The following is a 72,089-nucleotide window of genomic DNA, read 5'->3' on the forward strand; positions in this document are numbered from 1 at the left end:
ACCAGGTCAGCAGAGCTGCTTTAGAGCCAGAGAACCAGGTCAGCAGAGCTGCTCTAGAGACTAAGAACCAGGTCAGCAGAGCTGCTCTAGAGCCAGAGAACCAGGTCAGCAGAGCTGCTGTAGAGCCAGAGAAACCAGGTCAGTAGAGCTGCTTTAGAGGGAGAGAACCAGGTCAGCAGAGCTGCTCTAGAGCCAGAGAACCATATCAGCAGAACTGCTTTAGAGCAAAAGAACCGGGTCAGCAGAGCTGCTTTAGAGCCAGAGAACCAGGTCAGCAGAGCTGTTGTAGAGCCAGAGAACCAGATCAGCAGACCTGCTCTGTAGCCTAAGAACTAGGTCAGCAGAGCTGCTCTAGAGCCAGAGAACCAGGTCAGTAGACCTGCTGTAGAGCCAGAGAAACCAGGTCAGCAGAGCTGCTTTAGAGGGAGAGAACCAGGTCAGCAGAGCTGCTTTAGAGCCAGAGAACCAGGTCAGCAGAGCTGCTCTAGCTGACACTGACTGACACTGACTGACTGACACTGACTGATTGACACTGACTGACACTGATTGACTGACACTCACACTGACTGACATTGACACTGACTGACACTGATTGACTGACACTGACTGACTGACAATGACTGACACTGACTGACTGACACTGACTGACTGACACTGATTGACTGACACTGACTGTCTGACACTGATTGACTGACACTGATTGACTGACACTGACTGACTGACACTGACTGACACCGACTGACACTGACTGACACTGACTGACTACTCTCCCCTACCCTACTACTCTCCCTATACTACTCTCTACTACTCTACTACTCACTCTCCATTACTCACTATCTACTACTCACTTTCTACTACTCTACTACTCATTCTCTACTACTCTCTACTACTCTCTCTACTACTCACTCTCTACTAATCTCTGCTACTCACTCTACTACTCTCTACCACTCACTCTCTACTACTCTACTGCTCACTCTCAACTGCTCACTCTACTACTCACTCTCTACTACTCTCTCTCTACTACTCACTCTCTACTACTCTTTACTACTCACTCGTTAGTCTTCACTCTCTACTACTCGCTCTCAACTACTCTCTACTGCTCACTCTCCACTACTCACTCTCTACTACTCGCTCTCAACAACTCTGTTCTACTCACTCTACTACTCTACTACTCTCTCTACTTCTCAATCTCGACTACTCTCTCTACTACTCACTCTCTACTACTCTCTACTACTCACTCTCTACTACACACTCTCTACTACTTGCTCTCTACTACTCACTCTCTACTACTCACTTTACTACTCACTCTACTACTCTCTACTACTCACTTTACTACTCACTCTCTACTACTCCACTACTCTCTACTACTCTCTCTCCACTACTCACTCTCTACTACTCACTTTCTACTACTCTACTACTCATTCTCTACTACTCTCTACTACTCTCTCTACTACTCACTCTCTACTAATCTCTGCTACTCACTCTACTACTCTCTACCACTCACTCTCTACTACTCTACTGCTCACTCTCTACTACTCTCTATCTACTACTCACTCTCTACTACTCACTCTACTACTCACTCTCTACTACTCTCTCTCTACTACTCACTCTCTACTACTCTTTACTACTCACTCTCTACTCTTCACTCTCTACTACTCGCTCTCTACTACTCTCTACTACTCACTCTCTACTACTCTACTACTCTGTACTACTGTCTCTACTACTCACTCTTTACTACTCTCTCTACTACTCACTCTCTACTACTACTACTCACTCTCTACTACTTGCTCTCTACTACTTGCTCTCTACTACTCGCTCTCTACTACTCACTCTACTACTTACTTTACTACTCACTCTACTACCCACTCTCTACTACTCTCCACTACTCACTTTACTACTCACTCTCTACTACTCCACTACTCTCTACTACTCTCTCTCTCCTACTCACTCTCTACTACTCCCTCTCTACTACTCACTCTCTACTACTCTCTCTCTACTACTCTCTACTACTCACTCTACTAACTCTCTACTAACTCTCTACTACTCTCTACTACTCTCTCTGCTACTCACTCTCTGCTACTCACTCTCTACTACTACTCTCTACTACTGACTCTCTACTACTGACTCTCTACTACTCTCTACTACTCACTCTCTACTACTCTCTACACTACTCACTCTCTACTAATCTCTACTACTCACTCTCTACTACTCACTCTCCACTACTCACTCTCTACTACTCACTTTCTACAACTCTACTACTCACTCTCTACTACTCTACTACTCACTCTCTACTACTCACTCTCTACTACTCTCCTAATCTCTACTAATCTCTCTACTACTCACTCTCTACTACTCTCTACTACTCACTCTACTACTCTCTACCACTCACTCTCTACTACTCTCTCTCTACTACTCGCTCTCAACTACTCTTTACTCCTCACTCTACTACTCACTCTCTACTACTCTACTACTCTGTACTACTCTCTCTACTACTCACTCTTTACTACTCTCTCTACTACTCACTCTCTACTACTACTACTCACTCTCTACTACTTGCTCTCTACTACTTGCTCTCTACTACTCGCTCTCTACTACTCACTCTACTACTCACTTTACTACTCACTCTACTACCCACTCTCTACTACTCACTTTACTACTCACTCTCTACTACTCCACTACTCTCTACTACTCTCTCTCTCCTACTCACTCTCTACTACTCCCTCTCTACTACTCACTCTCTACTACTCTCTCTCTACTACTCTCTACTACTCTCTCTACTAACTCTCTACTACTCTCTCTGCTACTCACTCTCTGCTACTCACTCTCTACTACTACTCTCTACTACTGACTCTCTACTACTGACTCTCTACTACTCTCTACTACTCACTCTCTACTACTCTCTACTACTCAATCTCTACTACTCTCTACTACTCTCTACTACTCACTCTACTACTCACTCTCTACTACTCTCTACTTTTCACTCTCTGCTACTCTCTCTACTACTCTGTACTACTCTGTACTGCTCAGTCTCTACTCTCTATTACTCACTCTCTACTCTATACATCTCTCTACCCCTCTCTCTACTACTCTCTACCTCTCTACTGCTCTACCTCTACCTCTCTACCGCTACACCTCTAACTCTACACCTCTACCTCTCTCTACCTCTCTCTACACGCACACATATGAACGTATAGATATACATATATATGCACATGCATTTATATATATGTATGTGTATATATATACATACATATGTAAACATATCTATAATCTGCATATATATATAAATACACATATAAATGCATGCATACATATACATATACATATATGCATACATATGCATGTTATGTACATGAAAGTTTGAAAAACACTAATACAACCAAAGCTAAAAAGCCACCTAATTACAAACAGAATTGCTTTAACTTAAACGAGGGCGAGACCTATTGCATTTTCAATGCTTGCTTACTTTGTTTCCATCAAGAAGACATTCAGATGTGTCACACATTTGCCATAAATTCAGAATGGTAGCACTCTAGTTGCTCATTAGATCACTGTAGTAAAGCTACTGCTCACCAGGGAAGTCTGCATGTCAGAAATTTTTCATGAAATCGAAGAGGATTTGAAAGTCACTCAAAAAAGTGCCCTAATTTTTCTTTCTGCAGCACTAATCATACTTTCTATGGCAAAATGAACCCCCTCATTTTGTTCCTTTTTAAATTAAATGTTTTAAGAGTTACCACTTTATTCCAATCAAGATGGCTTCAGGTGTGCCATACGTTTGTCATAAGTAGGACTGTTAGCGCTCTAGTTGTTCTTTAGAACACTCTGGGAAGCTGCAGTAGAACACAAAGGAATCAACTGAAAGTCTCTGCCCTTGTTGGATGTACATGTTTTACTGAGAATGTCAGACTTCATTCTCACATGACTGAGAAAGATAATGTGAATTTACAGAAAATATGCTCTCAGTTTAGCTTATAGATCACCTTCCAAATCTCTGTGGGAAAAGCATGAGAAAATAGTTTTCTCTCAAAGATGATTCATGATATCCCAGGAGAAGGCTTTTTCACATGGTAAAATCACCTTAGAACACACCACAATTCCTAAAATGAGAATGGTACCATCAACAAATGATTTATAATGTAACTAAAGTCTTAAAACCTTCTATTAACTACAATGCTTTTTAATGAGGTGCTATCATGTATATAGGTCCCAAGATGGCTGCCAACACTTCTTGGATGAAGTGCTGACAGCCAATCAGCTCTCACGATGAGATGTGTGGTTAGGCTCCGCCCAGATATATATGTGATTTTATTTTTGATTTTCTCAGGAACTACTGAACGGATTTACACCATTTAACCAAAAGGCACAACTCCGAACCAAGGGCTACCATTTTGCCAAATTTGGTGTAATTCCGTTCAGCAGTTCGGGCTGTAGCAGCTACAGCCCGAACTGCTGAACGGAATTACACAAAATTTGGCAAAGAGGTAGTCCTTAGTTCAGACTCGTGCCTTTTGCTTGAATGGTGTAAATCCATTCAGTAGTTCCTGAGAAAATGACATTTAAAAGTACATATGGCCTCGGAGGATCCGCGTACCCTAAGAGCACCCAGCGCGCACCCTGCCGTGCACGAGCTGCTTTCTAATTGGCTGTCAACACTCCACTTCAGGAAGTATTGGCAGCCATCTTGTGCCTCGGTAGAACTGAGGCACAAGAAATCAGCAAATGAAACGTGAAAAATGCAAAAAGGGGGCAGGGTAGAAACACCCTGACCCCCTAGGCCTGCTCAGGGGGTCCCACAATGACCCCCAGGGCCAAAAACAGCATTTAAAAAACAAAAAGGCGAGATTCGCGTACCCAGCGTGAATTTCGGCCGAAAATATTTAAAAAATGAAGCGTGGGCTCCCGCGCTTCTTTGGTAATTGGACCCCGGGGAGGCCAAATCCCAGGGGCATTTTCAAAAAATAGTGTGTGGGGGTCCCAATCCCCCCACACTACCCCGGGAACTGCCACCCCCCGGGCTTATTAATATTGGGTGGGGGGGCTCTCAGGCCCCCCAGCCCCGGGGACCGCCACCCCCCGGGGCTTATTAAAATTGGGTGGGGGGCTCTCAGGCCCCCCCAGCCCTCCCAGCCCCAGGGACCGCCACCCCCGGGGGCTTCTTCAAAATGTGGGAGGGGGGCCGCGCAGCCCCCCTCCTGGAGCCTTGTCTAGGCCCTTGGAACCGCCACCCCCAGGGCTGTCTCCTGCAGTGTTCCGGGGTGCTCACCCCGGGATACTGTAGTTTGCAATGACAGGCGGGAGCCTCGTGGCTCCCACCCTGTCATTGCAAACTGCTTTCCTATTTGGAAGAGAGAGCAGAAAACCTGCTCTCTCTTCCAAATAGGAAAGCAGATTGCTTTTCCACAGGGGGAGCAGCATGTTAGCTGCTCCCCATGTGGAAAAGCAATGCCGGCTCCCGCAGGATGTGGGGAGCTGGCTGGGACCGTGGGCGGATTGAGGACCCCCCACGGCCCCCAACGAAGAGGGCCAGCCCCGGGGATGGGGTCCCTGGGGCTAGTAGTGGCCCGGTAGGGTGGCCACATGGCCGCCCTCCTCGAAAAAAAGAAACAGACCCGGGGGATGGGGTCCCCGGGGCCATAAGTGGCCACAGGAGGGGGCAAGGTAGCCCCCCTCCAAAATAATATTTTTTTTAAAAAGGGCCATGCCCCGGGGGATGGGGTCCCCTGGGCAAATTATGGCCTCGGGAGGGGGGCCCCCTTCCCGATTTTTATATATATATTTTTTTAATTGGGGACAGGCCCTGGGGGATGGGGTCCCCAGGGCCAATAAATTAGAAAAAGAAGGGGGGCTACACAGCCACCCTTCTTTAAAAAAAAACGGGATCGGGCTGGAAGCCGCGCCCCCTCCTTGCACCACTCTGCAAACGCTCCCCCTGGCAAGTTTGCAGAGGGGGAACTAATTCACCTTGAATACTGGGGGTCCCTGGGGGCCAGCTAGCCCACCAGGAACCTCCAGTATGCGCCAGGGGGCTGCGTTGCAGAGAGTTGTAATGAGGCCACACCCCTTTTTACACCTCTCTGCAACGCAGCTCTGTGGCGCTTACTGGAGGTACCTGGTGGGCTAGTTGGCCGCCAGGGGACCTCAGGATTCAAGGGGACTTAATCGCCCAACTTAAAACGCACCATGGGGCGTTTGCACAGTGGTGAAGGTAGGGGGCGGGGCCTGAGGTGATATGTGTGCAAACACGCCCTGCGTTTTAAGTTGGGGAATTCCTCTTCAATCCTGAGGTCCCCTAGGGGCCAACTAGCCCACCAGGTACCTCCACTAGGCGCCACGGAGCTGCGTTGCACACTTATACAAACACCACTTCATCTATTCATATAGATAGTAACTCATACTTAGTGTGTTATAAAATCACTATTACAAGTATACAGGTATCCATACAGCCACTCATACAATCACTGAGTCTTATGTATACTTATTTATATACAACAACTGACACATACACTGGCTTTTATTTTTCTAGTTTGTTGGATATGTACCATTGAGACATATATTTGCTCATCACCACACCCATCAAGATATTCACTCACCCAAACAACTGTTATAACATGTAGTTTTAACTTCATATACCTACTGAATCAACTATTCACACATCTTTGGGCAGTCACACACCCCCCACCGAACCACACACTCATTCACTCTCCCATACAAATAGTCAGTTAACTAATCAATAACTAATATAGACTTTCACGTAGCTAGTAACCAACTGGTGCAGCAGTTTACACAACAACTGACAAAGTGATACAGATATTCACAGAGTTTAGTCGCTATCCAATATATTTAGTTAGACACTATAAATTAGTCAAGTAAACAGTCAATCACACTGTTACTAAATCCTCCATCCAGATATTTATATTTATATATCCACCCATTCTTCAATGCAAATTGCTATATATATATAATACATATTTAAATAACGAACCAAACCACATTCACTGGATGATGTCATCAGTGATGTCATCAGTGATGTCATTTGAGATGTCATCAGTGATGTCACTGACCATATCATGAATGATGTAATATGTGACATCATCAGCAGTGGATTGCGGGCACGCGAGATGAAGTTAGTACAACTAACTATATCGGAGGAATTTCAATGGTTTTGTACGAGTGAAATGTCCAGCTAACTATAACACCCCTAAAACCTATGTTTTTTTCAGTGAATTTCTAAGGTTTTTTAAATGCTAATTCCTAACTATATCAGACCTGAAACCTCTGTTTTTTTCAGTGAATTTCAAAGGTTTTTTTAATGCTAATTCCTAACTATATCAAGCCTGAAACCTATGTTTTTTTAGTGAAATATATATATACATATATATATATATATATATATATATATATATATATATATATATATATTGCACAGAATTCTCCCCACAGTTCCGATAGGAAAGAAGGCGAGCCACACCGATCTTGCTGCAAAATAGTAGGTTTATTTACACGAGGGGGCAGAAGACGCGTTTCGGCTGTCAAGCAGCCTTGGTCGCATGACCTCTTCAGTAAACCAGGAAGTATATAATACAGATACGTGTTAAGCACGTCGCAGCGTGCACGAAGTGACAGTGAAGACAGACTTAGACAATCGTGGGATTAAACAAAACTTTACTTTTTAGTCGCGATTTATCAAACTGTAGTAGTCACGACCCACAGTATCAGCAGTTCAAATGATTCATTGCTGGAACAACCATACAATAATCCAAAACAAAACACGTAAGGTATTGAGTCATTGCTTGTTGACAATCATTAGTAACGAATTTCTTGATAAAGTTAATCATTTATGTCAGTGCATCATGAATAAAGTTTTGCAGACGGGGAGTGATCCTACGCGGTAGACCTACGTATCACACAGAATACTGACATGTAAAGGGTATAGTGTCCTAATAAATTGGTCATAGATTGTGTCATGTATCCATATGTACAAACTGAAAGTGCAAGGTGAAGGTATAGTACCCTTATATTTGCATCTGTGCATATTAATCCAGTGGGGAATGTGAGCATAACAGGAACTTTACCAATACGTCATATCCGTGACTATTTGTAGTGAACTGGTCTATCCGTGAACCCCCAAGCTGCAACAATAAGAAAGAATAGTATTACATTAGTGCTTGACATGTATTATGACATTACAACAATCATAAAGCATCAATACTCAGGATAAAGCATATATGGCTCGGGTTTACGCATGGTCTATCGAACATGACATACCAGACATGAGAAAAAGAAAACATAACACGATTGTTCATTATGTACAAAGTGAAGAGAAAATCAATATCATAGAAGAGAAAAACAACTGGTTTCAAAAAGGGCCAAGCCTGGCTAAAAGAACCCATAAAAGTAAGCTACAAATGTGAGTACATTTCTTCATCGTTATTAAGCCCTATCGGAAAAAGGCTGCCTGTCTGTAATATGAAACGAGATTCTAGTCTATATATATATATTTATCCAGCAGCATTAAACCAGCACTCCAGGGGTTTTCATTCGATTTTTTATTTTTTCAGTGATCGCATCCACGCGTTTCGGCTGCTACACGCAGCCTTATTCACGATACAGAGCCCCATTTTCGCATGCTTTAAATACATACAATTTTCGATAGAATAAATTGACAAAGATAGAGGACAATCACCATTGCAAACTAAGGCAGTACATTAGGTAAATGCAGGCGCCATCTTGGAACAGGTTATGTTTCACATGATTCCAATGCCAGTGCATAATGTCATCATTAAAATCCATTTGAATAAGACAATTCCAAATTATTTGATGAATCTAAAAATGAAAAATATATTTAAAAAGGAAAGTCCCCTTTTATAGATACAGTGCATCAGTGCTTTCTGCTTCTTAGCTGCCTATTTACACCTAGAACTTATAAGTGTACCTCACAATGTCTGCCTTTCTTACATAAAGTGCCTGTGCTAACTTTATTTCTTTGGTTTTCTATATATCATTGTTAATATATTTTTTCTTTTTTTGTTTCCAATTTACTAAAGGGCCAGTGCTAGTGCTAGTGCTTATTCGAATTGTAATATAAAGTGCTTAGTGATAAAGTGCTAGTGTCCATTGTCCTCCTCCCAAAATTTCAAATACATTTACTAAAAAATGGTTCTCTTGAATGTGCAAACTCTACAGCAGTTTTTAATACAGGCATGTAAACAAATCTTCATCAATATTCAATCCATTAGGATCTTCACTATCAAATTCAAGGATAAAATAAGTCTCCAGCATTCGCAGTTCTTTTTCTCTATTACCACCCCTCCTTTTTTCTGGGCATCTTTGCTATGTAGCTATATCGCATCAGGGTCGGTTCGCTTTGGTGGTCTTTCTCAAAGTGCCTGGCTACATGGTAACTCCTATCTTTATTGATTATCGCTCTTCTGTGCTGCAGGATTCTTCTATGAGCTGATAATGTGGTACTCCCTACATATGTTTTTACACACAGGCATTTTAAAATGTATACAACAAAACTTGACTTACAGGTTAGACAGCCTCTTATCTTTACAGTTTTATTAAAAACTGTTTTCAAAGTAGTGAGGTTCTCCCCATGTTAGCAGGCTTTCCATTTTAAACATTTCCTAAGGCCCTCTCTCTGTTGTAACCAAGTTTGGGTCCCCGTGTTCTCTTGATATTCAATTTTAACAATGTAGTCTTTCAAACATTTTGATATTCTATATGTTATTTCAGGATATTTCTTTGCATGAGGGCCTATTGCGGGATCTCCTCTAATATGATGCAAGTGCTTCTTTAAAATAGATCACACTTTTCTATGTTTGGTATTGTAAGTTGTTATAAACCTATGCCTTTTTGTTTCTTCTCTAAGTTTTTTCTTGTTTGCTGTTTTCAAAGGTTCAAAGAACACTTTCTCTCTACTTAATTTCTTAGCTGTTTTCTGAAGCTTTCTGTAAGGTTATAGGGGGGATACCCTCTTTGGATAAATCGACTTGTCATTTCCTTCTCCAATGTCTCATAATCTTTTAGAGTACTGCAAGTTCTTCTTGCCCTATAGAACTCACTGAAAAAAATACTTTGAATGAGTGGTATTGGGTGGGAGCTACCCACATGCAATATTGTGTTTCCTGCTGTGGGTTTTTGGAAAATCATAGTTTCCAATTTGTCTTCTCACACTAGTACTCTTACATCCAGGAAATCTATAGAAGTATTACTATGGTGCCCCACAATTTCAGTTTCAGGTCATTCCTATTAAGGTCACTGATGAACAAATCTATGCTTGTTTTCATGCTCTGCTACAGCACGAAAACATCATCAATAAACCTTAACCAAATGAAAAAATATTCCTGTCCAATGCTCCAGCGTGGTCCCTCTGAGCACCTGCTCCTCCCACCACACAAGATGTAAATTCGCATAACTGGGGGTGAAGCAGGTGCCATGGCCGTCCCCTGCTCTTGCTGGAACATTTCATTTCCAAACATGAAACAGTTTTTAGTAAGGCACCACTCCATCATTTTAATCAGCATCTTATTATGGTTCACAAATCTCATCGGTTTTGTTCTTAAAAAATGTTCTGTTGCCCTTAATCCATCCACCTGTTGTATACAGGCGTAGAGTGTGGCAATATCAAGAGTTAGTAATACCATGTTTTGTTCCCATCTCACATCGTATATGTGCTTTAAAAACTCCGCCGAGCCTCTTATATGGGATGGAAGTGTTTTAACAATCTGATTTTTTTTAAAAGGTGGATATATTTTTAAATATTTTCAAATAGGCTGTTATATGATGAAATTATAGGCCTTCCTTGTGGATTGCTAATGTTCCTATGAACTTTTGGTATCATATAAAATACTGGGATAACCGGATTCTCCTGTTTCACAAGTCTGAATTCATCCCAGCACAAAAGTTCTTGTTCTTTCCAATCATTTAGTCTTTCAAAAAATTGATCTTCCACTCTTTCATAATCTGATATCTCAATTCTTTTATAGCATTCTCTGTTATTTAGTTGTCTCCATGCCAGGGGGCTATAGTTGTTCCTATGGCCTCGTGACCACATGGTAAATATTCAACGCACCTGTGAGCAAGGCGTGGTGACGCCGAAACCGGTCAGGACTTGAGTTATATATATGCTGCTTCAGACGAATAAAGTCTTGTGTTTGCACAGAAGTCGGAGTGGGGCTTTATTTTTGAAGCACTGAACATGCAGGCTTCTCCGCTCCTGCAACCTTTGAGCCCACCCTGCAGAGTCGGTGGCCCCCAGTAAACGGAGGATGTTGTGCTGGATTTTATGGAGGGGGTATGACACGCTCTCGCGCACCAAACGAAGGATTGCCAGAAGTATTGGTAGCGCTTCAGAGAGAAAGGGAATAGGGGAGTTTTCTCCTCTTGGAAGCTCCGCAGTGCTAACCCTTATCATGGACAGAGGCAGCATAAAAGTGCACTTGCTGTGAGAAGGAATGCGTGCACATTACAATTTGGTACGTTGTTGGGACATTGTTCATAAAACGCTATTTGGGCAAAACATGAATACTAAGCAATGCCTCGTGATTACAAAGCAACGATGATGCATGCTGGGGGCTGTAGTTGTTCCTATGGCCTCGTGACCACATGGTAAATATTCAACTCACCTGTGAGCAAGGCGTGGTGACGCCGAAACCGGTCAGGACTTGAGTTATATATATGCTGCTTCAGACGAATAAAGTCTTGTGTTTGCACAGAAGTCGGAGTGGGGCTTTATTTTTGAAGCATTGAACATGCAGGCTTCTCCGCTCCTGCAACCTTTGAGCCCACCCTGCAGAGTCGGTGGCCCCCAGTAAACGGAGGATGTTGTGCTGGATTTTATGGAGGGGGCATGACACGCTCTCGCGCACCAAACGAAGGATTGCCAGAAGTATTGGTAGCGCTTCAGAGAGAAAGGGAATAGGGGAGTTTTCTCCTCTTGGAAGCTCCGCAGTGCTAACCCTTATCATGGACAGAGGCAGCATAAAAGTGCACTTGCTGTGAGAAGGAATGCGTGCGCATTACAATTTGGTACGTTGTTGGGACATTGTTCATAAAACGCTATTTGGGCAAAACATGAATACTAAGCAATGCCTCGTGATTACAAAGCAACGATGATGCATGCTGGGGGCTGTAGTTGTTCCTATGGCCTCGTGACCACATGGTAAATATTCAACTCACCTGTGAGCAAGGCGTGGTGACGCCGAAACCGGTCAGGACTTGGAGTTATACATATGCTGCTTCAGACGAATAAAGTCTTGTGTTTGCACAGAAGTCGGAGTGGGGCTTTATTTGTGAAGCATTGAACATGCAGGCTTCTCCGCTCCTGCAACCTTTGAGCCCACCCTGCAGAGTCGGTGGCCCCCAGTAAACGGAGGATGCAATGACTGGGCGGGAGCCTCGCGGCTCCCACCCTGTCATTGCAAACTGCTTTGCTTCATTGAAGCGAGAGCAGGGAAACCTGCTCTCGCTTCAATGAAGTAAAGCTAATTGCTTTTCCACATGGGGAGCAGCATGTTAGCTGCTCCCCATGTCGAAAAGCAATGCCGGCAGAAAAGATCGGGATCGGGCCGCAGGCCACGCCCCCTCCTTACGCCCCCTGGCGCGTTTGCAGAGGGGGAACTAATTCCCCTTGAATACTGGGGGTCCCTGGGGGCCAACTAGTCCACCAGGAACCTCCAGTATGCGCCAAGGGGCTGCGTTGCAGAGAGGTGTAATGAGGACACGCCCCTTTTTACACCTCTCTGCAATGCAGTTCTGTGGCACTTACTGGAGGTACCTGGTGGCCTAGTTGGCCGCTAGGGGAGCTCAGGATTCAAGGGGACTAAATCCCCCAACTTAAAATGCGCCATGGGGCGCGTTTGCACAGTGGTGAAGGTAGGGGGCGGGGCCTGAGGGGATATGTGTGCAAACACGCCCAGTGGCGCGTTTTAATTTAGGGAATTAATTCCTCTTCAATCCAGAGGTCCCCTAGGGGCCAACTAGCCCACCAGGTAACTCCAGGAAGCGCCACGGAGCTGCGTTGCAGAGTGTTGTAAAAAGGGGCATGGCCTCTGAATACCGCTCTGCAAAGCAGCTCCCTGACGCATACTGGAGGTACCTGGTGGGCTAGTTGGCCCCCAGGGGACCGCAGGATTGAAGAGGAATTAATTCCCCAACTTAAAACGCGTCACAGGGCGTGTTTGCACACGTCACCTCAGGCCCCGCCCCCTTCCTTTACCATTGTAAAAATATTCCTCTAAAATCAGCCGAACTAAGAATTCCGATTTACTCACCTGTTATCAGGAGAGAACCCAGGGCTGCATCTTTTAGCCCAGCACTGACCCTGAAAAATAATTCTAAGCGTACTTACCAGTAACTTGTATTTCCTTCCATAGGAATCCATTGTGAGGTTTTCACCAGAAAATGTTCTAAGTGTCCATTTTTGAAACGTACAAATATTCCTCTAAAATCAGCCGAACTGCGAATTCTGATTTACTCACCTGTAATCAGGAGAGAACCCAGTGCTGCATCTTTTAGTCCAGCACTGATCCTGAAAAGTAATTCTAAGCGTACTTACCAGTAACTTGTATTTCCTTCCATAGGAATCCATTGTGTGGTTTTCACCAGAAAATTTTCAAAGTGTCAATTTTGAAACGTACAAATATTCCTCTAAAATCAGCCGAACTACGAATTCCGATCTACTCACCTGTTATCAGGAGAGAACTCAGGGCTGCATCTTTTAGCCCAGCACTGACCCTGAAAAGTAATTCTAAGCGTACTTACCAGTAACTTGTATTTCCTTCCATAGGAATCCATTGTGTGGTTTTCACCAGAAAATTTTCAAAGTGTCCATTTTTGAAACGTAAAAATATTCCTCAAAAATCAGCCGAACTACGAATTCCGATTTACTCACCTGTTATCAGGAGAGAACCCAGGGCTGCATCTTTTAGCCCAGCACTGACCCTGAAAAGTAATTCTAAGCATACTTACCAGTAACTTGTATTTCCTTCCATTGTGTGGTTTTCACCAGAAAAGTTTCTAAGTGTCTATTTTCACAAACTAAAAATATTCCTAAAAAATCGTCTGCATGACTTAAACACGTTCTTTCAACTGTTTACAGGAGGTTGGCCAGTGCTGGATCCAGGATCCACCACTGAGTAACAACAAGTAATGATAACACTACTTACCTGCTAAGTGAATTTTCTGCCATAGGATAACATTGGTGATTCTATGTGAAAAAATATCTAAGTGTCAACTCTTAAAATACAATAATATTCCTTAAAAATAACTACTGTAACCAAAGCGCTTTTACTCAACTGTTTACTGGAGATGTCCAAGGACTGAATCTAGGATCCAGTCCTGTGGTTAGAAAAGTAATCCATAAAGTAACTAATTGCATTTCACTAGAAATTCACATTGAGCTCAATGTTGCTTTGTGTTTGAAATTGTGTTGCCCATTGCAACAACTGTAACTACTGTACTTAAAAGTCTGTTGCCTATTTGCCAAGTATTTAAACTAAAGTAATTCATTCTGAGAAAGTATATTTTGTATTGTAATGTATAATGTAATTATAATGTAATTAAAAAAAATATATCTAAAAATAAATAGTTTTAAAAATATAGTAAATCAGTATAAAAAAAATCAGTATAACAATTAATACATTCAAAATTGTCATTTACAAAACCTTTGAAATTCACTGAAAAAACCATAGGTTTCAGGCCTGATATAGTTAGGAATTAGCATTTAAAAAACCTTTGAAATTCACTGAAAAAACCATAGGTTTCAGGGGCGTTATAGTTAGCAATTGGCATTTAAAAAACCTTAAAAATTCACTGAAAAAACCATAGGTTTCAGGGGCGTTATAGTTAGCTGGACATTTCCCTCGTACAAAACCCTAGAAATTCCCCTGTTATAGTTAGTTCAGCTAACTATAACTCGCGCCCCCGCAATGCACTGCTGATGACGTCACATATTACATCACTCATGACATGGTCAGTGACATCACTGATGACATCACTGATGACATCTAAAATGACATCACTGATGACATCACTGATGACGTCATCCAGTGAGTGTGTGTTTCTGTAAATTTAAATATGTTTAATATATATAGAGGGAAAAACCTATGGAAGAATGAGTGGGTGTATAAGTGTGTGAATGGATGATTTAGTAGGTGCGTGACTGACTCTATAAGTGAGTCATTAAACGTATCTTACTCCAGACTAGTGACTAAACTGTGTGAATGTCTGTATCTGTCTGTCTGTTGGTTTATAAGCGGCTGCTTGGTTTTGTGCATAGCTATATGAGAGTTTCTATGGGTTATTGATTGGTTGTCTGAGTATCTGTTTGGGTGCCTGAGTGTTTGTGTGGGTGGTGTGTGTGTGACTCTGTGCATACATGTGTGAGTGGGTGATTCTATGGGTGCATGGTTTTAAGAGTGCATCTGTGATGGAGTGTATGGTTGGGTGAGTGTATGTATGGGTGTGTTAGTGATTGAATGTATATCTCAGTGGTACATGTGTGAGTAACTACATATGTGAAAGGCAGTATATATGTGTGTAAGAGTATATAAGTGGGTAGATGTGAGAGTGTGTGATTGTTAGAGTGGCTGTATGGATGAGTGTGTGCTTGTATCAGTGATTGTATAAGAGCGTAACAATGTGGTACTATTTTTATGAGTAAGTGAACTCGTGTGTATATAACTGCATAGGTGAGTAAATGGGAGTGTGATTAATTATTTGCAGGACTGACTAGGTGTGAGAGTACCTCTATGGATGATTGGTGGTGTATGAGTGTCTATGTAGGTGTATAAATGCATATGATAGTCCTGAGTGACTGTAAGTATGAGTGACTGTACAGGTGAGTGAGTGGATGTGTGTGTAGATCTAAGAGTCAATGAGAGGGTATGTAGTTATTGGTATTGGAGTATCTATGGTTTTGAGAATGGACGCCTGAAATTTTGATTGAGTATATCAAAGGGTGTGAGAAGATACACTAATTTATCACATGGATGATGTCATCAGTGATGTCATTTCAGATGTCATCAGTGATGTCATCAGTGATGTCACTGACCATGTCATGAGTGATGTAATATGTGACGTCATCAGCAGTGCATTGCGGGGGCGCGAGTTATAGTTAGCTGAACTAACTATAACGGGGGAATTTCTAGGGTTTTGTACGAGGGAAATGTCCAACTAACTATAACGCCCCTGAAACCTATGATTTTTCCAGTGAATTTCTAAGGTATTTTAAATGCCAATTCCTAACTATAACGCCCCTGAAACCTATGGTTTTTTCAGTGAATATATATATATATATATAGTTAGGACCTAGTTTCCATAGGAAAAGCGCTTTTTGACTTGGTAATAACTTTGGCATCATTTGACGAATCTTCGCGAAATTTTCAAAACTAGTTGCCATTCACTTTAGCTGCGGTGTTTTGGGGTGCTTCTTCAAGCGGGGGCCAAGAAAAAGAGGGGGTTCCAAAATGCGTTTTCCTCTTGCAATTCCCAACAGGGGTTTTAGACATGACTACAGCCTGAACCGCTGGTTGGATTTACACCAAATTTGGCATAAAGCTAAATCTTTGTCCAGCAAGACTGCTTTTGTGATTTGGTGTAAGTCCGTTCCAGTAGTTTTGGAGTTTTTAAAAACCAAAGAAATATAGATATCTAGTGACTCGAACTCTCTCCAGATCCAGAGATCTCGAGCTGAGATCTAAATGACTGGCAACACATCACACAGTCAGTATAGGCAGCCATTTTGCGTTTGTCACCCCGAGTGGGACGGGTATGCCCAGACGTGGCAATACTAAACAAGTGTTCACTGGACCTTATCTTATTACTGATAGAGGAACTAGCGGTCATCATAAAAGAAATAACAGAAGAAATAAAAACCATTCGGACAGATATTGAAATACGCATGGATGCTGAGGACTGGAACAAAGTATTGGAAGAAATGAACAACAAAATTGACAAATATTCAAAAGAAGTACAAGAGGGCAAACTGAGAAAATATAAACGAGACACGCTGGACTATAAATTGAATGAAGTATATACCTGGGCGGAAGTATACGGTCAAAAGAGAGTATTCTTCAAAAGAAATCCGAATGTTTCATCTGAAGAAAGTTTGGCAACTGACACAGACACGAACATTAATAGACCACCGCCGAATCTAGAGAAACCACGAGAAAAAACTCAAGCGACACCAACAGAAGAGTCTGATGTACAACCTTCCACGTCTAAATCTTTTTTAGCCCAGGTTACGGACAGCAAACCAGGAGAAGCCAAAGAAAGATCAAGACAAAACCTGAGGAGTCAGAAAACAACTTAGTAGTTAACATATCTTCGAAAGAACTTTCCAGTCACCAAATTAAGATTCTTAACAAAGGATTAGGATTTGTCCCAACATACCAGACTAATACTTTTGAGAATGAAATAACACTATTCAGATTCATGCGGACTCTCCGCCTAAAGTATTTTTTCTCAACATTCAACATCACAGAATATAACCATCGAGAAAAGGAATTTGAAGAATTCAAACGTAAGTCCACGTTTCAAGCGCCGGTGTCGCACAAAATCTTAGATGCCTTCGAGAACTTGGTAAAAAATGATCTTTCCAGGATAAATGTCAAACGCAACACCAAAACCAATCTCACAAAACATGAACGATTCACTCTGAAAACTCTTGCCAATGATGTAAGCATCAACATAAAAAAAGCTGATAAGGGAGGAGCCATTGTCATCATGGACCAATCGTTTTACAGTAAAAAAGTATCAGAACATGTTTCGGACACCTCGACTTATCTTCTTCTAGATGGTGACCCCATCAACGAATTGTCTGCTACCTTGAACACCATTCTCACTAAAGCCATAGATATGGGATGGATTACTGAAAACACGAGTTTATTTCTGACTAAAGAAAATCCTAACAAACCTGGACTATACATGCTACCCAAGATCCATAAAGATCTTTTGGATCCACCTTTTAGACCTATTGTTACGGGGTGTGGAACCATTTTCGAACCGATTGGAAAGTATATTGACCATTTTTTGCAACCCATCGTCCAGGAATGGACATCCTACACAAAAGACACTACTCATTTCTTGCAGAAATTACAGAATGTACAGATGACCAACAATATTGTACTTTGCACGCTGGATGTAAAATCTTTATACACTTCCATCCCCCATTCTGGAGGGATGCAAGCAGTAGAATGGGCCTTGCTGAGACAAACAACTTTGAAGACGGACAAAGTTTTTTTGTTGGAAATGTTACACTTTTGTTTACACCATAGTTATTTTGAGTGGAACAACCAGTATTACTTACAACTCAAAGGTACATCTATGGGTTTTGCAGGAGCTCCTGCATATGCTAATACCTACATGGCCTATTTTGAAGATCAATACATTTACAGTGATCCGGAATGGATGGACAATCTCTTGTTGTACGTAAGATACATAGATGATATTTTCATCATGTGGAAAAACAACACAGAACAACTGGAGACAAAGATATTGCAATTGAATACCAAGGATGAACACATACAATTCACAAGTAACATCAGCAAGAATTCACTTCCATTCCTGGACGTATTGGTTAGGATAACGGAGGATGCTATTCATACGGAAATTTTTCATAAACCAACAGATAAAAACAATGCGCTGTTATACTCGAGTTTCCATCCACAAAATCTGATGCACAATCTCCCCTACTCACAATTCTTGAGAGCCAAAAGGATATGCTCTACAGAACAAACGTTGCAAAAAAACATTGAATGCATGAAGAAAAGGTATTCATCTAAAGGGTACCTGGAAAACATTTTACGAGAAGCCATCACCAAAACGGAGCTTAAGACCAGAGAAAATTTACTGCAGACCAAACCCAAAGTACATTTAACTCGACAAGTTTTTGTGTCTACATATTCTACAGTTTCCAGACAAATTAAAAAAATTCTAATGAATCGTTGGGATGTGTTACAAAATGAGGAAGATTTTAAAGATCTCTTTCGTGAGAAGCCTCTATTTGCCTTTAGAAGGTCGAGAAACATCAAAGAAATTCTTTCAACTACACCCAACACTGATGGAATTGAACATAAAGGGACGCAACGTTGTTTGAACTGCGTGCACTGTAATAATGTCATCATAGGAGATGAAGTACATCATCCCTTCACAGGGGAAACCATTAAATTGCGACATAATTCTACTTGTGACTCGATGAACTTGATCTACACCATAAAATGTCCCTGTGGACTGTTATACATTGGCAAAACTGAGAGAAAAATTAAGACAAGAATTTCAGAGCATAAAAGCACGATCAGAAACGCCAACCCTAAAAGCAGTCTCGCTATTCATTGGAACTCGTGTAAACACTCCATATCACAACTTAAATTCCAAGTGATAGAGAGAATGGTCCCAACCCCTGGTAAAAATCTCACTAAAACACTTTTACAAAGGGAGATTTTTTGGATAAAAAAGTTGAACACTCAAGATCCCCATGGGATCAACGAGAAAGTAGATCTAGGATGTTTCCTTTAAAACGCATGTATTGTACACCACTGGAGACATGCAGACTGATTTTTTTGCTTATAATTGTTGTTGACATCAGAACGTCCTTCTTAACTATTCTTTTCTGTCCTTTAATTCACTTTTTTTCCCCCTTGCAGCTCACTACCTAGGTGTTTCCGTATTGAATAAGGTTTCCGGTTACAGGATGAATTTTTTATGATAGACACTAGCAGGTGGGCTATTTTCAATAGCGTTCAGACTATACTTGGTTGCCATCGTTATTAGAAGTGCAAGACGTGATATGCCATTCTAAGATGGCGCGCGCTAAGACTCATGTAGCTGACAGGTCTAGTCCCCTTTCGTTGTTAGTGATTGTCGTTCCATATATGGTAGACGCGGATGTTATGAACTGATTCGGTAGATGAGCAGGGTTTCCGTGTGGTTATCGGTAATATCTACGTTGGAGAAGTTTTGAAAAGGTGAGCGGATGCTCTTTTTGTCATTTGGAGATAGCATAGCGGCACTGATGTGTAATTCACGGATGGTAATGGATTTACTGGATCTTTCTTTTAGAAATCCCGTCTGAGCTTGATTGACCCAGTAGGGATATTTGTTTCAAAAGGTGGTCAGGAACCAAGGTCAGTGCACAAGAAGTTTTGTTCTTTCAAAGTTCGGCTTGTTTAGAATCCCCAGAGTCGTTTTTTTGAAATAAGGATTGGTATGTTTTTTTCTTTCCTGCCCACAGAGAGCGTTCAATACATGGTCAACAGGTACGCCTAGCCACAGTTTTTTTCTCACACACACACACGTTCGTGTGTACTATTCTATCACTTTGGGTGACTGGGTTCTATAAGGGTATTCTTTCAGAATTAGTTCGTTCTGACTGTAATCATTTATTTGCAAAATCAGTTTTAATACGTAATTACGACGAGATGACATGGACTGTTGTATTTAGTACGTTTTTTTTGATATGTTGGAGCTGTTGTTTGCACTTATGAAGTTGAAATCATTGGATTTATTGTTTAAATTTCATCTTGTTTTTAGACTTTCCCCTGAAGAAGGGCCACCATACGGCCCGAAATGCATTGGGCGAGCATGAATATGATCACATTTTTGACCCATGTATAAATTGTAACGAACAAAGTATTATTGTGATTTGAACAATAATTAAATGTTGTTTTGAAAAACTTATCCTGTTGCGAAAAACACTGTTTGTGAAATGTAACTGTTTTTGAAAATTATCTGATACAACAAAAAAGATTGAACATATCAGGGAAATAGATTAAAAATTAGCATTTGCACCCAGGGAAGGTTGCTCTGTAGCAAGAGTCCTTTACTTGCACTATCTCACATGACTACAGCCTGAACCGCTGGTTGGATTTACACCAAATTTGGCATAAAGCTAAATCTTTGTCCAGTAAGACTGCTTTTGTGATTTGGTGTAAGTCCGTTCCAGTAGTTTTGGAGTTTTTAAAAACCAAAGAAATATAGATATCTAGTGACTCGAACTCTCTCCAGATCCAGAGATCTCGAGCTGAGATCTGATTGACTGCCAACACATCACACAGTCAGTATAGGCAGCCATTTTGCATTTGTCACCCCGAGTGGGACGGGTATGCCCAGACGTGGGTCCCGTGCTCTCCATGCCACTGGAATCAAGCTATCCTGGCTGAAGAGGGGTGAAACCCTGAAACCGGTCCTAGGATGCTTGTTTCCAGTCTAGGGAGAACCTGGCTTGGCAGTTCGGGCTGAACTGTTCCCATGAGGCACAGGGTCAAGACTGATTTGCATATGGCTGGGTTCAAACTGGAATGGCATGGTGAGCAAAAAAACGATGGATTCAGGCCCAGATCTCTGTACTGGGGTGAATGTATGACATTGTTCTGCATTTTGTCCATCAACTGTTGTTTTTGCATTTTGGGACTTGAACTCAGCCAAGTCCCAAACAAAGTTTTAAAAAAAGAGAAGGGACAGGGTAGAAATACCCTGACCCCTAAGCCTAGTGGTGGGGTTACCTTGGGACACCCCCGGTCCAAAAACATTTTGTTTCTCAATTTTGCCACAAAACTGAAGGTAGATTTGCAAACTTGCAGCAAAATTAAATAAGAAACCAAGCACAGTCTCCCCTTCTTGTTTTTACTTCAGCCCCCTGGTGGACCAGGTCCTGGGGGCAACATTAACTTAATATATTGAGGATTGCCTAGGAGTGCTTTAAACAACTGAATAAGGTCCAAGACGAGTGGCCATTTGCAGCCATTTTGTGAATGGCTTGGGTGACGCAGATAACTTAGGTGAGCTGGGCAGATTAAAGCTGCTGCTTGCTTATGTGATGACACACTGCACCTGCAGGCTGCCAGGCCTGGTGACCAAAGAGCAGGCCCGGATTAGCTTCTAATCAGAGCCACCATAAATGACAAGGGAGGGCGATCAAAAGCGCCAGGAGCAGGGCCGGACTGGCCATAGCGGGCACCGGGCAATCCCCCGGTGTGCCGCATGGGTGGGGGCCGGTTTTGGGCCCCTGGGGGCCGTTTTTGTTACAGGGCCGTTTTTGCAGCATAGCTGCAAAATCGGCCCTGTAACCAAATCGGCCAAAAACCGGCCCTGGCAAAGAGCTCGGAGGGACCTCCAAGCCTGGGCGGGCGAGCACTCTGCCAGGGCCGGTTTTGGTTCCCAGTCTGGCCCTGGCCAGGAGACCTGCCTTGCTGCGCAGGAGACTGAGCAGACTGACCTTTGTCTTCACTCAGAACTCAGGAAGCTCGGTACTTGTGCTGCTGCAGCCTGATCGAACCAGGCAAATTGCACAAAACACACACACTCAAAATGTAGAATGTGCTACACTGACACAATCACTCAAACGGGCCTTAACAGAGAGCCGTGCAGAGATGTGAACCCACAGACACATATAGTACACTTATCAATAGTGCATAAGTCGCAATGGGACCAGGGCACAGCTGGCTCAGATTCCTACAGGACCAACATTATAGTTGTGTTTTGCTACTTTAAACAGTGTCTAGGAGGCCAGCATGAGGGACCAGGTCATCCTACCTATGGCACTGCATGCCCACATCGCATATTGACTCATTCCTTTTATTCATGTTTTGAAATGTTTTAATAATGCATGGGCCTCAATCGAGGCGGCTGCAAAGCACTGGAATAAAGTAAGAGAACACACACACATACATGACCATGGACACACACAGACGTACACCCAAAGGCGCAGACACACAATTAACACATGCATAGTGGCATGCAGTGAACCCAAAAAGTCTTGTGACGTGATACTATACAACTCATGTGGCATTTTGCTTTGAAGTGGTCTATTGCTTCAGCCAGAGTATTTCCTTTGAATGCACCAAGGCCTCTAATCCCAGGCAAGTGAAAACCTGGAGCTTCCACTGACAGCCGCATCACAGCTTTCATAGCAACACTGTTGTTATAATTAGATAATACAGCCAGTATGGAGATAAGTGTGGGCACCCATGAGAAATGTCCAGTTCGGTACAATACAAGCTAAGGCTTGCGGAAACACAACACTCTGATAAGCTCTTTGTTAGAAATGGTGGTCTCTATTTGGCAGGTTGTTAGCCTGTCCAAGTAGGAGCCTTTCTTCCTAGTCAGGGTAAGGGAGTTACACTTCTAAAATAACCCCTGCTCACCCCCTTGGTAGCTTGGCACAAGCAGTCAGGCTTATCTCAGAGGCAGTATGTAAAACGTTTGCACATAACAAACAGTAATACAGGGGAAGCACTACAAAAGGACACAACACCAGTTTTAGAACAATTATTTGCAATGCAATAGTTCTCGCATTTGCAAGAGCTTAAGCTATTGGCCTTGTAAATGACAATGCCTTTTTTTCTTATGTTTTCTATGTTTTGATAATGCAAGACCTATTCAAAGAAGAGGCTGCCATTGTCCCCGGCTACTTAGAAAGTGAAAACGCGCATGGCACGCTGAATGTTGCAGGAATATGAAAGAGTTTGGTCCTTGACTAGCCTTAGAAAAACCAATAATGAAGGACATTTTTGTCATATGGGGGTTGCCAGGTCTGTTAACCACTGGTAATCAATACTATTCAACTGTAAATGCACACCCTGGAAGGTAATTCCTCAGTGTATACAATGTGTATATACAAAATGCACCCACACATTTATAGTTCAGTAAATTCATTTTGATATATTTCTCAAGGTAGACTGTAAACATAAATCAACAGGTAAGTAAATTACCACACAAGTGAGAGGTTGCTTGAAAGAAGGGGAAAGGAGGTGCCCGTGCTAGAGAGAGAAGGAGTGAAAATCACAGAGTTTGAAGTTACACACTGTTCATTATTCCAAGAAGATGCTGGTTTATGTGAAAAACCAGTACAATGTAGCCTGTCCACAACTTTCATTCAACATATTTTTGCATTATTCTTTAAGTGCATGAATGCAACATCATATGGTGGTAACAGAAGATGTGGTACAGGCCCTCTCTGGGGGGGAAGGTGTCGACGTTTCGACCCAACTTATGCGCAGAGGGTGACTTGACCTACAGTGATTGGTGTTCACTACTACCACATCGCAGACCGCTACATACCACATACTGTTTTCTTTTTGGTCTATTTTTGATCTTGCCTTTTGTTTTGAGCTTCAACTTTCTACTGCATCATGCCTGAGTCAACAGCATCATCAGTTGCATCCCTAGAAGTGGCCTTTGAAGAGGAAAGGTTGGAAGCCTACAACGTGAAGGAGATGAAGGCTATTTGCAAAAACCTAAAAGTCCAAATTTGAGGCCTCACCAGTAAAGCGGAGCTGAAGGTCTGGGTAGCAGCCAGACATGCCAGTGGGCAGTCTGGAGATGTTAGTGTGGAGGCTGAGGAGCCTATTCAAAGGGTTGATGTGCTTTTGGGAGGGGAGGCCCCCCCTAGGCCAGGAAACAGTGGCTTGTCCCCAGAGGAGCTAGAGGATAGGCGGGAAGCAAGGAGAGCTGCAATGGAGCTGGAGAGGCTCAAGCTGCCAATGGCAGAGAAAATAATGATGTTTGACCATGAGCTTAGAATAAAGGAGCTGGTTCAAGGAGCAAGTCTTGCTCATTTGGTGGCAGCAACTCCTCAGTGTGCTCAGAGAGGCTAGTGCACATTCCTAAAAATGTAAGGAAGGAGTACAAGAACGGTCTAGACGATGACATACAAATGTGGTTTCAGGGCTATAAGGCATCTATCCACATGAATGGGGTCCCTGAATAGAATTGGGGGACAGGATTCTGGTCTCATTTCTCAGAAGGGTGGAGGGACACATTGTTGGCTTTGAGTAAGGTGTAGAAGGGGTGGACACATTGTTGGCTTTGGGAAATGGGTACAGCCTCACGTTCACTGACATGAAGGAGGCCCTTCTCACTAGGTATGGTCTCACTCCTAAAAGGTACAGGGATCAGTTTAGAACCAGTAAGGAAACTGAATTCCAGGCATGGTTAGAATGTGTAGCTTCCTTTTTTGCAGGTCACTGGATGGTTGGGTGAAGGGCAGCAATGTGACAGATTTTCAGGGGCTGTACAATGTTATTATGTGGAAGTACTTGTATAGTCTATGTTTTGCAGAGCTGAGCCAGCATTAGACAGATAGTAACCTGACTGGCCACAGGAAGCTATCTATGGAGGCAGACCGCTGGGTGAGTACAGGCTCCACAAGAGGGCGTATGGGGGAGATTCCACCAAAGGTGGGCAGAGTCCCCAGTAGAAGATTGGGGGGACAAGGGTAAAGCCAAGGAGTTCTCTAAAGGGCCCCAAACTAGTACCCAGAGTAAGGATTCCTCTCCAAGCGGATAACAAACCATGGGTCTCTTCAGAAAAGCCTGCAGGAATGGGACCCTGTAAGGGCTATACATCTGATCAGGTGGGTCACCTGAAGGGAGATCCCAAATATCCCAAGGGAGAACAGCCATCCACCAGTGGACAGTCCAAGGGGATGGCTAGTGTAGCACTTGTGGAGGAGGAGTCCTCAGAGGAGGGTGGGGATGCCCCATAAATGATCCCTTGTCCCACTAGGGAACAGTGAGATGGTCCAGGGGAACCAGGTGCCTACAAACACTAAGAAGTAGAACACCTGGGTGACCATCAATGGGCAAAGGGTAGAAGCTCTCCGAGACAATGGAGCCATTGTGACCTGAGTACCATGTCAATTGGTATCTGAGGAACAAGTAGTCCCTGGTGCATTCCACCAAGTAGTTGCTGTAGACAACTCAGAGCCCCAATGTAAGGTGGTGCAGGTTCCCTTTCATTAGGGTGTCTCAGGTCCCTTTCAGGGTGTTTGTGAGCCTTACCATTCCTGTAGATTGTCTGCTAGGTAACGACCTAGAGCAGTCCTTGTGGAAGGATGTGGAGCTCAGGACTCACTTGGAGATGCTTGGGTTGCCAGAGTGGGCATGTGTGACCACCTGGTCAATGACAGCCAGCGAGGGATATCAGAAGGACCTGGAGCCTGAAACAGTGGCCCAGGTGCCTGCCAAGAGAAAGGGCAAGGGGTGCAGGAAAGCCGCCCCTCAAATTCCCATGTTCCTAGAGGAGGCTGACCTCAAGGAAGATGCCTTGGAACCTACAGGGGAACAAGTGACTGAACTGGGGGACATATCAGAGCTGACTCATTGGCAGCAAGAAGGGGGTCCCACCAGGGAAGAGTTCTGCAGGGAGCAGAAAGAACTACTTTCTCTAGAGGGTTTACCGCAGAGGCTGCAAACCAGGCAGCTGGTGATTAGTCTCGATCACACTGTATCTACTGGGAGAATGGTCTCCTCTACAGCGAGCCTATAGTTGCTGAGCCTGGGTCAGTCCGTGTGCTGGTGGTACCCCAGCGCTTCAGGACCTTCCTACTAGGTCTGGCTCATGACGTGCCTTTGGCAGGACATTCGGGGCAGGACATAACCTTTTACAGGATTGTCACCCACTTCTTTTGGACCCAACTGAAAAGGCAGTCTGATGCTCATTGTAGGTCCTGCCAAGCTTGAGAGGCAAGTGGTATGAGTGTGAGGAAGGGTAAGGCTCCTCTCCAACCTTTTCTGGTTTAGGCACCCCTTTTGAGAGGGTGGAGATGGACATTGTGAGGCCTCTGGACCTCAAGACAGCTATGGGCAACAGGTATATCCTGGGCTTGGTGGACCATGCCACCTGGTACCCGGTGGCTATCCCTCTAAGGACAACAACGATACCCGTGGTGGACCAGGCATTAATGGGGATCTTTCCCCACATGAGGTTCCCCAGAGAGGTGGTTTCTGACCGGGGTACCAATTTTGTATCCAAGTATATGACATCCCTGTGGGAAGCTTGTTGTGTATCCTACTGGTTCGTCCTGCCTTACCACCCCAAGGTAATGGTCATTAGGGTTTAGTCTCTTTGAACTACTGTATGGGCATCATGTGAGAGGACATGTTTAGTAAAAGAAGGCTGGGATATAGCTCCTAGGAAAACTCCCCAGGATGTATTTAGCTACAAGCTGGCATTTAGAAACCAAACAGTGCGTTTCAGGAGACTCGCCCAGGTGGACCTAGAAGCCAGCCAGAAAGAAATTAAATGTTGGTATGACCAGAATGCCACTCTGGTACAGTTCCAACCTGGCCAGAAGGTATGAGTCATGGTCCCAGTAGAGCCTTGAGCTCTGCAGGACAAGTCTTCCTAGTCAGGGTAAGGGTGTTACACTTCTAAAATAACCCCTGCTGACCCCCTTGGTAGCTTGGCACAGGCAGAAGGCTTATCTCAGATGCAGTGTGTAAAGCATTTGCACATAACATACAGTAATACAACAGAAATACTACAAAAGGACACCACACCAGTGTTAGAAAAATAGCCAATATTTATGCGTGTAAATTTAGACCAAAAGGATAAAAACCAACATACAGTTATTCAAAAATATCAATAAGCAAAGATAGACTTTAAAAACAGTTCCTTGAAGTTTATAGCTCTATCCGGGGCTATCACTGCACCATGAACAAACAAATCTAATAGTTCTGGCCTACCGCAGCGTCGTGGGACAGTTACGGTGTAGGGGAGACCCGCAAAACAGCCCCTGTAGAAATGCAGGGTGTCAGGGACCTTGCGATGTGCTCTGAAGGGCCGGTGTCAGCAGGCATTGGTTCCAGAGGTCGGTGCAGGAGTCGTTGGACCCTTGAATTCACATGCGTTGCAGGTCAAACTCTGTGCGTTTGAAGTCAGGAGTGCTGTCGTTGGCAGGCTTCTGGGCTGCGGTGCAAAGTGCAGCGGTGCGGTGTGTGGTGCCCTCAAGTCGTGGTGCAGGCAGTGGCTCGGTGACGGTCGACCAGGGCTGAGGTGTGAAGTGGTGGGTGCTCGTCACGGTGCAGGCAGCGTCGTCGTCGAAGCACTGTTGTTGGATGGTGAATGGGAGTCGATGGCGCCGAGGTCGGTGGGCCAAGGTTCAGTGTGGGATGGGTCGGTGCATCATTTAACTTACGAGCTGTGCCCCAAACCAAGATGCAGAAAACAGCGTCGAAGTCGGCGTGGAGCGGTATCGTCAGAGATACCCAGGGTGAAGGTATAAAGTGAGGCGGAGTACAAGTAGTATGGAGGTTTTATATATTAGATATATATTTCTTATGACCTCCGTGTGATTTATGTTTATGGATTATTGCTCCCTACTTTTGAAATTTATGATGGGCATATGTATCACATTCGCTTTGTATAGTGTGATGTTCAATTGTTTCTCTATGACGTGCACATATATATACGTCTCATAGAGTCCTTACACTACCGGCAATGGACTCGGTGCTGTAGACGACTTCGTATTTCCGTCTTGGCTCTGTTGCAATTCCATACGCCTTATAAACCTACAGTGGTGTCATTTAGATCATCAGATGGTTGCATCCTTATAGTGACATACGGACATAAGTCCAATAGATTTCTTACTCTACAGGCAATGGACCCGTTGCCATTGATGCCTTTGCTTTGCCTTCTTGACTTCGTTTTTCACCTGATTTGCATTACAACCTGCAGTGGTGTCGTTAGGATTTTTAGATGGTCGCACTCTCGTAGTGAGCGCTCCAGCCATTCTCTTGATGTCCATGCTTCTGATCATCGCGCACACTTGACATTGATGTGTCACACTTTATCCTAATCACACAGCACTGCACTGGTATACGTCTTGTTTGAGGTCGTTTGGTTTTGCGACCATGCCTTACTCTCCCTGAAATGTATCTTTGTCGTTTTGGCGTTTGCATCCAAGTGACCTTTTGTGATTTGTAGTTATGTTTGCGTTTTACATTTGAAATTAGTCTGAGGCAGTGGTCTGTATACATTTTTGGATTCTATGTGTATTAGTTTTTGGTCCCCCTTTGTTACTTTTCGAAATATACCTCTTGTTTTTTACTTCTCTTTTTTCCTAACAGATCACACATTATGTAACTTTGACTTATTGCTTCTGGAAATACAAGCCTCCTATGGACTCATGTAGATACCAGATACTACGAACCTTGCGCTTCCTTAATTGGAGGTGAGTCTGGACAAATGTAGGAGGCTCGAGGTGGCTTGAAATCCCACTGGGTGGTATTAGCGATGTCTGCCTCTTAGAGACCCTTTGAGGGTGATTCGAATAGTTCCACCCGTCATATTTCTTAAATCGTTCCTGAAAAGGTGTATACTGTTTGCGCCAATTTTCTTGCATCTAAGTTCAATTTTCTTTGCTGTTATCAATGAGACGCTATTTGTGCTTATTTTCGTTTCTATTATAGATTTTACTTTTTATGACTACTTCCGTTTTGATGTTTACTGCATCCTGGAAATCTAAAATCCCTTTATACAAACTGATTCCTCAGCCATATATCCTATAGGTGATAATAAGTTTGCCTTCCACTTGGTCTTTTAACTTTGATAACTCCATTGCACTCATTCTCCTGGTGTGGGTCTACTCTTATTCTATTCTGAATAAATAGCAATGTGAGGTATTTTTAGATGGTTTTTGATATGATAAATGTTGTGTGTTTCGTTAGGTATCAATTTTATTGTATATATTCACTATATTGTATATATTTATATGTTCAGTCTTCTTATGTTATTGGTCTTTTTTGGGTTATATTATTGCCAGTCAGACGTTGTTTCTTGGATGTATAAGTTTAGTCTTAATTATTTTTGGATGTTAAGTAAATATGTTCAATTTATGTCGATTTGTGCTCTTTGTGTATTTATTAGTGTATTTATTAGTTTGATATACAATTGAGGTTATGTGGTAGATTTGTCATTCCTTCACGGAACAGATGCAGCCTGCTCATGGCAGGAGAAGGTACAGCTGGCAGAGTCCAAATATGCAGCGCTACTGGGAGAAGTCACTGCTCCACCCAGAAGGTAAGCATTCAGGACGTTGAAGGGATCCCTTCACAAGAATCCTTTTGTACCAAGACACCTACCCATTTATCAGGATTCTATGACAATCGAGTATGAAGAATTACAACAGACTTGATGCAGCACATGTGCAGAATTGGTTTTCCTCCACCCACCATTCCAAAGGTTACAGGTACATTATACGTTTTAGTAGGGAAAAAGAATTTTAAAAACCTTGGAAATTCATTGAAAAAAACAAAGGTTATAAGTATATTTATGGTTTGTTGGCAAATGGGTGGAAGGTGCTAGGATTCACCCCAAAAAGAGGTCAGGACCCAGTATTGCAGTTGGCACGTACCTCCCAAGTGGCTACACCCAAAAGCCATTGGTAAATTTGTATAATTCCTTCACTAGGAATGACGAATTAGAACATCTATTAGCATTATCAGGGTTTTTGGATGATTATGATGAACACAATGATACCTTTTATTATTTGTTAGTGCTTGGGGATTTTAATATTCATGTTTCTCACATGCAATGTTTACAGAATTTGGATCTTGAGGAAGACCCACTTGGGAATATCCATTTCGAGCACACTAGGAGTGGGGTCTATCTGGAGAGTTTTTTATCGATATATTACCTGTTTGCCCCAGCACAAGGGGAAACTCAGTGCCCTGTCCCAACTTTTAATGGCTAAGGCAATGAGTCTACGATTGACTACATTTTAGTGTCATGTCTACTGAGGGACTCTCTAGGTCCTCTTAGTGTTGTTCAGAGAGGCTTTAGTGACCATAATCCACTCACGTTGACCATCAATATCAGGGCACTTAATACTGAATTTGTACCATCCACTATTTTAAATTCTAATATAGTCTCTAAATGTCAAGGACGCAGGCTAAGGTGAGAGGTCATCACTCCTAGCGACTTTTTAGAAAACCTGTACATGAGTAATGCCGAGGATCTGGCAAAATGCTTAGGAGGAAATCCAGATCCAAGGGAAATCCTGGATGCTTTTAATCGCATCACAGCACAGGTAACAGTTAATTTGACTAGGAAAAGTAAAATAAGGCCCAAGAAATTGAAAAATTGGTTCAACCAAGCTTGTAGTGACACCCATATGGCCCTTTTAGAAGTGCTTCAAGAATCTGGCACGGACGCACAGAAGGTTGCGGAGGCAAGAAGGTCTTATAAAAAGGCTATTAAAAGTAGGAAAATTGAGTTAAAAGATATGGCCTGGGAAGAACTGACCAAAGTGAGTATTCTGAAAAGTAGTACTCAATTTTGGAAAGTGATCAATAGTCCCTTGTTTAATGAGACAGTAAACACTAATCAAGATTGCCTCATCTCACCAGATAAGTGGGTGGAGCAGTACGGTGGCCTTTATGCCGGATTAAATAATTCATCTCTTGTGATTCAAAATAAAACTACTCAGGTAGGAAAGATTAACTTCACAGAAGAGGAAGTGCTGGAGGCCATTGAGTCCACGGCACACGGGAAAGCACCCGGCCCGGATGGGGTGCCGGCAGATCTTTATAGGGCCGATCCGCATTTGTGGACAAAGGTTTTAACTGTTGTGTTTAATGCAGTCACCATAGTGGGCCCCCCAGTGTCCTGGGGCAAAGCAGTTATTGTTCCTATATTTAAAAAGGGTTCAAGAGAGGATCCGGCGTGTTATTGGCCGATCTCTCTCCTGGACTCAGCAGCAAAAATCATGGGGAAGGTGGTCCTGGAGCGGCTGACAAACTGGTTGGAAGAGAATGCAGTCATTTCGGACTTGCAGTACGGGTTCAGAAAAGGAAGAGGTACTGTTGGGCAATGCCTCAACTTACACCTCCTCATAGGGAAGTACACGGTCGCAAAGCAGGGGGATTTACATCTAGCCTTTATGGATCTGTCCACTGCTTTCGACCTTGTAAACCACCAGAAACTTTGGACTGCCCTGTCTGATATAGGTCTAGATCCCATACTGATATCCTTCCTAGCCGATATTCATAAAGATACTAGTGCTGCTGTGCGTTATAATGAGAACGGGAGCTTGACGGACGCCTGGCCAGTAAAGCGAGGGGTAAGGCAAGGATGTATCCTTGCTCCTCTGCTGTTTACACTTTATATAAACAAGTTGGGTGAAGCCTTAATTGCATCATGTAAGGACATCCCGAGAGTGGGCCATAAAAAGATTCCTGCGCTATTATACGCAGACGATGCTGTGTTGATAGCAAGGACGGTTTACAATCACTTCTGGTTTGTTTTATTAGTTTTATGGACTCTTTGGATTTGAAAACTAATTTTAAAAAATCACACACCATGACGTTAGGCAGCAGACGGGCGAAAAGGGCATCATTTGTCTGTAAAGGGCAGGAGCTAAGTAAAATACCTGCCTTCCCATACTTGGGTATTGTCTTTGACGATAGAAGATCGTGGGCAATGCAACGCTCGTTGAAAAAAAAACACATTAGTGAGGGCCACAGGGGCCCTGTTGGGCTTTGCTAAACGTTTAGGTTGTAAGCCATTACCGGCCATCATGAAAATCTATAACGCCAAATGTTTGCCCATGGTGTTGTATGGGAGTGAGTTGTGGGGCTATACTAAATCTAGCGAGATTCAAATGGCAGAAAATGTCTTTTTTAGAAAAGTCTTATCGCTTCCTCAATCTGCAGCATCCTTTAACATACATTAAGACTTGGGCGCTGGTTATATTTCTGACCAGATTGCTGTGGCTCCGATATTAGGATGGCTTAGAATCTGGTCATAGCAAGCTCCGAATTTAAATCAACTAATTATTCAGGACTGTCTGTCCTTGGACAAGGCCATGGCTATACCATGGATCCATTATATTAAAACCCAAATGGAGTCAATGGGTAGCCTTGACTTGTTTACAAACCCTAGGGCCTTAAGTAAAATCGCGATTAAGGCAGTAAAATCTCAGTACTTAAACAGGTTGATGGTCCTAAGGGAAGAGGAGGAATTGGCAAAACCATTGGTTAGAAATTTTGTTATGTTAAGCACAGGGAGAGAGATTCAGCCGTACTTAACATACATAAATAAGCCATTCCATTTGTTTGTTCTGCAAAGGTTCAAACATGGCATGCTCCCATGGTTGTTATCTTTCCCCCGGGGGTATGCCAAAAATGGGACTCTAGGGCCTTGTCCGTGTGACAACAAATCAGAGCAAAATGCCCTGCATATGAACTTTTTCTGCGAGTTTTATGTACTGCAGCGAAATAAATTTATCCTGCCACTGCTAAGATGTTGTAATTTTGAACAGGTCAGACCAGCTCTGGTTTATTTACAAATGCTTGGGTCTTCTGCAATATGTTTTGGGGTGGCGAGTTACATTATAGGGGCTGTGAGATGTCGTAAGAAAATGCTGCTACCCTAGTCGCCCCCTTCTACCTTTTTATGTTCGCAGTGTAACAGAAAGTTTTATTTTAACGATAATTTGATGCAATGATTTCTGAAATTTTTATAAAAAATAATTAATTTTCCGTTGGATGACAAACTTTTTATTGTGTTTTTGTACTCATCAATTGTATAGCACTTTTTATATTGTAATATACTTAATTGTGTTAATTATGACACAGTAATGTGACTAATTTTGAAAGGAATTTTATTGCGTATGCTTTGATGGTTTTAAAAATTTTAACAGAATAAAGCTAACTTTTGACTTGACTTGACACTGGTTATAGAGAATTGATTTAGGCCTGGAGAGAGGTCTGTGCCTGTTAATCAGTAATAATATCAGTAATAATATCTCAGATTTTCCAAAATCCAATGTGCTTATTAAAGCATAGTATGCTGTTTTAATTATTGTTCCAACAGTGCAATTAGACAGGGAACAAACAGCTGAGCTATTATTACTGATTAACAGGCACAGACCTCTCTCAAGGCTTAAATCTATAAGTATATATTTATGTATGTATAAATATGATTTAGGGCTGGGTAAGGGGGGTGTTTTTAGAGTTTGAGGTTGGTATGGGAATAGAGTGGTAAGAGCAATTTTAAGGTTTAGGGGTGGGTAGGGTTATAGGGTTGTAAGGGAGTTTTAGGGTTTGGGTGTGTGTAGAGGTATAGGATGATAAGGGTATTTTTTCCAGTTTAGAGGTGGATAGAGGTATTGGGTGGTACGGGTGTCTTTAGGGTTTAGGGATGGTTAGGGGTATTGGGTTGTAATGGAGTGTTTAGGATTTAGGGGTGGGTAGGGGTATTGGGTGGTGAGGGTTGTTTTTTGAGTTTAGGGGTGAGTAAGGGTATTTGGTGGTAAGGGTGTTCTTATGGTTTAGTTATGGGGAGATGTATTGATTGTAAGGGATCTTTAGGTTTATGGGGTAGGTATGGGTATAGGGTGTTAATTACATTTTGTAGGGTTTAGAGGAGGGTATTGGTTTTGGGTTGTAAGGGTAGTTTTGAGGGTTTAAGGGTGGGTAGAGGTATAGAGTGGTAAGGGTTAGGGTTTAGATGAGGGTAAATAAAGAAAGAAAAAGATAGATAGAAAGGGGTTGACAAGAACTCGGGACATAACTGAGAGGCTCGACAATGACATAGTGTTTTAATCGTAATGAGTTTGACTACGATGCAGTGCCTTCATTGTAAGGGGTTTGATGACGACGCAGGACCGGACTGCGTATCTCGGAATCAACGGAGTGGCTCATCGACGTTGACACATCCTCCGGAAAGGTACTGTTTTCAGCAGGGCCTGCGTAGCTTCTGTATACAGCCTGGGCCCCATCCCGGTCAGCTTGATCTTTCAGATTTGATCTGATCCAGAAGCCCCTAAGTGATATTACTTTTAAGCACTATATTTCATTTTAATCTTTAAAAATTCATCACTCCAAATATAACTGGGCAACACATTTGGTAGCTATTAATCACTGCACGTATCGGTCCAACAATGATCCGGGGTACAGAATGGACAAATGGCTTTTACCAGGAGGGAGCAATGCTAGGGTACTATACACTAGACTTGCAAAACTGCACTTAACGGGGCCCACGTGGCATTCAGTACAGGTGTGGCACACTGCTCATAAGAGTATGGGATGGTCTAAAAAGATTACACAAGCCACCCCTCTGTGGGACTCGGAACTACTGGGCACATTAAGGAAGACAAAGGGCTTCAATAATTGGGATATGATAGGAATATCTAGGGTAGGGGATCTGTGGAAGAAAGAAGATGTGACCCCCTTTCCGCAACTGCAGCAAGAATACGAACTATCTAGTACAGAGAGATTTAGATATCTGCAGGTGCGCCATGCCCTGCAAGCCCACTACCCAAGGGGAGAAACCCTGCCTGAAGCTACGCCCTTGGAAGATAGATTTCTTGATAAATACATACCCAAAAATGTAATCTCTACCTATCAGAAACTAGTAAACTATACACCTGACTACCTCATACAACTTCGTAGAAAGGGGGAAACTGAAATTTCAGAGCTAGATGATGAGGGATGGCAGGAGGCGCTGGCCTCCCTCAAAGAGATAGCAATCTCCTCCAAGCTCAAGCTGGTGCAACTTAAAATATTACACTGGATATACCTCTCAGGTCCAACATTGGATAAGATGGGTTATAGGGAGGACCATATTTTATGGGAATGTATCCATGTCAAGAAATATTGGACAGAGGTGCTCTGCAGTTTGACAGAGGCATTGGGAATCGGTTTGGGACCCGAGGTCAAAAGATGCTTACTCAATATTTGGGCACCTACAGACCTGAATGGTAAAGAAAAAACCTGGGCTACTCTGGGTCTAATGGTTGCCAAAGGAAACATTGCAAAACTGTAGGGGGCACAAGAAGCACCTACAGTGAACACATGGAAAAAGGATATAGATTGGTGCATGGAAGGAGAAAAAACAGTATATATGGCCCGGGGATGCCCAAAAAAGTGGATGCAAATATAGGGCAAGTGGAACACATACAGAGGTAATATCTGCACTATGCCCACCCTTCACCCCTCCCCCTACAGGAAGAATGAGGGGCTACATATATATAAAGATGTGGACATTGGGGACTATATTTATGTTTAGAAAATCGTATAACAGACTGTACGAAAGGAAGCAATTGTATGACCAAATTCCATGTTGTCTGTATCATAACTACTTTGTCATCAATAAAAAGAGTTATGTAAAAATAAAAATATTCATCACTCCAATTGTATCCCATTTTTGTTGCTTTGGTCTTCTTTTGTTCATTAAATTCAACTATATATTTTTTACCAGGTGTGGGTTATTTTTGTTTTGTATTTTCACAGTTTTACTGTGTTAAGTGCGGTACAATGACTTTACACATTGTCTCTTAAGGTAAGCTTGACTAATATGTGCCAAGCTACCAGAGGGTGAGCACAGGTTAGCTTAGGCTGTGTATCTGACTTGCTCTGACTAAAGCGGTGGTCCCTACTGAGACAGGGTGCATACCTCTGCCAATTATAGACCCTATTTCTAACATATATATAGGTTTCACTTATCTTACCATATACTTATCTTGCGTTGAAAAGGCAAGGTAAAGGGTAAAGGGTAAATGCAGTGTAAAGGCATGCGTGCTAAAGGCATTGCGTTGTAAAGGCTTTGCGGGGTAAAGATATGCATGGTAAAGACATGCATTGTTCTGTCATACATCCACTTAATATATTCATCAACACATGCATACCTATATATAATTCATTTAAGAACATTTCTTATTATTAATTTTCCGATGAGATCTAATTGTCCTTGTTTGAGTTAAATTAAGATTCACTATGCCCAGAAGACTTGCTAATTGCAGATTTTTTAAATCTTTTCATTAGTGATTTAAAACATTTGTTAACCTAAAATTAATGCTAATCTGTACTGTAGTCGGAGAACAATTCACCGGTATATTAATTCTTCGGACTTCTTGTCATGTGTGGATTGGTCTAATTCATCATATTCTTAAACTGTCAAACAAAAGAAAAAAATAAGAGGAAATGCACTATTTAACTTCACATTTACAGGCCTTTTAATTGTAAGCATTGGCCATCTAAGCTCGTCTGAACAGCAGTCAAGACACATTTGTCCTATTTCAAATCATGAATAATGCAATTATTTGTAGGTTGATAATGTTCTTAGAAAATTCTAGCTTGAAAAATATTTTAATTAATTGGAACTCACCACGATTAGGCTTTGTCCAGGTACTCCCCTACAGAAGCTGCACCCAAAGAATAACGGTCCAGATGTACTAACAATGGATTAGCAAATAGTGGTTGTAGATTGCGCACTAACTTTTTGTGAATCCTATGAGATTGTATGTACTGGCCTATGTACCTTTAAGTCAGTTTAAAAAAATCACAATTTGTAGAGGGTTGGAATCTGCCCTATTTACCGAATATAAATGAAGTAGGATGCATGTTGCGGCTATCTTCAGTTGAATGCCATCACTTAATATGTGGTCAGCAGATCACCATGCCTGCGATCGCTTTTAAATAGAGTATTTTTTTTTAAATGCATACAGTTTCCCGTAAAGATAATGGGGTTGCATTAAAAAAATTGCTTTAAAAAAAAATGTTTCGTGAGAGTTGGCTGTGGTGTCTTGGCCCACAGCCTATTCTACAACAAATGTTTTTTAAAGATTCATATAGGGGAAGGGTTTCCAGAGGGACCTCTTTGTGAATGGGTTAGCACCTCCTTGGAGGAGTCAATACATTTTCAGTGGTTTGCCACTGAAATTGTAATTGCAAATACACTGCATTGCAAATAGCAATGCAGAAGGGATTCCATTAAATCAGCTATTCAAAATTGCAATTCATCATGGATTTCTAAACCAGCTTTGCAATTCGATAAGCCTTTGCCATGTCACAAATTTGGTTTGGTACAGAGTAACAGCCATTTAGTAGTCGCAGACCCTGTAATTTAGCAGATCGCTGAGTTTACAACCACTAAGTGGCTTAGTACATCTAGCCATAAATAACTTAAATCTGGTACAGGTGAGACCATGTTTCGATCCACCAGTCTTATAGCCTTATGACCTGAGCAGAAATGTGGCCAGATTTAAAGTACCCTTAGAGTATGTTTTACTTATACTTATTCCCAAAAGCCCTCATTACAAGATTCTCAGACTAAGGTTTTTATTTACAACTCAATTTTATTGTTGAAAGCCGATACAGGTTTGGTGTTACGCGGAACACCAGCAATATACAGTTACAAGTAATGCTAATCTCAACGTTTTCAATCATAATATATCTGTGTTGATGTATTAAACACATTTGAAAAGAACTCGTAACAACACACGGTAGTGCCTTAACAATAACACAGGAAGCATTCAGCGATCCAGAATCTACAGGTCCAATCAATTCAATGTAGAAGCAGGTAGGATCCACATCTACACCACAACCCAACAGAATCATCCCAATATCTCCTCGACACCAGAAGCAGAAGGGGGAGGCTCCAAATCTAGTCCCCTGTAGTCCCCCCACCTCTTCCATATTTTATAGTGTTTCTGGGGGTACCGCTCGCAGCGAAGACCGGAATCTCCAGACCCATGCAAAAGTCAAGGCCCTTCTTCCATGCTGCGATAGATGGCGGGGACTCGCTCTTCCACACCCTGCCTATATCACGCTTAGCCAGCGTGAGACCAAGAAAGAGCAAGTGGTGCTTGTATCTATTGCCACAAAATCCCTCAGCAACGTGAAGCATAAACAGTTGAGGCGAGAGTTGGATACCCCATCCCAGGACCTCAGATAGACATCTAGTCACTCCCCCACAAAATCTCGATAGGGTCGTACACTGCCATACTGTATGAAAAAAAGTGCCCTCCACAGTCCCACAATGTAAGCAGCAAGGGGAGGCGATCAGCCCTGCCCACCACAACCTATACCTAGTAAAATAGACCCAATGCAGGTACTTGAATTGAATCAGTCGCAAATGGGCCGCGATTGCCGCGTCACATGGGAATTCGAGTGCTCCCACCCAATCATCCTCATCAAAGGGGCACAGGTCCAACTGCCAGGCCTCCCGTGATTTATGTAAAGTAGTGGGAGTATTATTTATGAGCGTGCGATAAATTTTGGTTATTTTGTGGTCCCCCAAATCTCCCATAAAGACATTAGCCTCAATAGGGTTTAAATTCAGGTAGATCCTCTTTTTGCGCCAGATATGGGGAGAGGGCGTGCTGCAATTGTAGATATCTAAAAAATTGTGAGTGGGGCATATTGTATTCCATCCTGAGTTCCTGAAAATATTTCAGGTCCGTCCATGCATAACTGCGCCTACTGTGTCTATTCCAATGGCCTCCCAGCCCCGAAACCCAGACAGCTGCTCGAGTTCTGACAGCTGACCATTGTGCCACAGGGGGGTGTCTTTCGTCAGTTTACCCCAACAACCCATCGTGCGCAGAGCTCGTTTCCATATCACGAAGACCATTTTGGTCGCTGGTGGCAGCACCTTTATCAGCGGCCCAGAATACAAGACCATGTGTAGTGACATGGCTCCCATCAGCCAGTGCTCCACCGCATATGCCGGGTCTCTCCGGTCCCTGTACCACCAGTCATTGAGGACAAGTATGTGTGAGGCCTCATGATAGGCCTGAACATCTGGAGTGGCAATGCCTCCGCAATGGGTGGATTGAAAACAGGTCCTCAATGCAACGCGCACTGCTCCACCCCCCCCCCCCAAAAAAACGAGCAAGAACCGCGTTAAGCTGCTGGAACCAGGAAGACCGTATTGGATAAGGGTGGTTCTGAAGCTGGTATAGTAGGCGGGGCAAAGATATCATTTTAAATATGGCGGATCTGCCAAACAGGGAAAGAGGTAGGTGCAACCACACACAGACCTGATTTCACGTCTGCACCCACAAGGGAGCCAGATTTCTGTCCCAGGAAATAGATTGAGATGTAGAGAGAAACACCCCCAAGTATTTAAAACCATCAGGAACCACCGTTACCTCTCAAGACCATGTACCCAACTGTTCACCCCCATGCAGGGGTCACAAATACGATTTACTTCGATTCATGTATAGACCGGAATTCTCCTCAAATATCTGCATAATCCTGAGGAGTCGTGGGCCAGACCTTTCAGGTCAGGTGAGGAAGAACAAGACGTCGTCTGTGTAGAGCGCGATGCAGTCAGAGACCTCTCGCGACCACTCGAATCCACGAACCTGGGCATCAATCCTCACCCAAGCCGTCAACGGCTCCATGGCCAAGGAAAAGAAGTATGGGGAGAGGGGGCAGCCCTGACGGGTACCCCACCCTATACTAAAACAATCAGAGATGGAATTTGCAACTCTGACTGATGCCGAGATGTCGGTATACTGGAGACGTACAAAGGTTAATAGGCGGAGGCCAATGTTTAAGCGATTAAGCAGAGCAAAGAAGTAGACCCAGATGAGAGAATCGAAGGCCTTATCCATGTCAGCAAGGAGTAGTGCCGCAGGCTCTCCCAGTTTGTCCACAGCAGCGATCGCATTATGCGCACGGCTTATGTTATGCCATGTAGCTCGGCTGGGCATAAATCCGGCCTGATCAGGATGTATAAGATTTGAAATGTATGGGACTAGGCGATTTGCAATCACCTTGGCCAAAAGCTTAGCCTCTACGTTCAGGAGCGATATCGGGCCTTAGGACAAGTAAAGTTCCGGTGGGTGGCTTGGTTTGAGGAAAACTACTATTTCCGCATGCCTCCAGTCCTGCGGGAGGCTGCCGTTATCAACTGCGGCATTGAAGGCTGCAAGGTATGGCTCCATTAGCTGGGACTGATTGTGTTTGAGAAATTCACATGGAAAGCTGTTTGGACCGGGTGCCTTGTTGGAGTTCATATGCCGTTTGCAACTCCTCGATTGACAGTGGGGTGTATAAGACTGCCTGCGCCATGTTGGATATGGTCCGCGGGGGGAGATCATCAATGAACTTACAAATAGTGACAGCAGGCAAGGTCTCCCGGGGGGCATATAGGGTTGTGAAGTAGGTGGCGAAGCTAGCCGCCATGTGCAGTGGATCTGTAAGAGTCTCCCCCTCTGGTCCATGCACAGTCTGGAGGACCTGGGGGCGCATCGACTGTTGACACAGGCGATGTAGCAGGGCACTCGACTTGTTGCCCCACTGATATATCCGGCTGCACGTCGCAAGCCAGTAGAGTCGAGCCTCATCTAATAGTTTGCTGGTATATGTTTGTTGAGCACTAAGTAGCTGTCTATTGCGCAGCGGCCCCCTCTGTTCCCCTACTGTTACGTTCTAGATCTATTAGTCTAGCATTGGCTTGTAATAATTTCTCCCGACGCTATCTACGTCTTGCTGCGCAAAAGGCGATATCTATCCCCCTAAGCTTAGGCTTTATAGCCTCCCATATAGTTATAGGGGATGTAACTGTCCCTACGTTATATGGAAAATATTCAGTTATAGACGTGTGGCTATGCAGCCAATATTGCTTATCCTGTAAAAGCCAGGGTGAGAGCCGCCAACGTAACGGGGAACGCTTCGGGACTAGGACCAACTGCAAGGACACAGGTGAGTGATCAGATAGGCTCCATGGCAGTATCTCAGCGGACTTCAATATATGAATATGGATTTCTGACATCAATACGGGAAAAGGACTCGTGTACACCAGAGAAGTATGTATATTCGTGTGCAGTGCCCACCAGGAATCTGTCCATCCCATCCCCCGACTCATGGGCAACAATTTAGATTCTTGAGTCGTCGGTGGTCTCCCCCACTACGCCACCTGTCACATGTCGAGCATAATACGTCGTTCCAGTCGCCTCCCACCACCGTCAACCCCGGCGGAATCTCAGCCCAAAGTGTTGTCAATCGCTCAATCAGGTTCCATGCTGAGGGAGGGAGTGTATACGATGCCAAAGACAATAGGTTCCCCGTAGAGCGTTCCAGAAATCACTATGTATCGACCCTGCGGGTCAGACCATGACTTGCAGTGAGCAAAAGGAATGCTACAATGGACAAGAATCGCCACGTCCCGGGATCCCCTGGTAAACTCAGAATGAAAGGTCTGTGCGGACCCAAATCGTGCCAAGCACGGTGTCTTAGTGCCCAGTAAGTGGGTCTCCTGTAGGAGTAGGATGTCAGCTCTATAGCGTTTTGCCTGTCATAGCACAGCGCCGTGCTTGATTTTATCCAGAAGACCATGAATATTCCAGCTAACGATCCGGAGTTCCCGGCTTCCGGATGTCACCGGGCTAAGCGATGTGTCTGGCATAGGATCCCAATAAAGAGGTGTGTGCAATAGACGTGAACAACCTGCCTGAGACCGCGTGCATGTTGATGACAATGACACTAACTAGAGGTAAAAACTCCCCCTTAAACCTCCCATAAACCCTCCCCCACCCCAATACCTCATAAACATAGAAGTATCTGACGTGGCATACTGTGCGGCCGACCCCCAAAGGGGGTGGTAGCAACATGTAGCCAATGGATCCCCTGTAACCATCCCCTGCGCATATCAGTTTCTTATGGCAGAGGTAAACATTAACATTGTAGGCCAATTATTATCAACATCCAAAATGTTCAATTATCAAGTAGGTCGCGGCGGGGTACCAGTCAGGATGCTGTAGGCTCAGGTTGGTCCTCCGCCAGGCGCCGGCGAGACTTGCTACGAGTCTGGGAACGCTTCTTAGAGCGCAAACGGCGGCGCTGCCTTCCAGCCTCCCCCAGAGAATCTCTCCCAAAGCCCCTGGATGAAGAATCAGAGTCAAATCTAGGAGGAGTGTGGGATTTGGGTTTTACAGTCTCGTCAGTCCAGCAGAACACCTCCTCAGGAGTCTCAAAGAAATGTGTCAGCGACTGTTAAACCACTCTCAGGCGAGCTGGAAAAACAGAGGATACTGGATCTTAAGACTCCAGAGATGCCTCGGCGAATGACTGCTTGCTCTGCTGCACCATCCTGGTGTAATCCGGGAAAATCATGATGTGTTGGGAGGCGAACGTGAGGGTCGCCTTCAATCGAGCCTGCCGCAATAGGGTGTTTCTGTCCTTATAATTGAGAAGCATCGCGATGATTGGTCGTGGATGGGCACCAAGCGGCGGCTTCTGCATCAACGCCCGATGAGCGGGCTCGATTATGAAGCAGGGGGAAACCTACCTTGTCTGGCGGGAGCCAGTCCAGGAGCCATTTGGTCAGAAAGTCCTCAACACTGCCGCCCTCGCAGCCCTCAGGGAATCCAATAAGGTGAGATTGTTTCTGCACGTCCCTCCACGTCCTCCACCCTCATCGCCAGGTCTTTTGTAAGTGTTTCAAGGGTGGATACTTTCTTCTGAAGGTCGGTTACTGTGTCTTTCACAGTTGAGATACGGGATTCCGTCTCTGTAATCCGCTGCACAGCATTTCTGACATCCTGTCGAAGGAGCATGACGTCTAAGCCGACGGCCCCAATCTTGGCTTCAAGAGTCTCCCGGGACTGCGTAATCGCCGCCAGCAGCGCAGCATTGTTGGGGATGGCTGCATCGTTTTCACCCTGGCTAGGTCCCTGAGCCACAACTCCGGTGACTTTGTCCATCGTACTCTGTTTGGACGCCATTCCAGGTGGCTTGTCTTTGGCCATGCCGCGGGGACAGGTAGGGCATAGCACTCCAGCAACAGGGCCCAATCAAGCGTCCGAGGCACAGTCCAGCACAGGCCGAAGGTGTCTTACTCTCCTCCCACACGGCCCCCAGAGGAGGGGTGCAGCCAGGAGGGGCAACCACATCCACAAGCCGCACTGAGCCTAGTCCAGCCCCTTCCGTGAGCCAGGCACCCTCACCTCCACTAGCGGGCGCCGATTCACCTCCCCAGGTCCGCTCGCGTCAACCAGGCAGCCGCACAATATCCAAGGGGGCCACCAAAGATGGCTAGGCTACTATATGCCACTCCACCATGGGAGTTTAGTAAGGTTGGGTGTTAACCACAGAAAATAAATACCATTACCCCAGGGTGAGTATTTACCAAGTGTGGTAAATACCTCTTATTCCGAGCTTTGAGCTGGGAAACTAGGCATTACTTGAGGAATTATTTTTAACGCACCAAATTCTGCATGTTTTGCCCTTTTTTCTTTGCCCTTTCCTCTGATAAATTGAATGATTTGACTTGCTGGAATTTATCAGGGGAAAACTGCAAGGTTGTGCTGATAAACACACAACTTAACTCTGATCCCTGTGCAATATGGGTTGTCACATGGATCAGAATATAACCATGAACTTGTAATGAGGGCCTTAGTGTTAGTCTAAAAAATTAAAAAGCATCAGGTTTTGATATTTATTCCAGTTTCCTTTCTCTGTTTTTCACAAAAGAACCTCACCAGCTGCTAATTGAATAATTGCTAAGTGACAATCCACAAGAATCTTCGTTCTTTGTAATTTCGGATTACAAATTAAGGAACCTGGGGCACATTTATGTAGGAGTTGGTCACCCTTGAGCCACACAACAGGGTGCACGAACGACACAACTCAGAAGTTTGGTTCATCAAACCATTTAGGGTCACCTTGCGTGGATTGATAAATCCAGAGTAATGCAGCGCAGCGTAAATTGCTGCATTGCATTACTCTGCCCCAGGGAGGTGTTCCATGGGTGGAATGTGGGTATTCCAACACATCCACCCATGGACTTTGGGGCATTCCCAGATTTACCATCAGTGGTAAACCAGGTAATGCATCAAAATGCTACGCCTCCCCAGGTGAGGCACAAGAAGGAGAAATATCTTTATTTCTCCTCATTACTTCCTCTTTCTATGTGTGCTGTATTCTTCAGCACACATAGAAAGAGGAAAATGCCCTCAGGAGGAACCCCTTCCTGCACAAAAACAATCCTGTTTACAATTCAGGCACCCTTGCACAAATGGCCTGCGTTGACATTAGGCAGCAAAAATGGCATCAGCACAAGGAAAGGACACACGTGCGTCATATCATGTTAAACACAGTGTATTTCTTTCCTTTCAGACAGCACAGCCCAGCGCAGCAAGGCAGCTTGCTGCTCTGCATAGCGTGAAGGCTACGTAAACATGCCCCTAAATTATTCAGTGTCTAAGGGACAAATTACACTTTCCCTTGTTCAGTTCAGCACCTAGTCTATATGTAAATATGACATGTTTTATCACTGTCATGTGTGTGCTGGGTATTTCCTGAGTTAACTAGAATATGCATTCAGAGATCTAAGGAACTCCAAGGTAAATTTACTAACATTCTGTACTGGGTTAACTTCACAAATGTTTTGCTGGAAAGTTGCAACAAAGTAACCTGCTGGTTTGCATTACTTTGCGTCGGGCAATTCCATGGGTGTTAAAACACTACAATTGTAGCTAAAACAGATAAGAATTAAATAAAACTTTGTTGAAAGAAACATCCTACTGACTCTGCCTTACAAAAGATTCACCAAGGAAATCACTCCATGTGCAAAGATTTCTCCTTTGGGTACTGATTCCGTCCAGATGTAATTTTGGTAAATGTTCCAAGCTAATCCTTGAGTTGTTAGCAGCAAGGGCATATCAATTTCACCCAACTGTGCAAAGCTTTCAAAGCAGTTTCGCATTAAAAACTTGCTAACATAAAATGCCTATTACTTTAACATGACCTGAACAGTCAGGACAATGTGGCTTACAGATTCCTAAGTTTAAAGTGCCAAGTGCTGTTTCAAATACCCATGGGGCATATTTACAAGGGCTTTATCTCTGCTTTTTTGACTTACTTTTTTTTTTTTTTTTTTTTTAAATTTTTTTATTTGAGTACAGGCTGAAGGATATAGCATACATTAATACATGTATTTATTTTAACAATCAATAAATTAAAAAAGAAAAAGCAAACAAGACAAAAAAAAAGAAAAGAGAATAAAAAGCAATCCAGAACAGAGGGAAAAGATCTCACTATTCCATTAACGTACCCCAATTCTTTTTATATTTCATCAGAGAGTGTGTCCCCCTAAGATTAGCTAATGCTAGCTCCATCGAGTGAATCTCGGTTACCAGCACCCACCAATCCCACACAGTTGGTGGGTCAGGGCGGATCCAGGCTCTGGCCAGAGTTAATTTAGCACAGGACATAAGAATTGAGGCCAGAGCAGGCTGAGGGAGAGAAACAGGATATATATCTAATAGGACCGATGCAGCAGAAAATGGAGGCAACTGAATATGTTTAATTTCAAGAACCTTCTGAATATCCCTCCAGTAATCTACAAAAGTGGGGCAGGAAAACAACATATGATCCAAGTCTACTGCGTGGGCAGAACATTTAGGGCATTTTGTACGGTCATTTAAAGAATTATTTGAGGACCACCTGGAAATTAGTTTTGGAGTGTAATATAACATACAGCTCGTTCTGAGTTGTTGTAACCTTAAACTTGAGGATCGTACATTTTCATTAATATTTGAAAAAGATCGTTCTATATCCTTTAGTGTAATATTAAAGCCTAGTAACCTGCTCCATTTGTCAGCTAGTTTGGAGCAGTCGTTTGATTTAAAATTAACTAAAAGGCTGTAGGTGTTACTAATTACAGATTTAGTTTCTGTGGAATATAAGTGGTTCCATATATCGCTATCAGAGTTTTCCACGAGATGTTTTTTATTGATCAGATAGTCATGCATCTGTCGATGTTTATATCGCATAGTTTCAGGGAGACCATAGAGCCGTTTTAGGGCGTTAAAATCTAGAAACCCTTGCGTGCCATATAGGTCCCCTAATACTCTGATGCCCAGCCTTGCCCAGCCGTTGTCGATTTGTTCGTAGAAAATTGCTGGAAGCCCAGGGTTACCCCATAGAGGTAATTTTGAGTGAAATAAACTGGTTTTACAGTAGGTTAGTATATTGTCCCAAATTTTTTTTAAGTCTCTTGCGGTCTTAAATTTGACTCTTTTAAAATAGTTGGGGTCATTAGCTCGTAGTAGAAACATATTTGAATCTTGTTTTAGCATAAAGGAATGAAAAAAAAGAGCGCCTCCTCTGTTTAGTAGAGAGCGTATGCGTAAAACAAATGTGGACCAAAAATATAACTTGAAATCAGGAAAATTAAGTCCACCGGTGTTCGTGCTATTTTTTAAAAGATTCACCGACCTTCTAGGTTTTTTGTAGCCCCAGATGAAACTGCTGAGTACCCCATCGAGTCTTTTAAAGAAGGCGTTGTTTAGGATTAGTGGAATAGAACGAAATAAGTATACAAATTTAGGCAGAACCTTCATTTTAATTAAATTAATTCTTCCGATTATATTCAGAGGAAGCCTATGCCATTTTTTAAGTGTAAGTATAGTAGATTTAATTAGTTCATTATAGTTTATATTATTAATATCTTGGAGTTTGGCAGTTAATTTGACTCCTAAGTAAGTTACATTTTTACGTATCTCAGGGACCGCGACAGCTGGTATGTAGTTAGCTATGATTTGAGTCTTTTGGATATTGAGCTTGTATCCGGAGACTGTCCCAAATTTCCCGGCCTCAAAAGCAATGCCACGCAGTGCCTCCACTATGTCTTGTGAGTAGACCGCGATGTCGTCGGCATATGCTGTTATTTTTAGCTCTTGTGTACCTGATCTAAAGGGACGGATTTGAGTTTGAAGTTGAAGGGCGGACAAAAATGGTTCAAGCGTGAGAGCAAAAAGGAGGGGAGAGAGGGGGCATCCCTGACGGGTTCCACGTGAGATTGAAAAGTCTGTAGAGGTCAGACCCCCGTAACAGGTACAAGCCGTAGGGTTATCGTACAGAGCCTGTATACCTCGTAAGAATTGCCCCCCAAACCCCATTTTGGAAAGGACACACCAAAGGTAGTCCCATCCCACACGGTCAAAAGCCTTCTCGGCATCCAGTAAGATCATTCCGAGTGGGGTGAATTCTGTTTCTGCTACATCGAAAGCTGTAATAGCCGTGTTCACGTGTGTGGTTGTGTCCCTCCCGATTATGAACCCGTGTTGTTGGGGATTAATTATTTGGGGCAGAATAGGTGATATTCTTAAAGCCAAAATTTTTGCGAATATTTTGGCGTCGGTATTAATTAGGGATATAGGTCGGTATGACCCTCTCTCCTCCTTTGGTTTGTCTTTTTTTAGAAAGAAAATTATTTTTGCTTTATTCCATGACTTTGGGGCTTTGCCATTATGCCCGACATATTGCATTACCTTCAACAGAAGGGGGGCCAGTTCATCCAAACATGCCTTGTACAGTTCCAGAGGTATTGTATCTTCCCCCGCCGACTTCCCTGTAGGTAGTAGGTCTATTGCTTGGCATAATTCTGCCCTGGTGATGACATCCGAGAGTGATTCCATTCTTAAATCAGTCGGCAAATTTATTGAATATTTGTCCAGATAGTCCCGTATTATTTCTAAATTTGGTGTGCTTTCTGGAGTATATAAAGTTCTATAGTAGTCTGCGAATTGTTCCACTATATCCGTCGGTTGACTATACATTTTGTTGCCATTGCCCCGAATGTTGGTAATCAGTGTTCGAGCTCTATCCTCCGCAGCTTTATAGGCCAGGATTTTGCCGATTTTATCCCCACCTTCATATTGTGTTATTTTAAATTTATGGATATATGCGCTGCTCTTTTGAATAAATTTAGCTTTGGCTTTGTTTTTGAGTGAGGTAAGTTTGAGACCTATTTCTGTAAATGTTGGTGACTTTGATCGTAGTGCAGAAACCAACAATTCTTCTTGGGTCTTTATTTCGGAAACTATCTGGACGCTGTTTTTTTTACGTTCTGAGTTTTGTCTAATCAAATATGCTTGAGTGAATCCCCTCATACTAGCCTTGCAGGTGTCCCAAACCGTGATACATATAGCTGTGTTGGTATTGATTTTCAAGAATTCCGTCAGATGTAATTTAAGCTGAGTCAAATATTGCACGTCTGTAACTAAATACCTAGGGAAGGAGAACGGTCTGGGCACGGGCCTCCTATGTGGTATAGCAATGACCAGGATTATAGCATTATGGTCTGATGAGATTCGGGGGCATATCTCCATAGTGCTATGTTTTAATAGGTTATCACTGGCCAATGCTATGTCCAATCTTGAACAAGATTTGTGAGGTGCGGAATAGTATGTGTATCCAGGTAGGTTTGGATTTAAATACCGCCAAGCATCTTTGATATTATGGATGCGGCATATTTCGAGAATAGAGGACCTAGTTTTATGCATCCTTTTAAAGCTACCGAGGCTGGTTGTGTCTATTTTATAATTCATGATGCAGTTGAAATCACCCATAATAATGAGTTCTCCCTCCCAATCCAAAAGTTTAGTGCTCAGCTGATCAAAAATTATCGGTTCATCTGTGTTGGAACCATAAACAACACATAGTACAAATTTATAGTTCTCATAGCTAAACTGAGCGGCTGCCCATCTGCCATTTTTGCAAGAAAAGGTCTGCAGTATATCGATTTTAAATCGTTTGTCCTTTAGAATCGCAACCCCTCTTATGGGATGATCAAGTGTGGAACACGCCACAGTATCATAGCCAAGTTGGTTAAGTATTTTTTTGTCCTTCCCAACAATGTGTGTTTCTGAAAAAAGGGCGATATGGGGATTATGCAGTTTTAGTTCTGCTGAGATCAGTAACCTTTTATTTCTGCTATTAAGCCCGGCTACATTCCAGGCCAAGAGCTTTATCTCATGCATTTGTAAGTAGTTGAGAACTTAACCGTATTACCGAATGACTTTACACACTCCCATTTGCTTATAACTATGGATTGAAATATTAAAACTAATATGTGTACAATGAAATTTGTTCGATCAGCCTGTAAACATTTTTTTAGTGATTTTAACCCTCCCCAAAACCCCCCGCCCTCCCCTCCCCCATCCACCCAGGTTCCGCCCCCGGACCGGGGAAGAACCACCCTGGAGTTAAAGCTGCCGCTGAAATGGGCAGCGCGTGTAGCGGGTCTTCCAGAGGGGCCCCCCAGCTCCACCCTCCCGTGAGTGATAAGTCGGCATCTATAAGTTATATATCAAAGCTAAGTCATATCTGTGCCTGTACTGAAGCTAGAGATATATGCTTCCGCTTCGGAGCAAGATGGCGGAGTGAGGCTCTGAGCTGAGCGGCTCGTCCGGAGGATTCTCCCCCCGCTCTACCCTCCCCGGCGAAAAAGGCATAACGATGATATTAATGGTCGGCGTCTTTTCGTGGGCTTAACGACTCTTCGAAGAATCTAACCAGACTCGCAGCGGGATACATTAACGCAAGACACAGCGCTGGTGGTTGAGGCGGAAGAAGCCGGCGATTGCTACCGCTAATGCAAAACTCCCCGAGGGTTACTCGGCTCTTTCAACAAATCTCAAGAGGACTGTCAAAGTACCCGGGAGGCGATCGGCCAAGTAACTGCACTTATACTGCCTCTATAACCATTTCTCTCACCTGGCAGCTGAGGATGTCCCCGAAGAAGAACTCACAGAGAGCGACGCGGCACAACAAACAGCCGACAAGACTCATGGCAGCAAGTGTAGCGAACGGAACGAACGGAACATCAACAGCTGAGCTCTCTAACGGCTCAATCAGCACCGAGGAACCTGCGTCAAAGAGTAACAGGCGCCCTCCTCTGGAGACAAGAAAGGCTGAAACGGAGTCCTTACAGGCGAAAGGGAGTGCAAGTAAACAAATACTGAGACCGCCGACCCTGCTAGCTGAATCAGTCCGAAAAGGGCCGGACGGAAGCTTAACCATCACAAAAATAACGAAATCTCCGGTAAGAGGGGTCGGGGTCGGGGGAGCACAGTCAGGAGGCAAGATAAGCAGCTCTCCACGAAATTTAGAGTCTACAACTCAGAATGTCGCTACGAATAGCGGGTAGGGGGTTAAAACTAGCAACCCACACGGGGCAAAACAACAACAAGAGATAGAAGACTTCACATGTATTACCCCCTCGCACACAGAGGCCGCCATAACAGATGGTCTAGAAATCTCCTCCCCCGACGCTGATCCAAACTTAGCCCCGACACCGCTCTCTCTGGGGGGGGTTTTCCCCGTCCACTCGGACGCACCATTCACTATCGAGCTCATTGATAGCCCGCAAGACACAGGGACATCCGGGGCAGATGCACTTGTCATTGAACCCACTGATGACACGGCGCTGGGTTCTCCTGCGAGCCTGGATATTGCGTACGGAGCAGAAGATGAGACCAAATCAGAAGTCGAGGGTGGCAAGAATCTAATGGACGGCCATTATACGGATACGGATACGGATCTTAAGACAAAACCTCGAGTAGCAAGAGGCCGAAAATTTAAAAGTAAGCTTCGGGCTAAAAAAGGATCTAAAACCACTATATTAAATCAACCACTTACAAACACTACTCAGAACTTAAAGAAGACACGCGGGGACAAAAGCCCATTAAGAAAATGGATGGAAGCCAAAAGCATAGTAAAAAACATGACGCAAAGACTGTCAGGGGCAAGCACGATCGAACCTATTATCACAACAGAAACTCTGTCCTCCCCAGATAACCCTGCTACATCAATAGCAGAAAATGACGTCTCGCTTAATTTTTCATCAGATGGCTCCATCTCACAAGAACCGCCACTGTCCCAAGTATACGTGGCCAATCCCTCAACGGGTACAGATACAGTCCTGCCGCCTACTGTTACTACAACCCCTGCACCAATAAGTCATATTCTCCCCCCTCCTATCAAGGATCCTATCTCAGTTGCAAGTACTCTTTATTTATCTCAAACGGACCCCGTATATGTCCCCAAAAAGGGACAAGGCCAGGCGCTGTCTGACTCTTCCTCAGTAGATACTATTCTCCGGCTACTGAACGATCAAAGAGCCGAAGCTAAAGAACATTATATCCAACTGAGGGAAGACAACAACAAAATGCGAAATTCGCTGGAAGAACTTGCAGTTAAATTGGGGGGGATATCTCAAGATATTGTTGGTCTCCAAGAACGAGTTATAGTGATCGAAGAATCAAATACAAACATAACCACTACTGTCGAGAAGCATGATACTCAACTGCAGATATTGTCCTCAAAGATAGAAGATTTGGAGAATCGGCAAAGACGCTCCAATCTGAGACTCTTTGGGATACCAGAGGGTCGTGAGGGAGCCGACCCGAGGGCCTATCTTGTTGGATTACTGCAGAAAGCTTTTCCGGACCTTGCAGACTGGGACTGGGACTCTCAAATTCAACGGGCGCACCGTCTCCCTCTGATTATGAGAAAGAGGGATAATCAGTACCCACGTCCTTTCATAATCTGTTTTGGAAACTTTCTACTTCGCCAAGCAGTATGGCAGAGAGCAAGACCTAACGCCCCAATAACCTTAGACGAGCTTTCTTTCTTTGTTCGATCTGATCTTAGCAAAGAAACAATGAATAAACGCTGGCAGTTTCGCAAATTGATTGATCCCATCAAATCTAGCGGTGGCCAGGTATACTTGCAGGAGCCGGCTTGCCTTAAGGTTATCAAGAACGGCCGCACTCATTACTTCAATGCTTTTTTGACTTACAAAGCCAAAAAAGCAGAGATAAAATCAGCGCCCTATTTACAAGAGGGTGCTAACATGCATAATCGCATGTTAGCACCCTTTTTCCCAACGCCTCACTTTGCATCTCCAATGAGATGCAAAGTGGGCATTACTGGGCGTACCCAAGATGGACTACCTTGCAAATATCGCTGATGTTTACATCGCAATATTTACAAGGCAGCCCACATGATTTTAGCAGACATTTTGGCAAAAATGTCTGTTTTCGCCAAAACCTAACGTCTGCTAAAATCCTGATTTAGCCATCCCTAACATAGGGGGTGGATTATGCAGATACGACCCTGTGGGTGGTATCAGCAAGGTTATCGCCCTTTTGCAGAGAACATCGCTGGAAAACCAGCGATGTTCCCTAATGGCCTCCCCCTTGAATTATTTAAATGCGTAAACCATAAGATTGCACCTCACCTCCAAAATATGTATCTGGCTGGAAGAGATGCAGGGGCCCTCCCGGCGGATTAAAGAATGGCCATGATTGTGATAATCCCCAAGAAGGGTAAGTCTACAACAGCCTGTCAGTGGTCCATTCTGACCAGTCCGACTGTATGCCGGGACGGAGCACCCATCTCAACTTACAGCGCCTATATGGGGTGATGCATAGGACAGCGAAAGCGGAGGAGGCTGCAGTGCTCTCTTTAGATGCAAGAATGGCCTTTGATAATGTTGATAGTGTTGAATGGATGTACATCTTTGCGGTGCTACCTAGATTGGGGTTTGGCCCAAACTTTTGTTCGTGGGTCTGCCTACTTTTCACTGCTCATATGGCAAGAGTACGTGTGAATGGGGTTACCTTGCAAGCCTTCGCGTTAGGAGGGACTCGCAACAGCATTGCCCCCTGTTACCTCTGATCGTTGCCTTGGCCCTGGAGCCCTTGGCAGCCTGGGTACGTAAGACTCCCTAATTTGGGAAATTGTTGGAGGAGGGGAATGGGAGGAATGGATTTCCCTCTACATGGACGATATCCTGCTTTATTTGATGAAGCCCCACTTCTCGATCCTGCGGATTCTTCATATCTTCAGCCTCTTCCGAAGCTATTCGGGCTACCAAACTAATTGGCATAGGTCCCTGATCTTTCCGCTCTCAAGGGGGGAGCTAGTCCCTCTGCACTGCTGCCCGGCTCCGGTGGAGAGCCAGGGGTTCCGCTATATGGGAGTCCACGTGACCAGAAGTGAGAAAGACATCTTGCAATATTACCTATTCCCCCAACTGGACTGCACCAGATGGACGCGACTCACTGGTGTACGCTAACAATTTCCTTAATGGGGAGTGCTGTGGTCCTTAAAATGATGACCCTCCCATGCATGCTCTACATACCAAAACACCCCTTTTAGAATCCCCAACAGCTTTTTCTGTAAGATCAACAGTGCATTATGGGCACTACTCTGGGACAGGGGTACTGCATGTATATCCTTAATGAAACTACAGCAGGGAGTCTTTGATGGAGGCCTAGCGGTCCAGGACCTTGGAGCCTACTACTGGGTGGCTCAGTTGATAGTGGTGAATGACTGGGTATTTAGTGGAAGAGACGAGCCGGATTATATATTAGCCATGGATGATCGGGGATACCCGGCCATCCTATATGGGAAATGGAAGAGAGAAGTGCTTCTGTTCCCCACCCAGGCATTAGTACAGGCTTGGCAGGTGACCAATCAGTACCTGGGGTGGAAGGATAAGTTGACAGCAGAAACCCCTCTGTGGACAGTGATAGCCCCAGGGGAGGTGAACAAACTGCCTAGTCATACCTGATGGCATCTGATACGAATAAATACACTGGAGGTCATCTGGAGGGGGGGGGGGGGTAACTGCTAACCTTTGCAGAATTGCAAACTGAATATGCCCTGGAGCAGACCGACTACTCCTAGATCCCATGCCCAGAAAGGCAGTATCCCTAGTATTCAAAAAAATAATGAATAACTCACCAGACCCTCTTCTTCCACTGCATGAGGCATGGGCAGAAGATATGGCCCCCCTGGAAGATGAGGAATGGGGGAGGGCCTGTAGAGCCCCAGGGAGATAGCCATACTTGCCCGATTCTGTTTGGTGCAACTTTGTGTGTCGCATAGGTCATACTCTCCCGATCCAGACTGCATCGGATGGGCAGATGCGCCTCGGCCACATGGGTCAGGGGATGAAGAGAATTAGGTACTCTTTACTATGCTATCTGGGGTTGTCCAATAATCCAACACTTTTAGAAATGCACAGGGGTGATGAAGGCGGTCAGTGGATTAACAGTACCACTAGAGGCCAATGTGTGGGCAGTTCCCTACATTTCATGGCGAAATTCTCCTAAGGGGTCTCTCTAATCTCCAGTGCCCTAGAAATCACGCTGCAGTGAAAGTTTGGCCGAGGCGAAGGTCAGCGCCCACACATGAGCAGGACCCCTGAAATAAGGGACTGGATGTTTTCTACAAAACATACTCCAAGGGCCATATACTAAAACAGGAGCCGTCTACAAAGAAACCCGATAGATGCCTTAAAAAGGCCACAGGAACCAGCCGCCCTAACGTGTCCACAGCAATTACAGTCCTCAAAAAACTTTCCTCAAAACACATCACAGGCCCAACACGAAGGTCGAAACGCATTGGCGCAATTATGAACTGGGCCAAGAGCTACCATTCAACTGTTTCATCTGCGCATAAAATTGTGCATCATGGGTGAAGAAATTTAGGATCTCATCTTGTTACAAATGTATGTTCTGACCCCCACTATAATTGGGCGGAGTAGTACTGTTTGGCACTACAGACAAGAGGACTTAAGTGTCAAATGTCCCACCAACAGGACAGTCTAGGGCACTAGACATGTCATTCTATGTGTTTTTCTGTATACTCTTTGATTAATTCTTTGTTTATACTCAACAATTTATATCATGTAATGTTTTTGGTTTGTATAAGTTTTGTCCACCGTTAATGTGTTCGCAAATGTAATCACTACATGTATAATGTTTCTTTTTGTAAAAAAAAAATCTTTAAAAAAGCAATGATTTAAGTAAGAGGACTTCTGACTCAGTCACTTATAATCGCAGGAACAATGTATTCTAGCGTGATATACCTGAGTGTACATCTTTGCTGAAAATGTCAAATAATAATAGGTCAAGCCATAGACATTTGTGGAAACAAAAATGTAGTTTCTTCAATCAAGAAAAGATTCGATTGATGGTCTTGGAGTCGTTCTTCTTTTGATAAACTATGTACTAATTCCACCCTCTAGAGTCCACAAATGAATCACTCCTCTGTATGATACAAACTTTCCAAAAGTGGCACTTTAAAAATTGTATGGGAAAGGTAGGCCTTTCTCCAGTTTTCTATGTATTGCAGGGTGGGCACGGCTAGTGGAAATGCAGAGTGGCAAATCTCACTGTGTGTCTGGGACATTCATATTGTGTTTAGAGGAAGCAAACTCTTGTTTTAAACATGGCACCTTTTCTACAAACCTTTCAGCAGTTCTTTGAGTGAAGCTGCCAAAACGGTGGCTCCCTTCACATTACAAGGAACCCCACGAGGTAGATAGGGACCTCTTAATAGAGTGGATGGACCTGTGCCAAGGTGGTGGAGGCCATGGCCTCCGCTATCCAGTGGATCAGAGACCTTCCTCCAGAATGCAAATGGCCCCACAGTAGGTAATGATCGGGGACTCGACATAACTTCCCAACTTTCATCTGTAAGCCCCCAGACTTTAAATGAGCTGGTAAGTCGATATATATCCATATATAGTGATACGTATTATAACATGAATCAGGAAAATTGTAAGAAGATTGGGTGAACTGTGATCATATGGATTGTGCTGACTTAACATGTAAATGACTTCGAATTGCCAAGTTTGCAGAAACATTTTCTAGTTAAGTTACTCAGTGTACTAGCATAATGGTTAACTTTCTAATCAGTTACTCTTACGTGTGTGCCTCAGCATTTCAGGGAGAGGCTTGAGCACATTCTGAGGAAGCACATCTTGTGTCCTATTGCGATGTTTTAATCTGAGGAAAAATCCATTTATTAATATATATTTAAAAGATTGGGGGAACAAAAATATGCTCTTTTTTTGGACTGCACTCAGACCGATGCTTTGAGATGGTATAATTCCAAATGATATGACCATTAGCTTGAAGTTATTGAATCTTGAAAATTATAATAATTTTAATTGGATAAGTGCATTCGTTATAGGTTTACCGCTTTTTATTTAGTTCAGAAAGTCCAACATTCCTTTATTAGCATTAAGAAAGATTCTGTTAGGCTAGCATGTTATAGCAACGTTTTATATAATAATAATAGTCTTCGTCGCTTCCTCCAGGCCTTAACAGTTTATATCAGTAAGCTTTTATTATCAATTTTCATTCAGTCAGCAGTATTAGCGGGTCGAAGGTGTCTTTTTACAGTACTGCTTATTTTTCTAAAGCCTAAAAAAAATTATGAGTCTTTAGTTTTCTTTCGTTCATTCTTGTAGTAACGCTCTTTATTGTTGCTGTATATAGCTGTTATCATTATGATACATTATATATTTAGTCTGCATGAAAAGCCATATAACGTACATCGTTGTGCCCAATTCTGTGTTCTTCAGTTGCTGAACCACAACACAATGCATATCCTAGGAATAACAGAGACGTCTGATACAGGCAAAAAGGACATTTTTCATTCAGAAGCTGCTGACAGTAAGTAAGTATTTTATTTAGCATAGTTACTTAAAACCATTGCTACAAAGTATCTCATGACATTTCAATTATAAGTTACAATTTTAAAAATAGTATAAAACAATTTGCTAAAAATTAGTAAAATCTGTACAAAATATTTGTTTAGCAGCATCCGACTCAGTTCTTAATGACTATAATGTTGTTCTGTCCAAAGTTGGCAACCAGTGATCGGCATCTTGATTTTGTGGCATTCTCTTCTTGTCTCAAATATTTTACCAGGCGGCAGTTCAGCTGCGTGTCCCCTGGTGCAAAGCATGCCATCACGGCCTGCCTCCGTGTGCGGATGCCTCTCTGGTTAAAAAGTGGCTTTAAGAGCTGTTTCCAATCCTGTGTTAGTTCTTTGCACGTACAGAGCAGATGCAGCATATCCTCTTGCGCTGTGCCACACAGGCAACAGATGGAATCAGATTTTTTTAGCCAATGTGGATAGTGCTTTATGCATGGCAGCAAGCCAAGTCGGTACTTCTGGAATTGCATTTTAATGGATTTGGCAAACGCAAGGGCTAGGTATTTTTGAGCAGCAGGAGAGGTATAGGAGTTCAGGACCATCCAGCCGTGTGATCTTCTGGATAGCCTTGTCTTCGATTCAGGATTGGCTGTTTACTGTTTTCTTTGTTATTTCTTTGAGAAGGCAGTGACTTAAAGATGTTTCGCTGTAAAGCTCGAGGAGGCCCAGGGTGGTCAGGCTTCCTATTGGGTATTTTGTTGCTGGTGATGTTTTTTCGTTGTAGTTCTAACCACAAATACCAGTTTATGGTTCCTGGTTTTGATTTTCTTACTTAGTCCCAAAAAGTAACTGTCGCACCTTGTCTTGCGAGGGTCTGTATTTGAACACCAAACTCGAGCCTAATCTGTGCCGGACAGACTCTTGTTGGTAGACCAAAGATTATTCTGTACACTTTTGCAACCACGCCATCCAAAATCTTGGAGTCCCTCCCCCTCTGTGCCTCGCTCCCGTAGGTTATTGTAGGCAGGAGTTTTGCATGTATTACTTTATTTATATTCTTTTACTGAGTCTATGCGGGTCTTGCCCCAAGACCAGACAGGTGCGTTCTTGGAATTCTTTTTGATTGTCATAGTTTTGTTTTTCTCCAAGTTGATGCTCAGGTTATTCGCCTCAGAGTAGTCAAGTGTAGTATTAAGAAGATTCTGTAGACCCACCTTCGTTTGGCTGATCAGAACTAAGGGGCATATTATCAAGGACGGCGGTAAAAATGATTGCAGGTTTAGTGGCTGAAAACTGCAGCTAAAGCGGCGATAATGGGCTTGATAACATGCCCTGGAGAATTCCAATAGAAGTCCATGTTCTGGTGTGAACATGGGCTTCTATTGGAATTCTCCAGGGCATATTATCAAGCCCATTATTGCCACTTTAGCTGCAGTTTTCAGCCACTAAACCGGCGATAATTTTAACACTGTCCTTGGTAATATGCCCCTAAATCGTCAGCATAGAGTAGACATGGTAGAGCTAGATTTCCGACTTTTGGCGAATGCGAATTGCTGCCGTTTAGTAGCAGGATAAGGTTTGCAAGAAATAGGTTAAATAGGGTCGGGGCAAGCACGCAGCCTTGCTTGAGACCTTTTGTTGTTGGTATCTTCCTGGATAACGCTGACCCGGCCCCCAACTTTACTTGGGTCCAGGTTCCAGTATGTAGATTAATTAGCAGGTTAAGTAAAGTCTATGGTATGCCCCAGCTGGCCAGTTTTGACCAAAGTCTGTTACGGTTCACGTGATATAAAGCGGCCTGGTAATCGATAAACCATAAGTGTAGTGGCATTTTTGTAGTCTCGGCCTTATCTATTAATAGAGCCATGGTGATTATGTTTGTTACCGTGCCAACAGATTTGGAGAAGCCAGCTTGGCTTAAGTGTATAGTTGAGTTGTCTTCTGCCCAGTTTTGCAATTCGTCCAGCAGAGTGCCTGCAAAAATTATTGCCTCATTATCCAAAATGGCAACTAAACGAAAGTTCCTGAGGCAGAGTCTTATCGCCCGACTTATATATGGGTGAAATTATCGAGGCACGCCAGGACGAAGGAAGTAGGCTTGTCTGCCTTACTTCCATGAACAGTGGACTAAGTGCTTTTGCCCAATAATCTGTATTTTGTTTATAAAGCACAGGTGGGATTCCATTTGGGCCGGGCGTCCCTTCTTGTCGTCCCTTCTTTATATAGCTTTTTATCGTTTTCAGGTGATCATTTGGGGGTATGAATCCCGGCACTTTTCCTTGTATTGTCTTCGAGCTGGTACAAATATGTAATAAGATATTTTCTTGGTGAAAGTGGTTTCCAAGGTAGATGGCCCAGTCCTCCTCAGATATACTTGAAGACAGACCCTCGTGTGTTGGGTGGGTGAATCTTTTTATAGTCTCCCAGAACCTTGCACTGTCTTTCCACTTGGAATCTGCATGCAATTTCGCCCATATAGAGTCCTCATTGTCTCTCCTGGCCTCCCAAATCGCTCGCTTCAACAGTTTTTTCTGCTGTTGTAGTTCAGCTAGTTTTAAGATGTTAGTTGGAGACCACTGTACCTGCCGTAACGTATAATTGATAGTGTTTTTTATTGATCTTATCTTACTCTTTTGGAGCCTGGTAAAGTTGGAATTGCCTCTGCAGCTTTGCTGTGTCCATCTCATTGCTACCTTCACGGGATTCGAATAAAAGTGTTGCTGCTTGCTGAAAGTTCTCTTGTGTCGCTTGCACAAATTTTATTTTTCTATAGTTGATTGTGGTGGTCATACCTAGCTGACCCTTCCATCTCATGAGTTTTGGCATATTTGTGCAAAGAATGAGCTCCTGTGGCCGGTGATCGCTGTCGGCTTCGTCACCCATTCGGAATGAAAAGATTTCATTAAAAAGGGTTAGAGACAAAAACGTATAGTCTAGCGTCGAGTTTTTGGTTAGTGAATGATGAGTGAATGCTGGAGCAGTGTCGCCTATGCATCTACCATTCACATTTCTGAGGTTTAGATGTTCAAGATCCTCTATTAGGCTCTGGCCGGATATTGTAGGTAGTTGTGATGAATTGTTACGCTGTTGTGGGATGTTCCATAGCTGGTTCTGTATCATTACTTCCTCCACTAATGATGAGCCAAGTAGATGCAGGTAAAAATCCCCTATGAGTATTGTATCTGGTGTTTTGATCTCACTCATGCAGAGTTCTACAAAGTTCACCAATTGTTTTGTATCCTTGATTTTCCTGTTGGGGTATATATAAGTGTTTATTAATGCAATTTCCTTGTTCCCATTCCCTGATGGCCCAATTGAGGTGGAGATTTTTATGGCTATGGATTCTGGTGTTACCAACCCAACTATGTGAGCTGAGGTTGTACATCACGTAGATTGCCAGACCTCCCTGCAAATGTCCGTATCTTGCCTTTTTTATTGCTGGTGAAAAGAAGCGTAAGTATCCTTGTAAGTGTGGAGGATCAGTTAACCACGTCTCCTGTAAGGCAATGATGTGGAATGACCTTTGATAGTTTATGAAGTCCCGGTCTGCCAGCTTTCTATTTAACCCATTGATGTTCCATGAGCATATTCGTAATAAATTGATTTCGCCTCCTGGTCGATTGTGCCTGCTGATCTGTCAATTGTTTCTTGATTGGTTAGTAATTTTCCTTGTCGGCCATCTCGTTCCCTCATGACAAATTCATTGTTGTGGAAACTCTAGACGATATATCCGTGTCTTCTGTGGCTGCCTCCTGGCTGCCGGTGAGCACTCTCTTGCCCCTCTCATTACGGACGTTGGAATATTGGCCCGATTTATTGACCTTCTATCTGCAAGCTGCTGGGATAGTGGCCCGGGGTAGCCTGGTGTATTAATAGGTTTTATCTTTATGCCCCAGTTTCCGAATGTCGAACTTTCCAGTAATATTTTTTTGTGCCGTACTTGCCAGTGTACAGGTAGTCCATGTGACCTCACCTCCCTTGGAGTTGGCCTGATTAACAAACTCCACCGAGTCCAGATCTGTAGAAGTTACCTCTGATAAAGAAGGTATATGCAACAGTACCTGCAGTATATTCCCTCTGTTTAATATGTCGTATGCCCCTCTTGATCTATATGCTGGTATGAACTCCAGTGTTTTCCCGTTTTTATTAGGGACATTCACTTGATTGTCCAGTTGTTGCCAGTTGATGGGCTCGCAGTCATTGGTTCTTGGTAGGGTTTGGGTAGTTGCTCCTTCTGCCTTACTCCCACTGCTAAGATTTATATTCGCTACATGCCCAGTGCAGGGCAACCTAGAGCCAGGTGGGTTGTCCGTGTCCTTCATGGCGGCGGCCTTGATTCTTTTTTTGTCTTGTTCTGGGTCTGTATAGTTTGCGGGACGCTCGTCTCCTCTGATATTGGAAACTGTAATGGTTGAATAATTGTGGCCCCTTACTGATTGGTGATTCGACCTAGCGATAGGGAAGGCGGTCTTGTGGTGTTTGTCGGCTTCAGCGGTGAGTCCTCCTGACGTTGAATTGGGTAAGTGCCCTTGTATAAAGGTTGCATCTGGCTTCGAGCTGCATTGCTGTTTTTGATGTGCGCCTTCCTCTCTGTGCGATTTATTGGACATGGTTGAGCAGGTTCCTTCCCCTTCAACCAACGGTGTCTGCATTGATGGGCCTGTGGTGGTGAGTTGTTGGTTGGAGTCAGGGCCCCCCCCCTTCTTCAGCGTATGACACCATTGTGTGAGTTGTGCCCATTTCTGCTGGAAATAGTAGATTTGGAAGATCAGATGTTTCAGGAGATGTCAATCTGAAGAGACGGGCAAAATCCTCCTTTTTAGAAATGGATTTTTGATTTCGGCCCTTTCTCCTTAGAGCTCGCCTTTGTTTGGCGTTTGATGTTGCTCCTGGGACATCCGACTCTTCCATTAACTTCCAGATGGGTTCAGATACTGGTGCCTGAGGCTTGTTACATCTGTTATTTTTTGGGTTGCCTCTTTTTGGTGGTTTTAGAGTGGAGGGCCTAAGAGCTGAGTTTCCAGCTCCATATGTGCTTGTTCTGGTTCCAGTTTGATCCTCAGTAGAGAAAGCGCCCTTTGGCTTAGGGTCACTAGTGTTCCGTGTTGAGTCTTTGATTTGTGCACATAGGTTGCTCAATATTAAGGGAAGAGAGGCCAATTTGTCGACTATCGGGCTGCACCCACAGTTTAACTCCCTGACTTGAAGTTTTCCATGTGAGCTCTGAAAAAGCGTGTTTAAGGCTCCGAGTTTCTCATCGATAGCCACCACAAACACAGCTAGTGTGTTTAAAAGAGTCAGCTGTGTGTCTATTTATTTAATTGGTACTGGAGGGCTTCAACCAGACGTTGCACTGTTTTAAGTAGGCTGGCCCAGGCATTTTCTGAGTTCAATTTTTGCTGATGTTTAGTTCAGTTTTCTAAATCAGACCTTGGTGACAGGGCCTCCCTTTCCTGATACCATTTCATCTCTTTGTTATGCAGTGTGGAAAGATTTTGAGAGTCCAGCATGGGCCCCGCAGGGGTTTGCTGGGTGGGGTTTATCAATAATTTTTCCCAATCCATTGAGTCCATGTTGGAGAACCCCTTCAGGTGTCCAGACTCTTGTCCTAGTTCTGTTTCCGTTTTGAGAGACGTTGTAGACAGTAGCAGATGGGGTCTGGCGGGGGGGTCATTTTGATCTTGGTTTCATTCATGACAATAGGTGATGTGCCTGATGACTGACCTCCTCTACAGATTTAGTCAAAAGGCCCAGTGACCATGTGACCCAGACCCATCCGGGATGCACCCTTGCAATCTACAAGGGTGCAAAGCTGAACAATAAGGATAGGAATATTGTCCTGCGACGCACCAGGGAAACGCCTGAGTTCCTCCACTCTGGAGGTTTGATATGCATTTTCCTAGACTTTACCCTGGCTCCACAGAAGGCAAGGGAAGCTTTTGTGAGCAAATGTTTCAACTAACTAACGTACCTCTTGCTATTTTATACGGTGCATGATGACAGCTCTTATTCTGTGCAAGATGCAACTGCACAGCCATTGACACTCAGGTATGTCCTTAAGGAAGAAGTTAAACATGGGATGAGACCAGGTGTGGCCTGTCATTAGGGCTAAAGCCCCCCCCCCCATCATTTTGCAAAGCTTGAAGAGTGTCAGTTAGGCTGGAAATCATGTTTGGGTCAAGCAACTAGACTCTGTACATGTGCCAAACGGGCAGGCGCCAAATGGGTGGGCTGAAGCTTGCAACACCCTAAGGGGTTGACCTCCTCAGACTGGCAAATTCCTGTGAGGTCCTTTCCCTCATGAGGAGGGGGGCATGTCACCAATAGACTTAGATCAATTAGTGATGGCTTGTCATCTAATGGGGCGTGGTCAGCAACTCTAATTGACCCCAGTCCGCTATGTGATGAGCTTGGCTGACACATGACAAGGTCAGCCAATGAAAGGAGGCAGCGAGATCTTCTTGCTTTCCCTGCCCACACCGTCCAGCTCTTTCCAGGAACTTCTGCTTCTTCTGAGGGACCTGCCATCACTACTGCCACTCGTGAAGTATCTTTTTGTAAATGTTTGGGTGCATGCATGCATGAATGAATGTTTGTGAATTTGGAAGTGGGTGCTTTGAGTAATTATGGGTATGTGCTTGTGAATGGTGGCTGTATGTGTGTGCACTTGTGAAAGATGACTGTGAATGAGTGTGCATGTGGATGGGTGAGTGTGAGTATGTGTGTGCTCGTGTGGCTCGAGCCTCTGCTCAGCCACATTATGGGTCACTACTGAATGAAACTGTTGTGTGTCGATTTAGATACCGTATATAGGTTTCCCGATTTATGTCCTTATATAGGCACAATTCGCATTGCCCATATTTAGGCATAGAAATCCTACCCTTATTTAGGCATTTTCCATGCTAACCAAATACAGGCTTGGCCACCTACATCCGTTCATCTACGTCACAACGAGTTCTTGGAAAACCATACTCTTAAACTTTTAGGACTTCCCCTTGCTTGGATATTGATTTCTCAAAGAACTCATTTATTATTCATGAACATCTATTCCTTAGGGGTTCATTCATGACTTTCTTCTGCCTGACTTTTACGTCAATACTGGCATTCCTAAACACCTTCAAGTTACAAATATACCTTCACTTACCATGGCAAACCACGGTTCGGCTGCCTACTTGTACGACGCGGCTCGCCACGGCAAGTTCGGAAGGAAGTCAAGTCCCCACCTGACGCACTGACCAGATGCTGTCATCCTCATTGCAGAGAATCCAGCTCCAGTGTTTCTGACTCCCCTTGCGGGGTGTTAGAGATCGAGACTCGGAAAGAGATGCCAACGTCACTCATTCTAAGGTATGGAGCGGACTAGTACCTAGAGGGACTTTTGTCAAATCTTGGCAACTACAGCTAAACTAGACTATAGACAAACTGCACCTACTTCTCACCTCGTTTTACACTTAGGTTAGGTACACTGGGGTAGAACTAGCTAGAAGCATCAGATGAGTATTAACATTTTAGCCTGTGTTATTTATGTATGTATTTTTATGAATATTTGTCATAGCTACAAATCATGCTATTGCAGTATTATTTTATCTTACTGCTAAAGCTGTACATATTATACTTCGCATTCTGTCTTACAATTGTAGCAGTTCATATCTCTTGCACGAGAAATAAGACTGTTCATTAAACCCTTTTTATTGAAACGCCCATCTATCTATTTCTGTGTAACTCTGTAGAAACGAAGCATGCACGATTGACTGAGTGAAACTGTTATCTATTGTTTCCACGATTCTGAGATTGTTCCGATTCTAAGGGAAACAAAGTTGTCATGTGTATGCGGTTGTCAGAAAATAATCCCTTCTTGTTTATTCGAGAAGTTTTCTAGTGACCTCTGAGTTAGCTGGCACACACAAGTAATTACGTTTAATGTACTTGATAGAGACATACTGACCTCAGTCCTATGTCAAAACTATAGTGTATGTTATTCCAATGTGCAGAGCCTATCAGGGATATAGGAACTACACTACAAAAGGCTTCCACAGCTGATATCAGATGAGGGCTCAGCTGAGTAATTATGACTGACGTTGTTCTGCTTGCCAAAGGTATCCCATTCTCAATGGAAATATCATGGATTTATTATTGTTGTACAGAATAATTTATTTACTATTCACCCAGTGGTCCGGATTGTTAAAAAAAGTTTGATTATTTTATAGTTCAACATTTAATATAATTTTAAGCTCTGTCTAATTTTGATTGATTTATGCTGTATCTTGTTGAGTCATTGCATCCTGCAAAACATAATGGGTTTCTCTGATCTGGTGCTACAATGGTTCTCATCCTTCCTTCATCACAGAATACAAAGAGTCAAGGCAAACCACTCTCTCTCCCAGCCCTCTCCAGATTCTCATGGGGGTCCCGCAAGGGTCCGTCTTTTCTCCTATCCTATTCAACCTCTTCTTGGAACCTCTTGCTAACTCACTAAACTCCACGAACATTCTCTTCCACATGTATGCCGACGACACTCAACTATACTTGAAAATCTCATCCCCTGATAACATCATCTCACTCAACACTATCCTAACGTCTACTCAAAATTGGTTAACCGAGAACCATCTGCTTCTCAATACCTCCAAAATGGAGTTCCTGTTCATCTACCCTCCGAACCACCTCCCCAAGCTAGATCTCTGGCTGACTCACCTCACTGCCTTCAACTGCACGCCGATCTTCATAGACTCAGCCAAATCTCTTGGAGTTACCTTGGACAAGCACCTGAATACGAATACTCATGTCAGCATTGTATGTAAGGGAGCAAACCACTTGATGAGGACTCTCAGAAATATCAAACCATTCCTTCCACAAAGTGATTTCAAGCAGGTGGTCCAAGCGCTTGTCTTGCCGAGGCTAGACTATGGCAGTGCTACCCTCTGTGGCCTTCCCAAATACGCCCTGGCTCCATTAAGGGCCTCACTGAACACTGCGGCTAGACTGGTGACAGGTTCCAAAGGAAACAAGCACATATCCCCAGTCTTAAAATCTCTCAATTGGCTACCCTTTGAAGCACAAATTCAGCTAAAGATTGCAGTTCTGGCGCACAAAGCCATCCACCTCAAGACTCCCAGGTACCTGGTGCAAAAACTTGAACTATCCTGTGGGGAGAGAGCTTCAAGAAGCGCCACAACTTACCTCCTGAAACCTCTCAACCTTAGCAAAAAGAGAACTTGTCACCGAGCCTTCTCTGGTGCTGCCCCAAAGATATGGAACTCTCTCCCACCGGAAGTACGCAGACTCTCCTCGACGACGGAGTTCAAAATGAAAGCTAGGAGATTTCTGATGAGCAAATTCCTACCTTTAGTGGCTAAGCTCACTTGACTGGTTGACTTTGTTGCTATCACCAGGGTTACCTCCATTTGATATGGCTCCTCTTTACTGCATTTTTTTACCCCCTTTTGTTGTTAGAACTCATCACTTTACTGTATTATTTTCCTTTCCCAATTGATGTTGATACCACATTCATGTCCTCTCTTTCATACTACTGTAAAGCGCTCTGATATCTTTCCGGATCTTGTTCGTGCTATATAAAACTTTATAAATAAATAAATAAATAACATTGCTTCTAGCAATTGCTTTCTGTATTATGAGTGCCGGGTCTTGCATGTGATTGGTGGCCATTGGGTGGTGCTCTCCCTGCCAGCTTTTCCAGCGTCATACTGAAGAGTAAGGAAACCTTGCCAAGAAGTTATATTGTGATTTACTGTCGTGTTGCTCATTTGCATATGGATGTTTCTTTTCTGATGTTGCATGGTGGAGAAATAACGGACTGGATGGTAGTTACCAGTGTTAGAGTCTAATTCACACTATCTTCCTATCACTTTTTGTTTTCCTCAATCAAGTAACTAGGGTTTTACTAACATTCAGAAGTCAAGAAGAAGTGGGATAATTAAAACTTTGTGCTATGCAAAGTTACACAAAATGATGCAAAGTGGTACAACGTCCACATAAACTATTTACTTCCCAGCACAACGTATTTTCACTCGAAATTTGCCCTTAATGTAGTTTAAATATTGCTGTGTGCTGCCGTCTGTCGAGAGGGCGTTCCATGGGTAGTACTTGGGCATTCCAATTTTGCCATTGGTTTTGATGCAAAGCCAGTTCTACAAAGATTGCTAGACCTGGATTTGCATAAAAAATTATGCCTCTTTGAAGGATGCACAAAGTTGGAACTTTGTTTTAATTTTCCCAAACATTTCCCTCATTGCATGTGTTCTGCGCATCAATAAGTGAAATGTTAAAACAATTGTCCTACCATAGGATTTTGTAAGGAAAGGGTACAATTAAAAAACCTATATGATGCACTATATTTCAAAGGTGTGGACATAGTGCTAGATAGACGACTTGTGCATCAGCACAGGGTAAATGAGGAGCTGCAGGTCATATTTAGTAAATATGGCTCCGCTCTCAGCCACTAGTGCAATGCAGCACAACAACTTTGGTTGCAGTCCTGCATTCCAAATCTTGTTCTTAAAGCTGCGCCTTCATGTAGTAACGTACTTGGATATGCATTTGATAGTTGTTTTTCTGTTTCAGGAGACCCACAACTCTAAGGACTACTGTGCTTGCAGGTGAAGCTCTCATCATTTAATTGCTTCATACTGTACTTCAAAGATGTGGTAACACTCCTCAATCATCAAAAGTAGGTTTAATTGTCATCACTTACAAGCCCTGTTAGTATAAGGTATCCAGTGCCAATATCATGGCGGCTAACACTAACGTTCACTCTCCTGAGATTTTTAGAATGTAATTGCAGAATGCCTCAGACTGAGTCCTCAAACACTAATAAATAATTTTGAAAAGCCCTAATGAATAATCTAGAAGGCAATAAGCTCAAGCAATACACCTAATTCGGGAAAGAAAGTCAACATATAATGTTGCCTCAAAATGCGAGCAATTTTTACATCACCACATTAATAAATTAAATGTGGAGGAATTAACACCAGCAAACAACCTGTTAAAGATGGGCGCCTCTAGTTGGCAGAGGTGCGTGATGCACCCTGTCCAAGTAGGGCCCATCACTCTAGTCAAGGTGAGCCAGTTGAACACCCTAAATTAACCTCTGGTTACCCTCTTAAAGTTTGGAACAGAGCACCCAGGCTCAACTTAAGAGGCAATGTGTAAAGTCTTTGCGCAATACTCAAAACAGTAAAACTGAAAACACCACCAAAATATAGTCCACACCAGGTTAGAGAGATAAAGCTTAATTTAATGACTAAAACAAGACCTAAGTGACAAACATCCACTAATCAGTGGTGTGGTCCCGGCCTGCTGGAAGGATGTACTGGTATCTCCTCTTCTGAAAAAACCTTCCCTAGATCCCGCTTGCTACGGGAACTATCGACCTATCTCCATGCTGCCTTTTCCAGCTAAGATAGCTGAGCGCCTGGTTAGCCGGGAGCTTTCGGGGTTCCTGGAGAGCAACGGCAAGCTGGAGGAGAATCAATTTGGTTTCCGCCCAGGGCACGGAACCGAAACTGCTTTGATTACTGCCTTGGACGATCTGCGAATGCGGGCGGATAAGGGGCATTCTGCAATTTTGATATTGCTAGACTTATCCGCCGCATTCGATATGGTTAGCCATAATATCCTCCTGCATAGGCTTGAGGAGATGGGGGTCACAGGTCTGGCCTTGAAGTGGCTCTGCTCCTATCTGCTGGACAGACGGCAGGCGGTTTCTCTGCCTCCGTATCAATCAGATTTCTTGCCTAATAAACAGGGTGTCCCTCAGGGCTCTTCTATTAGCCCGATATTGTTCAATGTTTACATGCGACCTTTAGTTCAAATCATTAAATCTAGTAATATTATGGCAGTTAACTATGCTGATGATACGCAATTGATCATCTCCCTGGAAGGTGATCAGGCAGACTCCTTATCCACCTTCCACAACTGAATGCTGGAAATGACGTCTTGGCTGAAAAACAATGCCCTCCAGTTCAACGGTGCCAAAACTGAAATCCTACACTGTTCAGTGGGCAAGGTGCCTCTAGCCTTGCCGTCTAATTTCTGGCCTCTTCCCTTGGACACCCCCCTTGTTCCAGTGAAGACTGTGTGGAATCTGGGGGTCTGTTTCAATGAGAAGCTAAATCTAGAGTCGCATGTCAACAAAGTGACCTCGAACTGCCACATGATTATGAAAGGCTTACATAGGATCCTACCATTGCTTCCTATATATGTGAGGGGAACAGTGGTTCGTTGCACTATCCTTAGTCGCTTGGACTATTGTAATGCCCTGCTGCTTGAGTCCCCAGGTTACTTGATCCGGCGACTGCAACGTATCCAGGCAGCTGCCGCAAAGCTTGCCCTTCTGAGACCGCGTTTTACCTCTAGCACTAAGGCTTTGTCCGAGCATCACTGGCTGCCGTGCAACAGAGAATTTTGTTCAAATCTTTGTGCGTCGTTTTTAAAGCTCTTCATGGCCTTGGCCCCAAACTGCTGCAAAATCTATTTAGCTGGTATGTTCCCACGCGCAGTTTGCGCTCTTCATCAGCTAGGCTAGCCAAGATTCCTAAGACGAAGAGATCCACCTTGGGAGGTCGCGCCTTCAGCACTGCGGCTGCGCGTTTGTGGAACAGTCTTCCTTTGGAGCTGCGACAGGTCCAGGAATTGACACTATTCCGTAGCCAGCTCAAGACCTGGCTATTCCCTAGGGTATAACCCCCTAGCCTCTTCTTCTTCACTATATCACTAGCGCCAGGATGCCCGTAGGGTTGCAGTGCGCTCTATAAATGCTTATACATACATACATACATTAGAATCGGAGTTTTCAAAAACATCATTGTAAAATCTAGTGCTTAAAAGTCATTAGTGTGTTGGGGTTACTTGAGGTCGCCCTGGACCAGTTCAAAGCTCAAAAGTCAAGCTGACCGCGAAGGAGCGCAGGCTGGATACATAAGCCCTGCAGACCCTGCTGTAAACAGTACCTTTCCGGAGGATGTGTTGATGTTGACGGGCAACTTTATCGGTTCGTAGTCATGCAGATGGATCTTGCCTCGTCATCTAGCCCCTTCACGATAAAGGCACGGCACTGTCGACTAGCCTTGCAGATGGATCCTGAGTCGTCAACAAATTCTTTACAATGAAGACACTGTGTCCTCGCTGAGTCTCACAGTCAGGTCCCACGTTGTCGTCAAACCCCATACGATGAAAGAGCTGCATCGTCATCGAGCCGCACTGTCGATGCTGTGGAGTCTCCGAAGTGGCCCTGCATTGGTGCCAAAGGCGAATGCGTCAATTCCGACTGGCGCAAAGCAGATGATATGTCGGGTTTTGTAGAAGACAGCTGCAGTACCCCTCCTGAAGGCCTAGGACTGGATTGGCACCTTTTGGCAGGGCAGGACTTACAGTGGCCCGCAGCTGAAGCAGAGTACAATGAAGTCTTTGATTTCCATGAGACTTCAGAACAGGAGTTATGTTATGCTTTGTTATTTTAACTTGATAACATGCTCGAATCTGCCCCTAAGGGCTATCTCGGCACGGGACAAGGGCAGAGGACAATCTGAGATTGATTAGAATAGGTGAGTCTTAAGTGTCTTCCTAAAAAGAAAATAGTTTTCACAGAGACGAAACTGCATGGGCAGACAATTCCAAAGATGAGTTGAACGAACAAGATAGATCTGTAGCCAGCCCTGGCCTTGTTAAACCTGGGGACTTTAAGCAAAGCTTTGTAACTAGATCTAAGGAATCTCACTGGAGTGTAAGGAAGAACCTTGGCAGCTAGAAAGGAGGGCTCTTGGCCGTGTAAGGCATGGTGGGTTAGGCAGCATAATTTGAAAATGATAAAAAAATTTCACCGGAGGCCAATGTAAAGACCACAGAAGAGGGGCTGAGGATGAACGCGGAGAGAGATTGCAGACAAGATGTGCAGCAGTATTTTGGACCACCTGGAGTTTGGACAATAGTTTCTCGCTGATGGACACCAGAAGTGAATTGCCATAATCAAGCCAGCTTATTGCCAAAGCTTGAACCAAGGTTTTCCTTGAGGTGAGAGGTAATAGGGGGAAAACTCTTCTCAGCAGGCATAGCATGTAAAAACAGGACGCTGTGGTAGCAGCAATGTGTTCTTTCATAGAAAGAGATTGATCTATGTGGTCACCAAGACTTTTTACTACCAATTTAGGTGTGGGGGGGGGCTGGGTCCCAGTTCAGTTTTGTAGGATTAAGTTGCAGCCAATTATCCAACATCCAGGTGGCTAAAGCCTTTATACCAGAGGAGAAAAGGGCTTTAGATTTGGACAGATTAGAGCCAAAGGAGAAAAGTAGCTGTTTTGGACAGATTAGAGCCAAAGGAGAAAAGTAGCTGCGTATCATCAGCGTATGAGATAATCTCAAATCGAAAGTCTCTGGCTATTTTAGCAAGAGGGCCTAAGTAAAAATGAAAAAGCGTGGGGCTCAAACAGTCAAACAGGAGCCCTGAGGGACTCCATAGGTCGGTGGCATCGTTATAGGGGCAGAGGGTGATTGTTTGGGTTCTTTGTGATAGGAAATCCGCTAACCATTTGAGGGCCATTCCTTGAATCCCTAGGTCATGTAGTCTGTCGAGTAGTGGGGGGTGATACATCATATCGAATGCCGCTGACAGATCTAATAAAACAAATATTGTCGGAACATTAGCGCCAAGCGAACATTTAATATGGTCAGTGACCGCAACTAAAGCTGTCTCGGTACTGTGAAGGGGTCTGAAACCAGACAGAGAGTCATCTAGTAGTCTGTTAGTCTCCAGGTAGTTAATATGTTTTTCCAGTTGCTTGGCCAACGAAGGGAGGAGGGAAATAGACAGTAATTAGCCAAATCGGTGGGAGTTATTTTTTTTAATGGGCCTGATCAAGGCCGCCTTCCAGTCTAGGGGCACTTTCCCAGAAGTTATTGACAGATTAATTAGGGAGCAGATTTGTACTGCTAGTTCGAAAGCAAGAGTTGACAGAACCGTGGGAGGACAGATGTCTGAAGGAGAGCCAGACTTCACAGAGATTAAATGGTTAGAGGTAATTTCCGTGGAGATTACCGTAAAATTACAAAGACTAATGGGAGAGTCAGTGCAAGGAGAAGAAACTATGGGTTTTACAAGGACGATAGGAGGGAGGTTTAAGTAATCGCCTTTATTTTGCCCTCAAAATGGTCAGCCAAAGCGTCACAGAGAGATTGGGATATGCTTGGATGTGAGAGGCAGGCCGCAGGGTTTATGTAGGAATAAAAAACAAATTCAAGTTGAATTCGCAGCTTAATCAATAGTTTTTGCAATAAAGGTTTTACGTGCTATTTTGATATTGCAGTGATAGA

Source organism: Triturus cristatus, chromosome 5_2 (genome assembly GCF_964204655.1).
Source record: "Triturus cristatus chromosome 5_2, aTriCri1.1, whole genome shotgun sequence".
NCBI classification, from domain to species: domain Eukaryota; kingdom Metazoa; phylum Chordata; class Amphibia; order Caudata; family Salamandridae; genus Triturus; species Triturus cristatus.